Raw genomic sequence first — 72,089 nt, 5'->3', positions numbered from 1 at the left:
GCTGGAGGGAGACCTCAGAACCACCATTCTTTGGGGATTACTGTGCTTGGGACCAAAGGCTGAGGACGCCTGGCTTCATCCTCATTCATTGGGCAATGCCACAGGGAACATTTAACAACATTCCCGTGATGCTTCTGCTCTCTCTTTGTTGCATTGGAGGCAGCTTGGAACAGAAAGATGATGCGCTCTGGGGCCAGATGATTCACCTACCTGTGTAGGTGAATTTGTTCGGCAAATTGTTTAACATTTCTGAGCCTCATTCTCCTCATCTTTTAAAAAATGAGAAAAATGGCCAGGTGCGGTGGCTCACGCCTGTAATCTCAGCACTTTGGGAGGCAGAGGCAGTTGAATCATCTGAGGTCAGGAGTTCAACACCAGCCTGGCCAACATGGTGAAACCCCTTCTCTACTAAAAATACAAAAATTAGCTGGGACATTCCCACACTTGTAGTCCCAGCTACTCAGGAGGCTGCAGCAGGAGAATCGCTTGTACCCGGTGGGTACAGGCTTCAGTGAGCCAAGATCGCACCATTGTACTCCAGCCTGGGCAGCAGAGCAAAACTCAAAAGGGAAAAATAACAAAAGTTCTTTCTCTCACACTTGCTTTGAAACTGAAATAAGGTCACATGTATAAAAGATCTAACAGATGCGGGGCCCATAGTGAATACTTGCCCAGTATTAGCTGAATTTTATTCATGGAGGACAAAGCACTTTCGTTTGTTTGTTTGTCTTTTTGAGACAGAGTCTCACTTTGTCATCCATGCTGGAGTGCAATGGTGCGATCTCAGTTGGTTCAAGTGATTCTTGTGGTTCAGCCTCCCAAGTAGCTGGGATTACAGGCGCCCACGACCACACCCGGCTACCTTTTTGTATTTTTAGTAGAGATGGGGTTTCGCCATGTTGGCCAGGCTGGTCTTGAACGCCTGGCCTCAAGTGATCCGCCCGCCTCAGCCTCCCAAAGTGTTAGGATTACGGGCGTAAGCCACTACATAGCCAGGACAAAGCACACTTTAAACATATTTCTCCACCGTGTGGTATGTATCTGGCTTGCCTTTTCACTATCAGAGGCTCTGGTGCAAAGAGCCGTGAACTCATGTATTAAATTCTTCTAGTATTCTTAATAGGGGTATTATTTTTGCCTAGTAATAATGATTGTATTCATAACAATAGCAACCACAGTGAACATATACTAAACATTAGTGTGCTTGCATTTTTCTACATGCTTCGTATATACTAACTCAACAACACTGTGAAAAAAGGTCTAATATTAACCCCCCTTAACAGGTTAACTGAGGTGCAAACAGATTAAGTAATTGTTCAGTAACTGTTCAACTCACACAGTTGGAAACTGGGGAACCAGAATTTTAAAACAGATGTTTGCCACCAGAGCACATCTTTTTAACCAATAGGCCTCACTGTCTGATGGCTGCGTATTGGTTTGTTCACTCATCCAGTAAATGCATATTGAGCAGTTATTTATACCAATCATCGAAGCTCAGTGGATGAATAAGACACACTTTCAATTCTCAAAGAGTTCACAACTTAGTAGTCAAGACAGATAGGCAAATAAATGGCTTCCATGTAATGTGGTTAGAACAACAGCAGAGGTCAGTATTAGGTACAGTGGAAGCACTAATGTGGCAGGACTTGATTCTATGGCTAATTTCCTCCTGACAGATAAAGGGGCCCCTTGAATGAACTAAACAGTGAACAGGTGAATGGCCCTGCTACAGAAATGAGTACCCAGCAGCTGCTGTGGCTGGTCAGATGCAGGTAACTGCTGATCAGTCTAGTGTGAAACCTACTTAGAGATCATTTAGGTAGTCATTCAGCCCAATATTTTACTACTTGAGTTATCTTCTTTGTCTGAGAAAAGAAATATAATAAAATACTATGTGACTTAGAAGCCAGGCAGTTGCTATATGTGTTCTCATGATCAATAAAACTGATAAACTACAAAACAGATACTCAACTTGTCCTATAAAAACAAAAAAGTGCTGTGGTTCTGACGTTCATGTTCTATAAAACTGTGTTTTCATCAGTGTTAGACTTCAAGATGGTGATCTCAAACTTTGTTCTGAGCAGGGGGAAGTAAGAAAAAAAAGTTTTAGATATGTCCTTCCTTCTTGAAGCCACTTTCTATGTTGACTGCTTTTTTTTTTTTCTTTTCTTTTTTTTTTTTTTTTGAGATGGAGTCTCATTCTGTTGCCCAGGCCGGAGTGCAGTGGCGTGATTTCGGCTCATTGCAACCTCTACCTCCTGGGTTCAAGCGATTCTCCTGCCTTGGCCTCCTGAGTAGCTGGGATTACAGGTGCCACCACAATGCTCAGCTAATTTTTCTGTATTTATTAGTAGAGATGGGGTTTCACCATGTTGGCCAGGCTGGTCACAAACTCTGGACTTCAAGTGATCCTCCCACCTCGGCTTCCCAAAGTGCTAAGACTACAGGCCTGAGCCACTGGGCCTGGCTAACTGCTTATTTTCTGAGTTATTAGGAAAAATGGGAAATGGCAGGGCTTCTCAGGCAGCCTGCTCACAGGCATGTGTCTGTGCTCTTTTCATTTCCTCTGATGGTCTGGAAGAGAACTATGGTCTCAGAGAAAAAGCCATTGTTCCAGGAACGTCCGTCAGTAATGCATTGTGGCTTTCAATGAAGACATTACTTAAGGGACGGAACATTGGTGTATCTACTTAGTGCCTGTGGCTTTCCCACTGAGGGAAGAAATGAGCTCCTCTAGATTCCAATATTGCACTGTGGCAAAGCATGCCTTCCCCCGCCGAAAAATGTTGTAGATTTAAGGGAGACTTCTTACCTAGATCTCCTATGTACCTGGGTTAAAATGTGTAGGAAGAGTCTTAAGCATTTAAAAGAGTTGTCCCAGAAATCAGGAAGGGCTTATTCCAAGTCTGGTGAAACTACCTTTGTTATGAAGCAATGTTTTGTTTGGTTTTTGCTGTTGCTGTTGTTGTTGTTTTTGAGATGTGGTCTTGCTATGTTGCCCAGACCCATCTCAAACTCCTGGGCCCAAGCAATCCTCCTGCATAAGCTTCTTGAGTAGCTGGGATTACAGGCATGATCCACCACACCCAGCTCCATAGCTTGTGCTCTGAAAGGAGATATTACACAGGGATATGAAGACGAGACCGCAAAGAGAGGGGCTGTCAGGGGACATGAGGACTGTGAAGGATGGGGTTACACAGAGCTGATGCTTTCTGTTGTACTCACTCTTAGCATTGCACAGGGCTTTTAAGTGAACTAGATCAGTGCTTCTTATCTTTTTTTCCTCTGCCCCAAACACCTGAGAGACAAAATATTTGTACTAAAAACACCTGCAGGGCTGGGTATCAGAAACTCGGAGTGAATGGGGGTTACTGGAAGAAGGGAAGAGCTGAAGGAAAGAGAAGGAAGAACTTATGCATTTTAAAAACAGAAAAAACAGGTGAGTGGGAATCTGCTTGCCCTGCGATGAAAAGTCACCACAATCCAGTGAACCACTCTCCTGTAGGGTGTCTTTGGCTGAGGCCTCTCCATCCCTGAAAGATTAGTTATGCTGGTTCGTACGTGGGTCATTCCTACCTATGGGTTGGCCCTAAGCTTGTTCTCTGGAATGTCCCAGAACATGTCTGTTAACTCTTCCCATGTGACCATCCTCCAAACACTTGGAGTCAGGCCTCTTCTAAGACTTCTCTTTCCTTGATTAAACTTCAGCCTTTCTCTTCCTACCCATCCTACACCCTCTCACCTCAGGACTCCACTCTGTGCCAGGCGAGACCAGCTAATCTGAAAAACAAATTCATATTATATCAGCCAGTGGTAATATTACCCTCATGTCTGCAATCACAAAACAGGAAGAAGCCTTAGGAGTCAGCTCAATCCAATTCCATATTTGTTCACAAAAATAGTGGAGACTCACTGTTACATATTTTTTGATATTTGTTGGTGGGTCAATTAGGACCAGAATGCAAGTTTCTGAACACCACATGTAGCAGAATATGTACCAGGTCACATTCCCGGAGAGAATTTCAATAGGCAGTAAGTTCAAGTGTAACCTAGCAGAAACGAACAGTTCCATAAAGGGTCCAGCCTGCTAGGGCCTTTTGTCTATTTCAATACACTCTGTATAATTTAATTTTATAGAGTAAGATAATCTCCAAACCAGGGAGGCTTCTAAGTATGTCTGTTTCTTATTATTAAGGTGGTGGTTTGTTGGTTTTGTTTTTGTTTTTGTTTGTTTGTTTGTTTTTGTTTTTTGAGATGGAGTCTCACTCTGTCACCCAGACTGGAATGCAGTGGCACAATCTCAGTTCACTGCAACCTCTACCTCCCGGGTTCAAGCTATTCTCCTGCCTCAGCCTCCCCAGTAGCTGGGATTACAGGTGTCTGCCACTACACCTGGCTAATTTTTTTGTATTTTCAGTAGAGACAGGGTTTCACCATGTTGGCCAGGCTGGTCTCAAACTCCTGACCTCAAGTGATCTGCCCGCCTCGGCCTCCCAGAGTGTTGAGATTATAGGTGTGAGCCACTGCGCATGGCCTCTTACTGTTTTTTTGATGAAATGCTTGCACACAAAAAGTGAGCTGCTTTATTCCTTAATGTTGGTTGGTGGTATTTTACCTTTAAATATGTAATTTTATGGAGTCGACTTATTTCCAAAATCAAAGGATCCTTGGAGAACCAAATAAAGGGTGGGATTATATCATATAGCAGCAGCTATATCATTAACTATAAAAAAGGAAAGAAAAAAATTCAAAACAAAGGTGTTGGTGTGAACGTTTTACCTGGAAATACATAAAAATTCTGATATTTAAAAAATAAACTTTAATTTTTAGAAGAATTTTAGCTTTACAGAAACATTGCAGTGATAGTACAGAGAGTTCTGTGTACCTCACACCCAGTTCCCCCATCCTTAACATTTTACATTATTATGGTATATATGACACAATTAGTGAACTAATATTGACACACTATTAACCAAAGTCCTTTTTTGTTCACATTTCCTTAGTTTTTATCAAATGTCCTTTTTCTTTCCAGGACTTTATTCAGGATATAATATTTTATGTCGTCATCGTGTTTCCTTAGGTTCCTTTTGGCTACGACAGTTTCTTAGACTTCCTTTGTTTTTGATAACCTTGAAAATTTTGAGAAATATTGGTCAGGTATTTTGTAGAATGTGTCTCAGTTGGGACTGGTTTGATTTTTTTCTCCTGATTAGACTGGATTTTGGGGTTCTATAGAGGAAGACCACAGAGGTAAAGCACAATCCGCATTAAATCATATCAGGTGTATATCATATCAACACGACATCACTGTTGGTGATGATCTTGATTACCTGGCTGAGGTAGTATTTGTCAGGTTTTTCTACCATAAGGTGATGCATTTTTCCTGCCTTTCCATACTGTACTATTTGGAGAGAAGTCACTATGTGTAGCCCACACTTAAGGAGTGGGAAATTCTGTTTCACTTCCTGTGATCAATTTTCAATTAATTTTTGTGAAATGAATACAGTTTAGGTCTAGTTTCATTTCTTTCTGCACATTACAATTATTGTAGCACTATTTGTTGAAAAGAATATCCTTTCTCCATTGAATTGCTCTTGTACTTTTGCTTTTGTCAAAAATCAGTTGGCTATATTTATTTGTAGGGTCATTTCATTTCACTTCTTTTTGTTTTGTTTTGTTTTGTTTTTTTGAGACAGAGTCTCGCTCTGTACCCAGGCTGGAGTGCAATGGCGTGATATTGGCTGACTGCTGGGTTCAAGCGATTCTCCTGCCTCAGCCTCTCAAGTAGCTGAGATTACAGGTGTGCGCCACCACACCCGGCTAATTTTTGTATTTTTAGTAGAGACAGGGTTTCACCATGTTGGCCAGGCTGGTCTTGAACTCCTGACCTCAAGTAATCCACCCACCTCAGCCTCCCAAAGTGCTGTGATTACAGGCGTGAGGCACCATGCCCGGCCTGTTCATTTCAGCTTAAAGGTACACTTCAGTGTGACTCTTGAGAAATTAGTTGATTTTAATTTTGTTTCCACTAGTCTGTGTAATCTAAATTTATTAAAATTTTTTCCTCTAAATATGTAGTTATCATCTTAGCCTTTGAAAATGGTGCCTCTTAATAACAAACAAAAGATCTTCAAATTCATTTTCATCTTTCAGAGGTAAGAGTAAAACAATATTAGGGTGAGAAGGGGAATTTAGAGACCCCTCACTTTAACAATATTGTTTATCCTGTGAGAAAAGCTGAGATGCTAGTGAATGACTTGCTCAAGGTCACACAGCTGGTAAGTGACAGGGCCACTAACCAGCAATCAGTAGCTCATGGAGGACTCCAGCCAGTCCTCCAACCCACCTGGCATCCTGGTTCAAATAGGCTTCTGCCTTTTCAGCTCTCTCTCCAAGCACACTAATCCATAGATAACATGCTTCTCAGGTAACAGTAAAAGATGATATCATACACAAGGCTAACCAGAAAACTAGCCCAGGGGAATCATTTTGAGAAGCTAGGTTGGCTGAAACACAGTGCTAATGAGGCAAACTCCCAAGTTCTTGCATCCCACGAGACAATTAGCTTATTTTTTATTGGTAGCCAAACTGCAGCTGTAAAACTTTTTAACAAGCTGGCAAAGGTTTACTTCTGGTCACAAAGGGAACTCAGTGAGAAAATGCTAGTTATATGTACACTCCACGTTGTTATTGGGAAAATAGCTCAATGGACATATCCTGCTGATACTGAGTCAACAAGATAATTTTCGTATCAGAAAAGCAATAGTGTACCTAACCCTGTGTGAGTGGGCATTATGTTAGGTGATAATTTCTGCTGCTCTAACAAAATACCTTAGACTGGATAATTTATAGACAACAGACATTTATTTCTCATAGTTCTGGAGGCTGGAAAGACCAAGATCAGGGTGCTGGCAGGTTCAGTGTCTAGTAGAGGCCTTCTCTCTGCTTCCAAGATGGGGCCTCATTGCTCTGTCTTCCAGAGGGGACAAATGCCGTGTCCTCGCATGGCAGAAGAGCAAAAAAGCCCTTGCTATCTCCCTACAGACCTTTTATAAGGTTGCTAATCCCATTTGTGAGGCTCTGCCCTCATGATTTAATCACTTCCTACAGGCCCCACCTCTTCATACTGTTGCATTGAGGATTAAATTTCAACATGAATTCTGGAGTGAACACAAACATTCAAACCATAGCAATAAGATTATTTAATAAACAGAGATATGAAGAGATTACAAATCATTTAATAAATGGAGAGAGAGACAATCTTAACTATAAACTTGATATTCTGATTCCACAAGATATGTATGCTAAACAATTTGATCACAAGATGTTTCTAAGTCTTTTGCACATCATTCAAAGCAGCAAAAAGTGATGTTCGAAAACAAAAACTAACTCTGTGAGTTGGATTAACTTTTTCTTTCATTACATTTTATTCAGAACTACTACCACAATCACCGTGCCAGTTCTTTTAAAGTATATTTGGTTCCTTAAAATTTTTTAAATCATTTTCAAAGTCATTATAATTAATTATGAAAGTTATCATTGGCCAGGTGAGGTGGCTCACCCCCATAATCCCAGCACTTTGGGAGGACAAGGCGGGTGGATTACTTGCAGCCAGGAGTTTGAGACCAGCCTGAAAAATGTGGCAAAACCCTGTCTCTACTAAAACATACAAAAACTAGCTGGTTGTGGTGGAGTGCACCTGCAGTCCCAGCTACTTGGGAGGTTGAGATGGGAGGATTGCTTGAGCCCAGGAGGTCGAGGCTGCAGTGAGTCATGATTGCGCCACTGTACTCCAGTCTGGATGACAGAGACAAACCCTATCTCAAAAAAAAGTTATACTTTATTGAGCACCTACTGGGTGCCTAAAACTATCTTAAGCATTTTTATGCTCATTATTCTCATGCAATCCTCACAACAATCCTAAGAAGGAGGTTACATTTTTATCTTCATAACATCACAACTAAGTAGTTTATGTTAAAAAATTCATGGCTGTGCTTACTGCATCCCAAACTCAAACTTCATCATGTCTCTGACCACAGCTAGTTGCCTATGAGATTGAGTCAATTCATTAATTCGTACTAAGGTAAGTATGATGACAAATGTTTGATTTATCTGTATAGAAGAGACTTGGGGAAATCAAATCTAATGGTAGATTTTTCTGGCAGCAAAAAGATGTTGGGGAAGGGAGTTGGGGCAGGAAGGCGATTCCTGCCTTTGAGTCCACTGTCATTTCAAATACATTCCTTAAATGTTTATCTGGTAAAATGGTGAACCAGGTATGTGTGTCTGTCAAAAAGAACCATGTGTGTCAGAGGAGGAAGACTTTCTTTATTCAGGGAGTCCTGCTGAGAAGAGTAAAGATCTACAGTGGGGTGGAATTCTCTGTCAAAGTTCCCTACCCACAGGTTAGATAAATGAATTAACTGTGTAGTTCTGCAGCTAAAAATCCACAGGTGGCAATTATAATAATTAGAGAGTGTCCAGGCAGAAGTTTATAAAAGTAACTTAGGTGGTGGTTAATATTGAACACTGTTTTTGGTCAAATTTTACATGTATGTTTCTATTTTCTATTTTTAGTCTACTTAAAATTAGATACCTTTCTTCTCAATCTTTCATACACACAAGCAAACATTATTGGGCAATTAATAGCCTAAATTGCATAAACATATATTTCTACACAATTTAGGCTAAATTGGAACTATTTCACATTCACATAGTTTGGGGCCATGAGAAAAACAGAAAAAAATTTAGTGACCAAAATAATTTTAAGGCTGGGCACAGTTCATGCATATAATCCCTCATTTTGGAGGCCAAGGTGGGAGGATTGCTTGAGCCCAGGAGTTCTACTAGCCGAGGCAATATAGTGAGACCCTGTCTCTACAAAAAAATAGAAAAATGAGCCAGGCATGGTGGTGTGTACCTCTATTCCCAGCTACTTGGGAGGTCTCAGGGGGGAGGGTTGCTTGAGCCGGGGAGGTTGAGGCTGCTGTGCACCGTGATCATGCCATTGCACTCCAGCCTGGGTGACAGAGTGAAACTCTGTCTCAAAAATAATAATAATAATTTTAATTGTCAAACTTTTTACATCTCTTTAATCAAAACATTATCGATCTATGGCTCTTGTAGTTGTATAAGATACATGCACTATACAGTATCATGATTAAAAGAGAACTCTGGGATTAGACTGTCCGAGTTCAAATTCTAGCTCTGCCACATCTATTAGTCATTTAACTGTAAGCATTTATTTAACCATCTTGTATCTCAGTTTCCTCATTTGTAGAGTGGGCACCCCAATAGTGTTTATTTTACAGGACTGTTGTGGGAAATCAGAGTCACTTAGAGCAATGTCTGGCACAACATGAGCCTTCAATAAGTGTGAAATATTGTTATTATTACCTTTTTGATATATATTATGCACCACAATTCATGCCTATATTTAGTTTTAAGTAATGATAAACACTCATTTTATCTATTTTTTTCTGAATATATTAATCATACTTATTTAAGTTTTCTTGATAACTGAAATATCTGAATCAGGTCATCCCCTTGGTATTTATTTATTTATTTATTTATTTATTTTTGAGATGGAGTCTTGCTCTGTAGCCCAGGCTGGAGTACAGTGGCACAATCTCAGCTCACTGCAAGCTCTGCCTCCCGGGTTCAGGCCATTCTCCTGCCTCAGCCTCCTGAGTAGCTGGGACTACAGGCGCCCGCCACCACGCCCGGCTCATTTTTTGTACTTTTAGTAGAAACGGGGTTTCACCGTGTTAGCCAGGATGGTCTTGATCTCCTGACCTCATGATCTGCCCGCCTCAGCCTCCCAAAGTACTAGGATTACAGGCGTGAGCCACTGCGCCCGGCCTCCCCTTGGTTTTTAGATATTTCCTCTTGGTTTTTAGAAATTGTTTCTAACTCCTGGAATGCCTGCTAAATTTTGATCCAATGCCAGACATTGTATTATTTAAATTATAAAAGCTTTGGAGTAATAGATTCCTCCAGAGATGTCCTACCCATCCTCTGCTAGGGAGCTGATCACCTGAACCCAATGAGAGACAGAACCAATTCCAGACTGCATTACAGATTTTTTAAAACTAGACTTTTCTTTTTAGAGCAGTTTTAGGTTCCCAGCAAAATTGGGTAGAACTTATAGAGTTCCCATATATTCCCTGTCAACCCCCCACAACCTCCCTTACTATCAATATCCCACCCCAGAGAAGTGTATTTTTTACAATTGATCAATCTACATCAACACACCATTATCATCCAAAGTTCATAGTTTACAGTAGGGTTCACTCTTGGTACTGTACATTTTATGGGTTTTGACAAATGAAAAGAGATGTGTGTCCACCATCACAGTATCATAAAGAGTATTTTCGCTGCCCTAAAAATTTTCTGTGCTCCACCTACTCATCCCTCCCTACCCCAAGCCCCTGGCAACTACTGATCTTTGTACTGTCTCCATAGTTTTGCCTTTTCCAGAATGTCATATTGTACATTACTGTTTTTGTGAGTCTCTTTTCCATCTCAGATTCATCTCTGTTCCTAGAGAGTAGCTCTTGTAGAGTTCCCCCTGAGAACCTGGGGTGTTCACTGAGGCCCTTTCCTCCTGGTGAGACTTTCAAGACTGCAAAACCTTTACTGTATTTAGACACTTTTTGCTTAGTTGCTTAATATCCTGCTCCATGCAGCCTCAGAATTTGGCAAATGTTTTGATAGGAAAACAGGTCAAGTGTCAGACTCAGTTTTCCATTAACCTTTCTCATTGGGTTTCCAGCCTCACGAGATTTGGATTTTTCCAGTCTCCAAAACTGGAACCAAAAATTCTGCTGTCTTTACTGCCTCTTAGAGGCCTTCTGCCCAAGTCTGTTGCCTGGATTCTTTCCCTCTTGCCAAGTACTCTGAACTAGCAAATGCCCCAAAGGAAAAATCAGTTGTAAAATGTCAACATTCCTCTCTAAGTTTTCTCATTCTCCAGAAATTGTTGCCCAAGTCTGAGTTTCCTCATCGCTTCAATGCCTTCAAACAGATGCTATTTTGTATATATTATCCAGCTTTTCTAGTTGTCTCAGTGAGAGCAATGGCCTTCATCTCAGCTGAAAGGGGAGGTCCCAACATACATTCCTGACAGATGTTTCTGTATTTCCTTATTATTTTGTTAAGATTACAAATATTATTTTAAAAATCCCCCAAATCTACTTGTTCTACTAACCATGTCTTTGGTGTTTTTTGGTATGTCATTCACAAGTATAAATCTCTACTTTAATATGGCATGTTCCTATGTAAAAAATATTTGGTCATTTGTTGTGTAAATACTTGTTTTATAAGTTTTTTTAAATGAATTTTAAAGTAAGTCTCTGGGAGTCAGAATTACCATATTGTATAGTGTATACAAATTTCAACTTACCCATAGAAATGTTGGTGAAATATAATTTTATATTAGTATTTTAATAAATTTAATTTCAATATTGAGCTTTCATTTTACTTGGGTGACAGAAACTTAATCTCAGTCAATTTTGGGATTCCCAGGGATTTCATTTAAGAACCAAGGGGCTTACATAGTGCCAAGGCATCAGGCTGGGGAAGGATCTAATGTTCAGTGTCACCTGTCATGTTTGCTATAATTTGAATGTGTCCCCCAAAGTTTATATGCTGGAAATGTAATCCCCAATGCAACAGTAATGAGAGGTGGAACCATTAAAAAGTGATTAGGTCATGAGGGCTCTGCCCTCATGTGTAGATTAGTGTCATTATTGCAGTAGTGGGTTAGTTGTAAAAGTGAGCTTGGCCTTCTCTTGATCTCTCTCTCACCACCATGGTGCCTTCTGCAGCAAGAAGGCTCTCACCAGATATGACTCCTTAATCTTGGACTTCCCAGCCTTCAGAATTATGAGCCAATAAATAAGTTTCTGTTCATGAATTACCCAGTTTCAGGTATCCTGTTGAAGTAGCACTAAATGGACTAGGACAGTGTTGTGTCCATTGACATGGGCAATGCAATGTTTCCTCATTGAGCAGTCCATTCGGGCATTTCTTGACATTAATTCCTATCTAGGAGGCTCTTTAGATCCTCTAGAATTCTCTGTTTACCTTGTTTTTATTCTTAAATTTGAAGGAAACTTTCTGCTGCACCTGTGCCATTCTAGACGGAGAAACTGGTCTCAATTGCCTAGGCACACTAACCATTTTTTCAGCAGGACTTTGCTGCTCCCCTGGAGCTAAGCTCTGATTCTATTTCAGGTCAATCTCCTAGTTCTAGGGGCATAGTACAGGTATGCTTCACAATGTTATCATAATGCTTTGCTTCAGTATTTCCTCTATGCCATGAGTCCTTTCAATTTTCCTAAAGACTTAAGCTTTTGAAACGCAGGATGGAAGAATAATTTGCTTTTTATTGTTCTATGTGTTCTCTGAAACAACGATAATAGATTAGCTGAAAAAGGGAAAATAAAATACTGGAGAGAAAAACAAAGCTGGACACTGGTTAACATTTAAAAAATATCATTGTGCTATATGTGTATTCATTCAATAAAACCTTACTTATTGAGGTCCTAACATATGCCAGGCATTATGCTAGATGTTAGACTGTAATAATGACCCAGTTATGGTCTTCACCTCACCTCAGTTAGCTTCAAATCTAACAAGAAATACATACCGACAAAAAAAGAGGCGATTTCACGACTTCTGGCTAAACATGGCTGAATGAACATATGTCCACTGACCCTCCCTCCCAGAATTACAGAAAAGGGACAATGAAGTACACAAAGCTATAAAGACAAAACTGAAATACTTACATGAAATACCTCTATGTAGACAAGATAGAAGCAGTGGAATTTTGGAAACTAGAAAGCAGGTGGAGTAGTGATAAAACTGACTTAACACACCAGAGAAAGCTGAGGTGAGGGATGCTTTGAACTATAGAATCTCAGAACTACTTAGAAATATTAACATAGGAGGTACAGGTAGTCCTCAAAATCGGAAGATTAGTTGCAAGTCAGTAAAAGAAATGAATTGGCAGCCAAACTTACTTCTCAGGTGGGAGTCGTGGTTGAGTTCTCTGTGGGAAGCTAGCTGAAAACAAAAACTAAAACAAATAAACAAACAACAAACAATAAAACAACCTTGCCAGATCACCTTACAAGGATAAGTGTCAGTCTGTTCCTGTCACTTTTTTATTGCCTTGTTTTAAATATAAGCAGATAGCCAAGGATCACCAGACACTTAAGGAAGGCCTATGTCATAACAGAACTGAATCTTCAAGAAAATAGCAGCTATGTATGGACCAGAAGAAAACATAAAAACAAACAAATGAATGAATGAGCCAAAATTTCAGAATAAAGTCTGGGAGGGAAGTTGGGAAAATCCAGAAAGTCAATCAAAAATAAAGAAATGAAAAACAGAAGAGAAAAGGAAAATAGTAGAGTTCAAGAAGCTCAACTCCCAAATAAGCAGGAGTTCCAGAAAGACAGATTATAAAAAGATAGGGTAGGATATTTTCACAGAAATAGGCAAAAACATCTTTCCTGAACAGAAGTCATGAGTTTATAGATGGAGAGAGCTCACTTTGTGCCCTGCATAATGCATAAAAAACAAAAACACACAAAGGTATGCCATGAGAAATTTCAGAACCTTGGAGATAAAGAAAAGAGCCTACAAGTACCCAGATATTCAAAAGACCCAGAAGTGGAAAGATACTAGACTTCTCACCTGCCACATGGGAAAGCTAGAAGCCAGTGCTGCCAAATCTTTCAAATTCAGATGGAAAATGACTTCAAGTCTTGATTCCTATTCCTTGCCAAATTTTCTAACACATATGAAGACATATTAAAAATATTTCTGACACGCATGTTTTTTAAAAAAATTATGTCCTTTTTATTATTTTTCAGGAAAATATTAGAGCATGGATTCCACAAACTGAGGAAATAAACCAGGAAGAATACAACATAGGATCTAGGAAACAGGGAACTGTCCAGGTACGTTGACCGATTGTTCCAGTTTGCCTTAGCCTTAGGGATTGCCAGATGTAGGTCATGAAATTGGGACAGTTCCTGGCCAATGGGAATAGCTTTTTCATCCTATGTCCACAATAACAATGATGGGAAGTCCCAACTGGAGAGCTGGTGGCCAATAATAGAACAATTCAACCAGATAGGTTAAGAGAGTGCTTTTTTTTAAATTTATTTTTTATTTTTTTATTTTTTTTTAGATAGGGTCTTGTTTTGTTGCCCAGGCAGAAGTGCCATGATCACAGCTCACTGAAACTTCAACCTGCCAGGCTCAAGTGATCTTCCCACATCAGCCTCTTGAGTAGCTGGGACTATCAGTGCATGCCACCACACCCAGCTCATTTTTAAATTTTTTTTGTAGAGACAGGGTCTTGCTATGTTGCCAAGGCTGGTCTTGAACTCCTGGGCTCAAGCAATTCTCCCCTCTCTGCTTCCCAAAGTGCTGGGATAACAGGTGTAAGACACTGCACCAGGTCAGAAAGTGCTTTAGAAGGGATGTCTCTAGGGGAAAATGCATACACATACCTATGTGTGTGCACACATATGTGTGTGTATTGCCTGTTGAATTTGAATGCATTAAAGAAATTCTTCTTTTAAGGTTGTGTTTAGAGGCAAATAAGTTGTAGGCATCCAGGACATGAAACCAATGAGAGTAGTGGAAATAATAAGGAAAAAAGTCATAGATGAAAGAGACTGAAATCAGAGGGCATTATATAATTCTATGAATTATATTTATGTAATCATGGTAATGTAAGCACTGAATATTGCTCCGACCAGAAACTGTAACTATTGAAATGATGGAGGGACAGAAAGAGACAGACAGAGGAAAGCTAAATCATTATCTTTAATGGTATGGAGTCGATAGATACTATTTTAAAAAAGTCAACATAATCATGTTATTTAAAAACATAGAGGTCAAGTCCAGAAAAAATGGTTAAAACAATTAAAAAATTTTTGCTTCTGGAGAATGGAAGTTAGTGGGAGTAAGACAAGAGACTTTTTGTTTTATTGCTAACATGGTAAAAAAATTTTTGACTTTTAAAATTATGAAATGAATATCTTTAATAGAGTAATACATTTTAAAAAGAAGTAATTACATTCTGCAACTCTTAACTTCATTTATGTAACATATTGATGTTCAGAGTTTTACATTTTAGTGTAGTCAAATTTATTAGTTTTTCTTTTACAATTTGTTCTTGTGGTCTAAATTTCTTCATCAATATGTCAAAACACAATGTAGAGTGAAAAAAATAGCTAAAGAGCATGTATAGTGCATACCATGTCTAATTGTATTAAATTTAAAATAAATCAAGCAATACTATATTTGTATATGATTAGATATGTAAGTAATAAATATATGTACAGGAGTAACTGTTAACATTCTCTGTCTTTAATATTTTATTCCTCTATTTTTAAAATTGGTTTCATTAACAAGGTATTTAATTGTAACAAGGTTTAAATGGTAGCAAAATACCTTTACATTTCTATAGTTTTAAATATTTCATAGTTAAAAAATTAATAGGCAACCATAATACCCAATGGCAAAGCTAGAGGAAGGTACCATAGAAGAAGGTACTTGGTGCTGCTAGATAATTCATAGAAAAGTACCTAATCCAAATTAGAGGGGCTGGTAAGGAAAGGCTTCGGAACAAGCCAATGACCTGTAAGCTACAACCTGAGAGAAACATACTGGGACTAGGGGTGGGCCAGGATGTGGTGGAGATATAATTCTCTAAGAAGGTAAGGGGAGTTGATGTGTTGAGAAGGGAAGGTTCTCAGGCACATATGCCTACGATAAGAATGATTACAAAGAGTTTCTGAAGAGGGTCTTATGCACGTTTCCCTATAACAAGAACTTTTGCCAAGGACTTTTTTTAAACTTTTTTTTTTTTAAGTTCAGGAGTGCATGTGAAGGTTTGTTATATAGGTAAACTCATTCAGGGGGGTTTGTTATACAGATTATCTCGTCACCCAGGTAGTAAGCCTAGTACCCAATAGTTATTTTTTCTGATCCTCTTCCTCCTCCTGCCCTTTATCCTCAAGTAGGCTCCAGTGTCTTTTCCCTTCTTTGTGTCTGAATTCTCATCATTTAGCTCCCAAACTTATAAGTGAGAACATGCAATATTTGGTTTTCTGTTCCTGCATTAGTTTGCTACGGATAATGGCTTCCAGTTCTATCCGTGTTCCTGAAAAGGACATGATCTCATTCTTTTTTACTTGCCAAGGACTTCTCAAACTAGCTAGCCAGATGCACAAGAACACTTGCCGGACACTATCTTCACTAATGAACTGGCTTCAACTCCTGCCACAAGCCCCTGTAAGCAGTGTTCTCTTTGCCTCAAAACAAATTACGTCTACTTTTCTCTTTTGGTTTTATAAGCTTTCCCTCAATCTCTTTGGATATACTTATGGGGCCCCACAGCTCGCATATCCCAGATTTGCAAATCCCCTGCGCATTTCCAAACAAACTCAGTATCTCTGAAGGGACTCTCTCCGTGATGTAGGCGAAATGATAAAGGATCCATAAACCATGATCACGATGATGAACTTCATCCTGAGAAGAAGGTGAGTCATAAGGGATGTTGAGCTGCAGGGCAAGAGCGATCCTAGAGACCAGGTGAGGAATCTGGTGCCTGTATTTCATTGGTAGATGCCCAAATTCTTTATAAAATGATATCCTACCCACATGATGCCTTCTGCCTCAGTGGCCCCACCGTTTTCACTTTTTCTGTTCTCCCCGCATCGGGCCAGATCGCGATTCCTTCGTTCCCAGTTGCTGTCCCGTATTGTCGTGCAGAGGCCCCTGGCCTTCCCCAGTCTTGGCTAAGGCTGCCAATCTCTCCCCTTCTGTCCCAGCAGCAGCTTACATCTGTCCCTCCGGCAGCTGTGAGGCCTTGTCAATGTGGTTTTTTTTTTTCCCTCTGGCCTCCTTTCTTTGCCAAAATCTTCTTTCTGGCCCCCTGGGATTCCTGGACGCTGAGTCACCCGCGGACCGCTGTGACTCCCGCCCACTGCCGCTTACTCATCTCCTGGGCTCTGCCTTGCCTGCCGCCCCGCAGCAGGGAGGCCCAGCCCCCGCCCTGTGAGTGCGCTCGGTTCAGAGCAAAGGCTCAGGAGTGAGGCAAGCTGGTTGGTGATTTTCCTACCAAGTCCAGCTGGAGAGAGGACAGGGCTTGTGCTCAGAATCAATGGGTATTTATCGTGGCTCCAACAGCTGAGGTTTACTCTTCCCAAAGGTAGTTTCTGAAAAATATTTGGAAATACTGATTTTGTTTCACTTGTGTGATGGTGGAAGCTCTATTTGATGTTCTGAATGCCCTGTTTATGTCTTCTCAAAGAGTGATTGCCTTTCAATAGGGAAACATGATTTGATTTTAGTATTACATACTATTTTTTCATGTTGTCTTTTTTAGATTAAGGCAAAATTTCCATGAGGCAAAATAAACATAAGTATTTATATATTTATAATAAATATTTATTGAAATAATATATTTTATTTATATTATACATACATAAATTTATTTATATTATACATACATAAATTTATTGTTTATAAACAATAAATAATAAACATAATTTAGTCAATAAGTTTAATTTAATTAATAAGCATAAATTAATATGTTTAATTTAATTAATAGATATAAATTATAACAAACTATAATTGATGAAATTTGACAAATACATACACTCATGTAACCATCATCCATATCAAGATATAGAACCTTTCCATTATCTCAGGAAGTTTTGTTGCTCCCCCTTTTAGTCAACCTCACCCTCAAAACTCCCCAAAGCCTTCCATTCCCCCAAAACAGCTAACTCTGATTTCTATTATCATAGCTTAGTTTTCCTGTTCCTGAACTCCATGTAGATGGAATCAGATAGAATGGTTTTCTTCTGTCCTGCTTCTTTTGCTGAACACGTTTTTGAGATTATTCCATGCAGTTGTGTTCTTTTTTGTTGTTGGACATCATTCCATTATATAAATAAACCACAATGTATTTATTCTTCTTCGATGGACATTTCAGTTGTTTCTACAAAAAAATTTTTAAAATGAGTAAACTGTATAGAAAGGTTTAGAAGTTTTCTATACAGCGGAGAGTTTTCTTCCTGAAATCAAAATTACATTCCTAGCAGATTATCTAAAAAATTGGAGTTAGATTCTCTGTTTATATCCTATAGACTCAAGATAAAAATCTGAAGGTCAAAGGAGACTATGTTTTAATGCTCTTTCAATCCCTATCCTGAGTCGTTAAATAATAAGTAAAAATATTTTCTTCAGAACTCTTCCTTTGCATAATACTTTGTGAATATTAATTAGATAATCCACTCAAAACATTCCTTACTGTAATTATTTTTACTGTGTTTCAAAATGAAACAGAAATAAAAATAGTTCATGGGTTTTATTCAAAACCCAGGTGAAGCTTGAGTTAGGAACAGAGCACCCTAAACTTGAAACTTGGGTATAGAATATCAGTCATGTTGACCTCTGTAAGCAAACTTTGGATTAGTCATCTATTGTTCTGTAGCAAATCATCTCAGATTTGGTGGCTTAAAACAGTAAACTTCTTTTTTTTTTTTTTTAATCTCACAATTTCTGTGGGACAGGAATTCAAGAGCAAACTAGCAGGTGGCCATGGTCCTGGGTTTTCAGCTTGCAGTTAAGATATTGGGACACTTGGTCAAAGAGGAGCCTTATGAGAAAGAAAAAAATCAAGAGAAGATGGTTGCAGTGGGTTTTGAAGCAGGAGTAGGAGTTCACCAGGTGAACTAAGAGAATGTAGGAGGTGGGGAGAGGGTGTTGGAGCAGACAGGGGAGATAGCAAATGCAAAACCAGGAATTTTTTTTTTTTTTTTTAGTCAGAGTCTCGCCTTGTCGCCCAGGCTGGAGTGTAATGGAGTGATCTCGGCTCGCTGCAACCTCTGCCTCCCGGGTTCAAGAGATTCTCCTGACCCAGCCTCCCAAGTAGGTGGGATTATAGGCACGTGCCACCACGGCCAGCTAATTTTTTGTATCTTTAATAGAGACGGGGTTTCACCATGTTGGCCAGGCTGGTCTCGAACTCCTGACCTCGTAATCCACTCACCTCAGCCTCCCAAAGTGCTGGGATTACAGGCTTGAGCCACTGTGCCCAGCCAAAACCAGGGATTTTTATGTAGTTTCTCAGCAAGAAAGCAGAGGTGAAGTAAGGTTGGAGAGAGGGACATGGAAAAGTTCAGGAAGGTCATTGTACACCTTGCTAAAGAGTCTCGACTACTTTTCACAAGCAATCTGGATCTGCTAAAAATCTGTTAATTTGAAGTATGGAACGACGTGGTAATATTTGCATTTAGAAAAAAGTAAATCTTAAAGCAATTTGGAAAGTAAATTAGAGAGAGAGGAGAAATTAAGAGCCCAGCAGAAAACTTGCAGGAAATTTACAATTGGGTAGGAGGAGGCTAATACAAGCTAAGAAAGGTGTTGTTAGAATCTACTTCTTTTTTTTTTTTTTTTTGAGACAGAGTCTGGCTCTGTCGCCCAGGTTGGAGTGCAGTGGCGCGATCTCGGCTCACTGCAAGCTCCGCCTGCCATTCTCCTGCCTCAGCCTCCGGAGTAGCTGGGACTACAGGCGCCCGCTACTGGCCCGGCTGATTTTTTGTATTTTTAGTAGAGACGGGGTTTCACTGTGTTAGCCAGGATGGTTTCGATCTCCTGACCTCGTGATCCGCGCGCCTCGGCCTCCCAAAGTGCTGGATTACAGGCGTAAGCCACCACGCCCGGCCAGAATCTACTTCTTTAGATGTGCTGATGGGAGAGGGAGAGGTGAAGAAGGATGAAGGATCCAGAATACTGCCAAGATTCTGGTATGGATGACTGATCAACAGTGATATCTTCAACCAGGACAGGAACTGTGGGGAAAAAGCTAGTCTTGGAGGAAAAATGATGAGTTAGGTTTGGGCATGTTTGAGTTAGCTATGGGATATCTTGGTTGAGACATGAGTAGCAAGCAGGTAGATATATCAGCCTAGAGCTCAGGAGAGAGGACTGAGCTGGAGATGGGGGTTTAGAAGTGTGGTTTGCTATGGTCAGGCCACTGCAGGCTGGGTGACATGGTTCTCAGATGCAGGTGATTTTGCTTAGCAGAGTACATTGGGCAATGTTGGAAGACACTTTAGTTTGTCACAACTGGAGAGGGAGGGTACTAGTGGTGAATAGTGAGTAGAGGCTGAAGATGCTGTTAAACATCCTGCAATGGACAGGAAAGCTACCCTTACCCTACCCCCTATTCCCCAACAAATAATTATCCAGGTCAATATGTCAATAGTGCCATGGTTGAGAAACCCTGATTTACAGAGGCAGGAAATGCTTCATTTTACTTCATATTTCAAATTAATAGATTTTTAGCAGATCCAGACTACTTATGAAAAATTATTCCAGGAGATGTTCCACTAGATCATGTGGGTGGGTGCTGCCACTGGGGTCTGTGACCTTGCTACTTCAATCTGATTTTTTGAAGTTGAGCTTTGGAAAGACGGCTTTTGTGGAGCTAGTGGAATGAAAGACTGAGCTAACTATGGCTGTATTCTTGCCACAAGCAGAAAGCTGGTCACTGGCCTATGAGAAAGGAACATGAGACAGAGAGCTCTGAGTAGGTCATCACAATTCCCTTCACAACTTTTCTTTATTTCTGTTGTTGGTTTTTAAAATTTCTGTGAACTTAATGTGGGGATGCCCCATCAGTGGTGCCAGTAGTGGTGGCCTCTTGACTGGAGAGGGTGGCAGTGTGATTTGGGCATTTTCCAGCCTACATGGCCACCAAGCCAGATTTTCTGATCCTTTCAGAAATTGTATGAGCTACCTATAGTCCTTTAATAATTTTTTTGCTGAAATAGAATGGGTTCTGCTGCTTATCTTTAAGGATCTTGCTTGACACACTTTATACCTAAGCTAGCTTGATTTGGATTTCTTTCACTTGTGGCTAAAAGGGTCCTGGCTTAAACAGGTTTGCTAATTTGGGCTGAAAGGAAGAAGCTAGTGGACAGAAAAGTTTTAAATACATGTGAGATCAAGATCAAAATCCTGGGCTAGGCATGGTGGCTCACACCTGTAATCTGAGCACTTTGGGAGGCCAAGGTGGGCGGATTGCTTGAGTTCAGGAGCTCAAGACCAGCCTGGGCAATGTGGCAAAACTCTGTTTCTACAAAAAAATACAAAAAAATCAGCCGGGTGTGGTGGTACACACTTGTAGTCTCAGCTACTTGGGAGGCTGAGAAGGGAGGCTCACTTGAACCTGGGAGGTAGAGGTTGCAGTGAGCTGAAATGGTGTCACTGCACTCCAGCCTGTCTCAAAAGAAAAACAAAAATCATAATCTTGGAGGATAAACATTAAACCTTAGGCAGGAAGAGGGGCCTCTCACCCTTTGAGCAAGAAAGAAGGAGGTAAGAATGAGTGTGGACAAAGATGAGTTTGTAGGTGTCAGATGAAAAACAGGGGCAAGTATGTTGAGTCAGAGTTAAGGCCACCTGCTGGGGGAAAAGGTGAGGGCTGGGATCCGAAGGATAACAACAGTGAAAGGTTAAAACTAACGTCATGAGGCATGGGGAAAGAGCTGAGCAGGAACATATTGAATAAAGACTGGATAAGAAATGCTGATGACTGACAAAGATTCTTTGCTTGGCCGAACTTTAGTTAGGCTTTCGAAAGTTCTCCTAGGCCCACGTGTGCACTTCTTTGTAAAGTCCAGTTTTCGTAAATAACACTGCCAAGGCAGTTTAGTAAGAATCCCCCACCCTCGATACTTAATCATCCTTGATATCTAATCAAAACTCTTCCCTCACCATTGTTGGTCTCTAATCACCTCGGCCTGCCTTCAGCAGGAATCCTGTTAGATTGGTTCAGCCAGAATTCCCCCAGCCTTGATGTATCCTCATAGCAATTTTCTATCCACCAATGCCCTACTCCCTGACTATACATCCGCACTTATCACTGATGCGTTCAGAATGGAGCCCAGTTCTACACCGAGGTCCCGCTTTCCCTATTGCAATAGTCTTGAATAAAATTTGTTTTCATCACTTTAACTTCTGCCTGGCTCTGGTTTTCTTGATCATGACCTCAAATCTGTCATAAGGCCAGTCTGTGGTATGATGTGGTTGCACTCAGTAGCCAGCACTCATGGGCGGGTGATGGTGGGGCATGAGTCAGCAGGGGTGTGACGAGAGCTGACTGGAGTGAGGAGGATGAGGACAATGACAACATGGTAAATTAAAGCATTCAGTGTTGAGGCCGTATGTTGGACAGAGAAGAAACTGAAAGCAGGAGAAAGAGTGGCAGGCTGGGTGGAAAAAGAGGGGCTGCTGGTTTGGATGATGTCAAGGAGTAATTATTGCTGATGTGGTTGGATAATGAGAAAACATGGAGGACAGGAGGAATCAAAGTGGGAATGGCAGTGTCCAGGGTGCGAGACAGTGACTGTTACCCAATTCCCTTCACCATCCTTTAGAAGGGGAGTCTTCATCTCCTTTCTCAGACAAGATGACTTCTCTCTGTTTCCCTCTTCCCTTAGCCCGCATTTCACCTCACTCAAATAAGTTTGCATGAAGGGGAAAACTTGCACTGTGGTTAATGCAGAGAAAATATATATGAATGGTGGCCGGGCGCGGTGGCTCACGCCTGCAATCCCAGCACTTTGGGAGGCCGAGGCGGGCAGATCATGAGGTCAGGAGATCAAGACCATCCTGGCTAACATGGTGAAACCCCGTCTCTACTAAAAATACAAAAAAATTAGCCAGGCGTGGTGGCGGGCGCCTGTAGTTCCAGCTACTCGGGAGGCTGAGGCACAAGAATGGCATGAACCCAGGAGGCAGAGGTTGCAGTGAGCTGAGATCATGCCACTGCACTCCAGCCTGGGCGACAGAGCAAGACTCTGTCTCAAAAAAAATATATATATATATATAAATCAAATATATATGCATATATTATATATAAATATTTATATATAATATATGCATATATTTTATATATATATATAAAATATATATATGAATGGTGATGCTAGGCTATCCCAGAATCTCTGACACTTTAGAATTGAAAAAATCTTGGGGTCATAGTTGAACCTCTTCAGTTACGAATATGAAAACAGGTCAGGAGAAGTTAGTGTGTTGTATCTAAGCTCACGGTGCAAATTCTTGGCAGTTCCGAGACTAGAATGCAGACTTCCTGACTCTCAAGGCTAGGTTCTTCCCATCACATGCATTGATGCCTGTGAGGCCGACTTCTAGGATGGACACTCACACAACGCCACACATATGTACCCATCTGTGCAGGCCTTTCTTGTATACTTGTGTTTGTGGCTTCTAACATCTACATCAGCATATTTGTGATATTGTGATAGAATAAAAAACGTATATTTGGATTTTGTTCCTGGTTCCTGGCACAGACCTCCTAAAACCTTTGGGATTTTCTGGGTGGTAGGTAGGGGTGAGAGGAGCATCTTTTGTTATTCATAAGCCCCTTCCAACCATACCTGAGTTTGTGCTAAGGAGGTAGCTCTTAGAGGATGGGGGATGGTTGCCATAGGAACCAACTATGTGATTAAAGGGTTGGAACTTTGAGCCCCACACCCCTCCTATGAGGAGAGAGAGGGGCTAGAGATTGAGTTCAATAACCAATTGCCCATGATTCAATCAATCATGCCTATATAATGAAGCCTCCGTAACAATCATAAACAACAGGCTGTGAAGAGCTCCTGGGTTGCTGAACAAATGGAGTTGCTGCAAGGGTGCCATGCCTGGAGAGGGCCTGGAAGCCCTGTGCCCCACCCCCATGCCTTGCCCTATGTACATTTTCATCTGCATCCTTGGCAACATCCTTTATAATAAACTAGTAAAAGTAAGTCAATGTTTTCCAGAGTCTTGTGAGCCATTATAGCGAATTACCAAACCCGAGGAGTAGCTTGCGGGAAGTCCCAATTTATACTACAGGTGACAACTTGGTACGTGTGACAGGCATCTGAAGGTGGGGCAGCAGTCTTGTGGGGTATGCATTAACTCCAGGTTGTTAGTGTCATAGTTTACTTGTAGGACATCCAGTTTGTGGCTGGAGAGTTGGAGAATTGCTAAATGTGAGGATAAACTCCACACATTTGGTGTCATAAGTGTTGCATGAGTAGAAAAAAGTTTTTTTTTTCTTTAGAATACTAAAGTTGGGGTTCTCCAGAATAACAGAAGCAATAGGATATGGAGATATATACATAATGAGGTATATTATAAGGAATTGCTCTCATGATTATAGAGACTAAGAATTCCCACTGTCTACCGTCTGTGAGCTGAAGACCCAGGGAGCTGACAGTAAAATTCTGAGGCCTGAGCCTGAGAGCCTGAGAGCTGATTATGTGTGGATTCCAGTTTAGGTTTGAAGGCCTGAGAAACAGGAGTGCTGAGGGTAGGCATGAGCCACTGCGCCCGGCCCATAATTTTTTTTTTTTTTTTTTTGAGGTGGGGTCTTGCTCTGTCACCTAGGCTGAACTGCAGTGGCAATCACAGCTCACTGCAGCCTTGAACTCTTGGGCTCAGGCGATCTTCCTGCCTCAGCCTCCCAGGTAGCTAGGGCTACAGGCATCTACCACCACGCCTGACTGATTTTTAAAATTTTTATTTTATTTTTCATGAACAGGGTCTCCCTATGTTGCCCAGGCTGGCCTCGACCTCTTGGGCTCAAGTGACCCTCCTAGCCTCAGCCTCCCGAGTTTCTGGGATTACAGGCACAAGCCACTGATCCTGACTAATTTTAGATTTTGAGTGGGATGGATGGGGACTGAATCATCAGCAAGGAAAATGAAGGTGGGATTTAGTGGTGAGAGCTTTTGGAAGAAAAAAAAGGGGTGAGAAATTTAAACTCATCTTCTTGTTATTTTTAGGCATTAAACAAGTCCGCACATTTAACCAACATTCCAAATAAAGAAAAATCAAATCATTGTCCAAGGTCATACACTAGTTAAAATCATAAAATAAAACTTAACCTAACCACGGATGAGTTCTTTTTGGAATTCAGAATGCTGTCTGAGAATACATTTATTCCCCTGGCAAAGTTCTCTCTTATAAAATTTCCTTTTAACTCGTTTTCATATCTCATTTCATAGCCTTCTTAATATAAGTAGTTTGCAGTTAATAGGAAACTTCGTTTAAAAAACCCAATAACCCTATACTATAATGCATTCAATGCATTCATACATACATTCACTCATCCATTCAAAACATTTCATGAGCAGTTACTTAGCGCTCATGAGTTTTTTTGTCTTGTTTTGTTTTGTTTTGTTTTTGAGATGGAGTCTTGCTCTATCTCCCAGGCTGGAGTGCAGTGGTGGCACAATCTCGGCTCACTACAACCTCCACTTCCTGGGTTCAAGTGGTTCTCCTGCCTCAGCCCCCAAGTAGCTGGGATTACAGGCGTGCACCACCACACCTGGCTAATTTTTGTATTTTTAGTAGAGACGGGGTTTTATCATGTTGGCCAGGCTGGTCTCGAACTCCTGACCTCAGATCATCTGCCTGCCTCAGCCTCCCAAAGTGCTGGGATTACAGGTGTGAGCCACCATGCCCGGCCTGGTGCTCATGAAATGTTTTGAATGGATGAGTTAATGTATTAATATGTGCACTGTGCTAGGTGTTGGGGATTCAGCAATAAATAAGAGATGCAGGATGCTTGTCCTTTTATAAGCATGCTTAATATTTTTATTGCTTCTTCTTCTTCTCTCTTTCTCTTTTATTTTTTTGAGACAGGATCTCTATCTCTCATGCTTGAATGCAGTGGCGTGAACTCAGCTCACTGTAGCCTTGACCTCCTGGGTTCAAGTGATCCTCCTACCTCAGCCCCCCAAGTAGCTAGCTGGGACTTCAGGTGTGTGCCACTACACCCCCCTAATTTTTGTATTTTTTGTAGGGATGGGGTTTTGCCATGTTGCCCAGGATGGTCTCGAACTGCTGAGCTCAAGTGATCCACTTGCCTCGGCCTCCTAAAGTGCTGGGATTACGGATGTGAGCCACCGTGCCCAGCCTTTACTGCTTCTTTTACTAATAGTGTTGAGAATCTTAATCACACCTAAAGATTCTGCATGAAAGATTCCTATGAGATATTCTAATTACCCAAGATCTACATTCCAGTGTCCTGCTAGGAAAGTTGATTTACATTTTACTGGATAAATACAAATGTTTTGAATAAAAACAATGGAGTGCTCGCTTCAGCAGAACATACACTAAAATTGGAACGATACAGAGAAGATTAGCATGGCCCGTGCAAAAAGATGACACGCAAATTCATGAAGCGTTTCATATTTTTTAATAATAATAGAATTAAAAAAAAATGGAAAGACATCTAAAACTGAAAATCTCCTGAGGAGTCTCCGCTTTTAATTTCTTGGTGAGCACATGGATCTCAATAAGGGGATAATTAGCACTGTTAGCTCAGGATGAGTTTCTGAAAGATACCTGGACCTGTTGCTATGTCTGAATGTGTCCCTCTCAAATGGATATGTTGAAATCCTCACCTCTAAGGTGATGGCATTAGGGGTAGGGCCTTTGGGAGATGATTAGGTCATGGGAACTCCACTTCATGATTAAGATTAGTGCCTGCTATGGTTTGAATGTGCCCTCCAAAGTCCATGTGTTAGAGACTTAATCCTCAATGCAACAGTGTTGAGAGGTGGGCCTTTAAGAGGTGAGTAGGTCATGAGGGTTCTGCCCTCTCGAACGGGAGTGGGTTAGTTATCTCGGGAGTCAGTTCCTGATAAAAAGGATGAATTTGGTCCCCTTTCTCTTGGTCTCAAGTGCTTGGTTTCCCTTCTACCTTCTGCCTTCCTCCACAAGATGATATAGCATGAAGGCCCTCACCAAATGCTGGTGCCATGCTCTTGGACTTCCCTGTCTCCAGAACTGTGAGCCAAATAAACTTCTGTTCTTTATAAATTACCCAATATGTGGTATTTTTATTGCAGCAGAAAAGGGACTAAGAGTGCCATTAAAAAAGAGACCCCAGAGAGCTAGCTAGTCTCTTCTGCCATGTGAGGTTACAGTAAAGATGGCTGTCTATGAGGAAGCAAGCCCTCACCTGACCCCAAATCTGTGGAAGCTTGATCTTGGACTTTCCAGGCTTCAGACTGTGATAAACACATTTCTGTTGTTTATAAGCTACTTACTTCATGCAATTTTGTTATGGCAGCCTGAACACACTAAGAGACCTATTTTCTCCAGGGACACTACAACCACTTTAAATCTAAAGAGCAAGAATGGGGAGCCACTAGAATAAAGCTACATTCCAGTATCACTGCTGGGATGTAGAGATGATGGTGGAAAAAGACTTGGCAGATCCCACCGAGGAAGGCAGCCCCACCTTTAATCTCACCCTGGGACTTTAAGACATGAATGAGTTGAGGCCAGATAGGTGACTTGAATTAAATTCCAGGTGATGGTTTTACAGTTGTTGGCACCAGCAGATAGGGATCAGAGGGCCTGCATGTGGAGAGAAGGGTAGAGGGTGGGGGTGTAGGCTAGTTGTTTGTTGACAGGGGCCATTGATGGTAGACTCCGGATGAGGAAGAATAGGTGGGAAGAAGGGGGAATGGCACCAGGAAGCATCAGGTTGGCCCCCAAGAGTTGGACCTGCCATCTCTGAGAGACTGGCTGGCAATAGGTCCTGCTGCAGTGCAGCAGTGGGTCCAGAGGAGGTTATTTTTGCTTTTAATATGAAGGTGGGCCCTTAATCATCAGAACAGGAGCTGAGAATGAAGGTGAGGGTTTCTGAAAGAAAAAAAAGCCATGGGGGAATGGAATCAACCCTTTTTCACAATTTGTTAGGCAGTTTCACAAATTAACTTATTTGAAACTAGCCTCCACTCTAGATAAGGAAGCCAAGGATCAGAGAAATCACATAATTTGTCCAAGTCACATCCCTGGTATGCAGGCAGAGTAGGGATTTGAACTCAACTGTCTCTGTCTTCAGAGAGTGTGCTTTTTCCAGATCTTGCCTGGAAGACATGATGTTCCTCCTTTCCCTTTGTATCTAGCCCCTACCTTACTCCTCAGCCACTCTCTCGTTTCTTCTGCTTCATGCAATTCATTCTCCTGCCATCTTTTCTTCTTCAACTTGCCATAATTTGCAAGATATATTTATTAAACAAAATCAATTTTTAAAGTAGACTGGTTGAAAATGTTATAATTTTCTAAAAAACAAGATTCCAATTCCTCTAAAATTAAAGAAGAGTTGTTTTGTACTTATTTATAAAAAGTCTGTAACTCATTTTCTTTTATGTGTCATTATAATCAAGGGAAACAGTAGCGCCATGAATATATGATCAAAATATTACGGTTGAGAGATGTAGAAATTAAAACACAAAGAAGCTCCGTGACTTATTTAGAATAAATTGGCTAGTTCCTGAATGATCCAAATAATTGAGAGAAATAGGGAAAATCCTGAGTTAACAAATAAATAGAGTTTCAAGAGTGTGTTTGTAAATTAGTTCTCTGGCATTTGTTATATTTCTCTAATAAAAAGAAAATTGATGTGACGAGTGTCTCATGGAAAACAGCTGAAACTCATTATTTATATCTAAGACTAGTATAAAAAACTCCCCAAAATTATTATGTAGTACTTATAATGAACACAACACAAAGACAATACACTGAGAAAAAAGGACTTTAATTTTTAAATGTATAAGAAGAGAAAGTTTAATTAGAAAGATGAAAGAGTTAACTGGTGAATCTGGCAGAGATTCTAAAGATGACATTTGGACACTGATAAAGGCCATTGGGGGATGAATGACGGACACTTGTTTTTAAGAGTGTGAAAGCTGTCCTTATCAAAATGGAGTCACTTGTGTTAAAAAACAAGACAAATCCCTGACAAATGGCTGGGGAAGGCCATGAAAGGAGGGTTCTAATACATAAATGCCTGATAACAAGAACTATTGAAAAATACTGCAAAAACCACAACTTTGGACAAAGGCCATTGCAACCACACACACACACACACACACACACACACACACACACACACACACACACACACAGAGAGAGAGAGAGAGAGAGAGAACTTCTGCGGAGACATCCGCCCAGCAACTGCCTGTACAACATTAGACTGGTGCCACTCTAGTTATTGATTACTGTAGCCAAGGATAATTATCTCAAAAACAGTGATTTAATCTTCCTTATTCCTTGAAAAACCTTTGCCTTCCTTTACCTCCCTGAATATGCAAAATAGTTTAATATGGCACACATATTCCCATTGTAATGCCCATTCCCAAATAAATATCATTTTCTTTTAGAAAGTCTCCCTCTCTGTTTGTTATTAGGCTGACAAGAGGTAGTGAAAGAGATTTCCTGAGTGCCTATCATTTATATCACATCACTCGGTAGTTAAGAACATCAGCTGTTCAAAATCCATCAATTAAATACACAATTCAACGCAGAATCTTTATGTGGCAATCTCTCTTCATTCTAAGTAAGTCGCTGAGCTTCTTTCTGTTTTAGTTTCTACATCTCTCAACTCTAATATTGTACCTTCCACTCTAGCCATTTTAGACAGTTCAAATCACACAGACACAAAGAGATACTTTCCTTCTTTTGGTTTTGCAGTTCACTTAACCAGACCACCCTTTATCCCCTTCATAGTTTGATAAAATATCCTCTCTCAAAAGCCTTATCCAAATGCTATGTCAACCATTTGGCAAAATATTAGCTCTTTCCTCTGAAACTAATTGCATTTTGATTGCATTCTATGCATTTCTTTCATGATTTATAGTCTCTCATTGTGGTGTTCGTATACATGCTTTATCTATAATATTAAGGTGCAAATTCTTAGGTATGGCCTTTGCACAGGTGCTCAGTGTACAGTTGTCAAATATAATTAAATTGTATCAATTTAGGTTTCTGTTCAAGGCTTCTCAGAAATGGCTTCATATCACCTCTGCAAAATAGTGTTCCCTTCATTTCCATTCCCTAGCCTTTATTTTCTTTATACCACACATCACACAGGACATATTAGATATTTGTTTATTGTTTGTTTCCTCCACCAGAATGTATGACCTATGAAGGTAGGGCCTTTGTTTCACTTACCGTGTTTACCCCAGCGCCTAGATCTGTGCCTGGACCAGAGTAGGAGTTGAATAAACTGATATTACTGGAAGTGAAAGAAATGCTGACTGGAGTACTTCAAGACTCTGAGTCCAATAACTCATCGATTTTGTCAGTGTTTAGCTGCAGGACATAAAGCAAGTCGCTAACCCATGATGAGTCTCATGTCCCTGTAAAATCAATGATTGTTAAATACAGGATCTCTGAGGTCCTGTTTAATTCCATTAATGTGAGAGTAGAAAGTGAGAGAAGCAAACTGAGTTCAAGTGGATGTGGGTGAGAAAAAAGAATGCTCTAGGCAAGATTAAGGGTCCTGCTTTTGGCGCAGGGCAGAGAGAAAGTAGAAAAGCTGGGGCAACGGAGACAGATGCTCAGAAAAGGGCTGCCTTCAGATATATTAATACCTGTAAAGAAAACCCGGGGGAGGTGCTGACTTGGGGAGAGCCTGAGGCTGAGTAGACAGCTGGGCTGGTGGAGAGGAAGCTCCCAGAGGAAAGGCAACCTGCCAGTGGGGTGGGGGTGATGGGGTGGCAAGCTCCACAAATTTTGCAATTTTGCCTCCTTTTCCAGAGAACAACCACTCTGTTGTGACTTTGTCAGGGCTGGAATAGGCATGTGGTTCATACGTGAAAGCGAATGAGAAGTTCTATACAAATAACCACATTTGCTGTCCATTTAATTTATTCTTCCTCATTCTCAAAGAAGACTGGATCCTCATCTCTTACCCTTAACCTCCACGTTGAGAAGCACTTTGCACTTCCCATTCTAGCATATGTCTAGAACACTGCATCTAGTGTCGCAAACTTGTCCTCTTGCCCCCTCTGCCCTGGCACCTTCCCTCCCCACACCAGTAAGTCTGAGAAGGTCACTGTGTCTTCTACTTTTCCTTTTCCAGCATATGGAGACAAAAGTGATTATATCCTAGATGCTAATCCGCCATGTTGACCTTTAATAACCCCAGTCCCATGAATACCTCCTGATTCCTAGGATTTTTTTTTTAACTGTCCTTAGCATAAGAACATGTCAACCTTGATGCTATTGCCCACATTGTAGGCTATGATACATACAGCATTCTCACATGTTCCGGAGGGCTGCCTTTAATTGTCTTGCACAGAACAGTTTACTCTTTCCTTACAGTATATGAGGCCAGGGTCTGGGGAGTAACAGTGCAGAAATTTATCTGCTTGCCGCCGCCCAAGGCCATGCTTCTGTCTACGATATCCTCCAGTAACACACCTATTACCTACAGACTGGATTTGTCCGTCTTGTTCTTTGGTTTCTTGGCTCCTTCGCGTTTGGGGGCTGCTTTGCATATAAAGCCCTTTCACAGAACACAGCACCATGCTAGTACAATACGCTGTAGATTCTCCCTCCCTCCCCCTCTCTCTCACATACTCATATATTTTATGTTGAACCAATATGAGGCATGGCTCAAATTTAAGTCATATTAAAGTTCTAGGCTAGTTTTGAAAACAGAAACTGATTGGAAGCAGAGGCTTTCAAATACCCCACATATGCTACTAGAAGGCTATACATTTAAGAGAGGCCATCTAGGAAGCAATAACAGGCATTAAAACAACAACAACAAAACAAAACAGAAACAAAAACAACTTGGGAAACGGCCCTCCCTTCACGTTTTTTCTATCCCATCGACAAAGGCGCGCTGTCCTTAGCTGCGATGATTTTGTCTCGCCTCCAAAAAGACACCCACGCACTGCTATGTTGAGCACCCGAGTGAGGCTACGGTTCCTGCGGTCACAGAGGGCAGGGAGGCTCAAGCACCTCCAAAACCCCGAGCCCTGGACAGCTCCCCACGCCCTACCCGCGGCGCGAGGACCAGAGGTCCCCGGGGCCCTCGGGGGAGCGGCGCCCCCTCCTGGTTCCAGCAGCGCTGCGGCCGCGCCCCACCCAGGCTCGGGAGACTAGCGGGACAGCCCTCGCCGCGGGAGACCGACTGGGAAAAGCCGCGACCCACGCAGGCGCGCTGAGGCCGGGGCAGGGGCGGGCCCGGCTGGCGCGGCCGGCCTGCGGTTGAGGCCCTGGCGGGGGTGGGCCGGGCCAAGCCGGGCAGGGCCGGGGCGGGGCCGCTGGCGTTTCCGTTGCTTGGATCAGTCTGGGCGCAGCTGCCGGATCCTTCAGCGTCCGCATCTCGGCGTCGCCCCGCGTACCGTCGCCCGGCTCTCCGCCGCTCTCCCGGGGGTTCGGGGCACTTGGGTCCCACAGTCTGGGTGAGTGGTCGCAGCCAGGGGAGGGGGCTCCTTCTGGAGAGGGGAGCGGGGTCGCCGGGCACTGGATTCGCGCGAACGCTTGGCCGAGAGCTGTCGAGGTAGCTGCGAGAGGGCGGGTCGGCCCAGTGGCGGGGCCCTCCGGGCTGTCTGAGCGCCGCCGGGTCCCCTCGGACCTGCGCTTGGGGAGGGCGCGAGTTGCGAGTGGCGCGCTAAACCCGAGGTTTCTTCTCTTTTGCAGTCCTACTTCATCTTCCCCTGACCTGACTCGTCGCCATGGCACAGGTAAGGCCGTGCGCCGCACACTGCGCTGGATTTACCCACAACTTTGTATGCTACGACGAGGGACTTTTTAGGATTTTTCTGAAAGCCAAAAAGTTTAGGAGGAAACGGAACTTGCTTTGGGGACATCGCTTCCACCTTTCTTGTACCCCCTTTGCTTCCCTGCCCCCATTCCTGTGTCCCGGTTCTTCCCGCTGAGCGCCCTCCGGAACCAGCACCGACGCCGCCAAGCTGCCTTCGCGCGCAGCAGCTGGTGACGTGGCCGGATTTGTGTGCGCTCCCTTTTCATGAGTGAATGTGTAAAAGTGGGCCTTCCCCAAAATCCAGAGAGTAGCTCAAATTAGAACCAGAGCAAGAACAGCTCATCGTGGTCATGTGAGGCGAACGCATTCCCCCCGCCCCGCCCCGCCCCCCTTTATTTTTTTTCCGCCAAGTTTTCTGTATTTTAATACTGTGATTGAGCATTGGCTTTTTGCAGTTGCTCAGCCCAGTTTTACTAAAACTGTAGGTTGTAGGCTCTGATTTTTTTTTTAAATCCAAAAGATTAAACACAAGCGCTGTTTTTCTTAAGCAATGAACTCGTGGAACACTACAACCTCTGCCTCCCGGGTTCAAGCAAGTCTCGTGTCTCAGCTTCCCAAGTAGCTGGGATTACAGGCGCCCCACCACGCCCAGCTAGTTTTGTATTTTTAGTAGAGACGGGGTTTCACCATGTTGGCCAGGCTGGTCTCAAACTCCTTGCCTCAAGTGATCCTCCCTCTTCGGCCTCAGGACTGTAATCCCACTGCGCCTGGCTTCTTTACTGTTATTAATGTTTATCAAAAATGTAGGAAAGAGAAGATAGTTTAACGTCTTTAAATATTGACCATGTTATACAGTCTTTTGTGAATGAGATATCAGGGCTTAAAAACTCCAAAACTGATTTCACAGATCTTGTCAATCTAACTGGCTTGTCAGAGTCCAGATAGTTTTTTTTAAACAAGTGTTTTAACTGCTAAAACAATGCTCTCTCTTATTTATAGTTCACTTTTTATCAGATTGACTTATCAAAATTGAAAAAGGTTTCTTGGTCCTTTCCAAGTGAAAATGGGAGGATTAAGATGAGTTGATTATTAAACTCATACAGTGATCCCATTCTTACCTCTTCTTTTGCACTTAAATGTTACAGTAAACCAATTCTCATATTACTTCAAGTGGAAAGTTTAAGTTCTTCTCCATAGAAAGGATACTTTTATGTGGAATTAACTTTCCTGAGTAATATTTTTCCTATCTTGATATGCTGGTGTGGTGATGTACATGAAGATTTAACAAGCATCAAATAATAATTCCCTCTTATCTTTGCTCATTTGGCAGTTTCTTGAATCTCTTGTAAGTTCCCCAGTGATGTCTGAGGGTTCATCAATTCCTTTTCATTATGTAGACTGTTTACCCAAATAGTATAAGTGAACACATTTTCCAGTTGTGGACATGAATTTTAATAATTTCAAAGAATGATTAGTATCATAAAGGCCATGTGTATACAAAACCTAGGAGAATGGTGGTTTGCATATAAAATTATGTACCTGAGCCCTATGACAATATAACACCAAGACTGTTTTCTATCAAAACTACAGTTTTTACTCATCATAAAAGTTACAAGTAATGTTTTAAAAAAGATACAGTGTTAAATTTTGCTCTAGTTTTGTTACTATTTTTGGAAATCATGAAAGTAAAACATTTTGTTAAAATATTTAGTATTGGCCGGGCATGGTGACTCATGCCTGTAATCCTAGCACTTTGGGAGGCCGAGACATGCGGATCACGAGGTCAGGAGTTCGAGACCAGCCTAACCAACATGGTGAAACCCTGTCTCTTCTAAAAACACAAAAATTAGTCGGGAGGCTGAGGCAGGAGAATCACCTGAACCTGGGAGGCGGAGGTTGCAGTGAGCTGAGATCGCGCCACTGTTGCACTCCAGCCTGGGCAACAGAGTGAGACTACGTCTTAAAAGAAAAAGTTTAGTATTAAAGTTGGGTGCGGCGTCTGAGCAGTAAGAATGTCATGAAGGCAAAACTAGGCTACGTAATTGTTCATTAGAAGCTTCATGAATATCAGAATTTTTTTTTGTTTATTTTTTATTATATATATATTTTTGTTATACTTTAAGTTCTAGGGTACGTGTGCACAACGTGCAGGTTTTTTACATATGTATACATGTGCCATGTTGGTGTGCTGCACCCATTAACTCGTCATTTACATTAGGTGTATCTCCTAATGCTATCCCTCCCCCCTCCCCCAACCTCACAACAGGTCCCGGTGTGGGTGTGTGATGTTCCCCTTCCTGTGTCCAAGTGTTCTCATGAACATCAGAATTATCTCTATGGTATATGTTTAAGTTACAAGGTTTGATCAGAAATATTTTCGGTTGGTTTAAAATTATTATAATAATTTTAAAAAGCCCTGTGCCGAGCAAGCAGGATAAATGTAAATAAATAAGATGAAGCTCCTTCCAGAGGAGCTGACTGGATATTGATTGCATCTTTTCATGCCATTCATTTTTTAAAGTCAAGTCTCTCTGGAGCTAATGTTCACTTTTGGGATCTTAGATCAGGGTTACCTGTTTACTCATGGCCTGTGCTACTCCTAGTGGTCTCTCTCAGTTCCTTATCTGTTTAACTCTTAAGTTCATTTTGGCTGCTGAGAAGGAACTAGATCCAAAACTACTTGGCTGCTTTGCAAGCCACTGAGCAATTGATTGGCATTCAGCAAACCCTGATTTCCTTATCTAATATCCAGTTCTCCTTGGAAGGCCTACATAGGTGATCAAGCTAGTTACAGGCAGTCCGGCTTTCTTCTTTTAATGACTTAGAAGGTCAAAATGGTAGAAATATAACAGTGCTTTTACAGCATAGATTCATTCCTGAAATACATTTTATTCATATAACCTTCATACTATTCTAAAATTTCACAAATGCATCTGTTTTTTAAAAATTGGGGCTCCTAAGACCTTTGCTTTAAGTACTTTTTAGACCCAGTCTTTCAGTTTAGTTAATTTACATAATATGTAAACATATCATCAATTGATTAATTGCAAGGAATTATACTCCTGGCTTCATTTCTTTGGACACTAGTTTTTTGTTTTTTTTTTTTTTCTCCCCCGAGATGGAGTCTTGCTTTGTTGTCCAGGCTGGAGTGCCGTGGCGCGATCTCAGCTCACTGCAACCTCTGCTTCCTGGGTTCAAGTGATTCTCCTGCCTCAGCCTCCCAAGTAGCTGGGATTACAGGCATGTGCCACCACGCCTGGCTAATTTTTGTATTTTTAGTAGAGACGGAGTTTCGCCATGTTGGCCAGGCTAGTCTCGAACTCTTAACCTCAAGTGATCCATGTGCCTCGGCCCCCCAAAGTGCTGGGATTACAGGCATGAGCCACTGCGCCTGGCCGGACACTAGTTCTTAACTGTTCTCTTTTTCATCGATGCATGCATTCATGAATGCATGAGGCTTTTGCATTTCCACTGTGTGCCAAGTATTGTTAAACATGAGCGCAATGGGAAATGAATCTAAGATTTATTGATATAATAGATGCATTGCCAAGTCTTTTGTGTGCGTTATTTAGTCCACATAGTTTAGGAAATAGGTATTACTATTTTTGTTTCACAGAAGAGGAAATTAAGGTTACTTAGTTGGCATTCTTTGTATGGGACAAAGGAGGGAAGCCATCATACAGAGAGGCAACAACAGCAAATAAATACTTAGAGGTGTAAAAGAGTTTGGCATGATGGAGTGAAACTGCAGTGAGGTGGGGAAATCAAGCCTTGTCTTGGAAGGGATAGAACTTTTCAAGTTTTATTCATGGAATGCCCAATGGAACAATTTGGTAAAAGAGCATACTCTCCTCTGACCTCCAGTGTGAACTCAGGGGAGGCCAATGCCACCTGCTCACTTTAACTCACTCAAGACATCACTGGAGTTATTCTTGGGCAACTTGTAGGAGCACACAATTTAACTTTCCATTTTATTGGTGTTTGTCAAGGGAAGTCATTCTTACACTGGTAAAGAGACAACAACATTAAACACAGAGCATTAAAGAAATACACAACAAAAACTTAAATCATTTTACAAATCTTTACTTTGTTATCAAAACCTTCTTTTCTACCACGATGCAAACAACTTAATCTCTTCTCCAGTGTTGTTTTTTTTCCCTTGCATTTGATTTTAAGAAACAGGTCAAAGGTGGTAGGATGGATAGACAAATGGAAAGAAGCAAAAACAAGTAAGATGGAGCCTGAAAAGGAAAGGAAATTACACAAAAGTAAGCAATAGGCCAGTTCGAGTTTAACGCTTTGAACTATATCATTCACTTTTTCTGAGTTGGGATTAGAGCAAGGGTTAGGATTGAGGGTTGAGAGCATGTCTCTGACCTCTGATGTGTTTGTACTCCTCAGTCTTCTTGGAGGTCCTAATTTTTTCCCTGATACTTATTTTGCTTTGCAGCTCAAAGCATAATCAGGTCACACTGACATTTCCCTCTTTTATGCCCTTCTTATTTTTTTCTTAGTACAGTGATAAAATAATTTATTTTCTCATTAGTGGGAACCATTATTGCAGGAAATATTAATGGGCCTCTAGTACATACATAAGATAGGGCCCTAGTGTATGTACATGGAGTGGGGAGGCCATTGTCTTCCCAGCTTACTGTTTTTTGGAGTGGCTTCAAGGTCTTTGGAAACCTGGGTCTCAGAAGAACCACCCTTAAAAATCACTGCATAGTGGCTTAGCAGGTGCTCAGCTTGTGGTTTGCTTCATGATTTCCAGCTCCTAGTTAATATTATGTGGAATGCTGGAGGTGGGGTGTGGGGGGCGGTATTTGAGTAAATATTGATTATATGGAACTGGAGAACAAAGAGAGTTTAGTCCTTTTCTGTGTCTTCAGGAAGGCTTTATTTAAAATGTTCCAGACAGGTGAATACTTTCTCATCTTTAAACTTGAAATTGTTATTTATGTCTAAGTTCTGTGTCTAGAAAAGCAACCCTTCCTTTGTTGTTTGGTTGGTTTTATTCATTTTATTTTGGCATACCTAGTCCTTGTGGGTAAAGAACTTTTTCATTTAGAGAAAAAAAAAAGCCAACAAAATTATAGACCTAAAGAATGGATATTTTTGAAGGTGAGAATTAAAAGAGTGAATTGTATATTTTGGCCAAGTATTATCTAAGAATATATTATAATTCTCTTCGTAAGGCATTGGTGGTAGCAGATAAAGGGAACTGAGGATGAACTGAGGATGGGTGAATGGGTGAGGGAACGGTACCTACTTAAGAGTTGGCATTAATCTGGGTAAAGTGTGGGGACTCCAGGAAACAGGGGAAGCCCTCTTGAATGAGTCATTTAAAGTCACATTTGCAGACAGTTTTGTGTGGGCAGTGATGGGGTTTGCGCAGGATGTCCAAACAAGGGTTCTGCCCTTCTGACTCATTTCTCTGATTCACATCTGGTCTCTTAATACCGCTACGTGGCTTTGCTATTCTTGGTGGGTGACTCTGATTGTATGGAATGTAGCAAAAGTGTTTCACAATTTCTAGAAAGCTCTCAAAAAGAGGACCAGCAGTTGTTTCTTCATACTTAGTAGGTGAGATTTTTAAGATGCTTTTCTTCCATTCACCTTTCACCTAATTTCCTTCAGTCTCTGGTGTCAGATATCTTTTTTCTTTAGGCAAATCCCTCATGTCTCTTCTGTTTCTAACCTCTCCCTGTTTTTAACCTCTGTCTCTCCAGAAGTTTCTTCATAGCCTACAAACCTTATCAAGCCTTTTTTTTTTTTTTTCTTAACTGTGTTTTTAAAAGCCTGGTTTGCAAACTATTGTTTCGTTGAGATGGTCTTTCCCTCAATTCATTCCTGAGTGTCCTACAGCCAGACTGTTAAACACCACCAAAGACCTCCTAGTTACCAAATCCAGTGGACCCTTTTACTCTTAGCTCTTCCTTGACTTGCTGTGGTATTGGACACTGCCTCCTCTTTCTTTCCTCTTGGAACATTTGTCTCCTTCAGCTTCCATGTCATCACCCTCCTTGGATTTTCTTCTTGCCTTTAGGAGTGCAGTGTAGCTTCATGGGTAAGAGCCCAGGAGCCAAGGTCCTGTGGCTTCAAGTCCCATCTCTGCAACTTGCTTGCTTGAAGGTCATTTGGTGACTCACTTGCTAGAACCTTTCTGAGCCAGTATGTTTCTTTGTCTGTAAGATGGGATTTCCCTGAGATGATCTGTGTGAAGCTCTGTGACAGTGCCTGGTGCATTGCTGCACTCAGCAGATACCAGCTGCCACTCTGATTGTAGGTCACCTTCCCTTTCCTTCTCCTCTGGCTCTTTCCACCCCATTAATATTGTCTTGCGTGGTGGCCTCCTCCAGCTACTACCGGCATGTGCTGACAACTCACAAGCCTACTATGCAGAAATGCAAAGCCAGCCATCCTCTTTCTCATCCAAAAAACAGAATCACCCTAAGTAGTTCCTGTCTACCTGGGGCCTGTTTCTGTCCCTGCCTTTGTTTAGGTCTTCCTTTCCTTCTTTGTGTTGTTAGTTTCTAAGCAGTCTTCTTGTCACTCTTGCACAGTCGGTTCCATCGTGTCCACTGATGCCAGAGGCATATTGCTGTGCAGAGTTGACATTGTTCTTCCCTGCCTGAGTGTCCTCCAGTGGCTTCCTGTTGCCTACAGGATGAGGTCTGCACATTTTAGCGTGGCTTTTATGCCCTTCCCCTCCCTTCACTGTGACCTTTCCCTTGTTTTTGTTTCAACCTTACTGCTTGTTCCAGTCTGTTGAAATACTTAACTCTTCAGCTAAAGCGCCAGATTGGCCTGGCAAATTCACAGGCAACTTTCAAGACTGTTTGGAATTTTTTCCGAATTTTTTCTCTTTTCACACTTCCCAATATAGTTCTCTCAAATGTGCTCACATTGCCCTAATCCAGCCTCTGTGTGTACATATTCTACTGCACTTGATTAGTTATATGCCTGTCATTTCGTACTTAACTTGAGGGATCCTGACTTTTTTTTTTTTTTTTTTTTTTTAATGTTTTTTTTTTTTTTTTTTCTTTTTTATTATACTTTAGGGTTTTAGGGTACATGTGCACAATGTGACAATGTGCAGGTTTGTTACATATGTATCCATGTGCCATGTTGATTTCCTGCACCCATTAACTCGTCCTTTAGCATTAGGTGTATCTCCTAATGCTGTCCCTCCCCCCTCCCCCCACCCCACAACAGTCCCCGGAGTGTGATGTTCCCCTTCCTGTGTCCATGAGTTCTCATTGTTCAATTCCCACCTATGAGTGAGAACATGCGGTGTTTGGTTTTTTGTCCTTGCGATAGTTTACTGAGAATGATGTTTTCCAGTTTCATCCATGTCCCTACAAAGGACACGAACTCATCCTTTTTTATGGCTGCATAGTATTCCATGGTGTATATGTGCCACATTTTCTTAATCCAGTCTATCGTTGTTGGACATTTGGGTTGGTTCCAACTCTTTGCTATTGTGAATAGTGCCGCAATAAACATACGTGTGCATGTGTCTTTATAGCAGCATGATTTATAGTCCTTTGGGTATATACCCAGTAATGGGATGGCTGGGTCAAATGGTATTTCTAGTTCTAGATCCCTGAGGAATCGCCACACTGACTTCCACAATGGTTGAACTAGTTTACAGTCCCACCAACAGTGTAAAAGTGTTCCTATTTCTCCACATCCTCTCCAGCACCTGTTGTTTCCTGATTTTTTAATGATGGCCATTCTAACTGGTGTAAGATGGTATCTCACTGTGGTTTTGATTTGCATTTCTCTGATGGCCAGTGATGATGAGCATTTCTTCATGTGTTTTTTGGCTGCATAAATGTCTTCTTTTGAGAAGTGTCTGTTCATGTCCTTTGCCCACTTTTTGATGGGGTTGTTTGTTTTTTTCTTGTAAATTTGTTTGAGTTCATTGTAGATTCTGGATATTAGCCCTTTGTCAGATGAGTAGGTTGCAAAAATTTTCTCCCATTCTGTAGGTTGCCTGTTCACTCTGATGATAGTTTCTTTTGCTGTGCAGAAGCTCTTTAGTTTAATGAGATCCCATTTGTCGATTTTTGCTTTTGTTGCCATTGCTTTTGGTGTTTTAGACATGAAGTCCTTGCCCACGCCTATGTCCTGAATGGTATTGCCTAGGTTTTCTTGTAGGATTTTAATGGTTTTAGGTCTAACATATAAGTCTTTAATCCATCTTGAATTAATTTTTGTATAAGGTGTAAGGAAGGGATCCGGTTTCAGCTTTCTACATATGGCTAGCCAGTTTTCCCAGCACCATTTATTAAATAGGGAATCCTTTCCCCATTTCTTGTTTTTGTCAGGTTTGTCAAAGATCAGATAGTTGTAGCTATGCGGCATCATTTCTGAGGGCTCTGTTCTGTTCCATTGATCTATGTCTCTGTTGTGGTACCAGTACCATGCTGTTTTGGTTACTGTAGCCTTGTAGTATAGTTTGAAGTCAGGTAGCGTGATGCCTCCAGCTTTGTTCTTTTGGCTTAGGATTGACTTGGCGATGCGGGCTCTTTTTTGGTTCCATATGAACTTTAAAGTAGTTTTTTCCAATTCTGTGAAGAAAGTCATTGGTAGCTTGATGGGGATGGCATTGAATCTATAAATTACCTTGGGCAGTATGGCCATTTTCACGATATTGATTCTTCCAACCCATGAGCATGGAATGTTCTTCCATTTGTTTGTATCCTCTTTGATTTCATTGAGCAGTGGTTTGTAGTTCTCCTTGAAGAGGTCCTTCACATCCCTTGTAAGTTGGATTCCTAGGTATTTTATTCTCTTTGAAGCAATTGTGAATGGGAGTTCGCTCATGATTTGGCTCTCTGTTTGTCTGTTATTGGTGTACAAGAATGCTTGTGATTTTTGTACATTAATTTTGTATCCTGAGACTTTGCTGAAGTTGCTAATCAGCTTAAGGAGATTTCGGGCTGAGACAATGGGGTTTTCTAGATATACAATCATGTCATCTGCAAACAGGGACAATTTGACTTCCTCTTTTCCTAATTGAATACCCTTTATTTCCTTCTCCTGCCTGATTGCTCTGGCCAGAACTTCCAGCACTATGTTGAAAAGGAGCGGTGAGAGAGGGCATCCCTGTCTTGTGCCAGTTTTCAGAGGGAATGCTTCCAGTTTTTGCCCATTCAGTATGATATTGGCTGTGGGTTTGTCGTAGATAGCTCTTATTATTTTGAGATACGTCCCATCAATACCTAATTTATTGAGAGTTTTTAGCATGAAGAGATGTTGAATTTTGTCAAAGGCCTTTTCTGCATCTATTGAGATAATCATGTGGTTTTTGTCTTTGGTTCTGTTTATATGCTGGATTACATTTATTGATTTGCGTATGTTGAACCAGCCTTGCATCCCAGGGATGAAGCCCACTTGATCATGGTGGATAAGCTTTTTGATGTGCTGCTGGATTCGGTTTGCCAGTATTTTATTGAGGATTTTTGCATCAATGTTCATCAAGGATATTGGTCTGAAATTCTCTTTTTTGGTTATGTCTCTGCCAGGTTTTGGTATCAGGATGATGCTGGCTTCATAAAATGTGTTAGGGAGGATTCCCTCTTTTTCTATTGATTGGAATACTTTCAGAAGGAATGGTACCAGTTCCTCCTTGTACCTCTGGTAGAATTCGGCTGTGAATCCATCAGGTCCTGGACTCTTTTTGGTTGGTAAGCTATTGATTATTGCCACAATTTCAGAGCCTGTTATTGGTCTATTCAGAGATTCAACTTCTTCCTGGTTTAGTCTTGGGAGGGTGTATTTGTCGAGGAATTTATCCATTTCTTCTAGATTTTCTAGTTTATTTGCATAGAGGTGTTTGTAGTATTCTCTGATGGTAGATTGTATTTCTGTGGGATCGGTGGTGATATCCCCTTTTTCGTTTTTTATTGCATCTATTTGATTCTTCTCTCTTTTCTTCTTTATTAGTCTTGCTAGCGGTCTATCAATTTTGTTGATCTTTTCAAAAAACCAGCTCCTGGATTCATTAATTTTTTGAAGGGTTTTTTGTGTCTGTATTTCCTTCAGTTCTGCTCTGATTTTAGTTATTTCTAGCCTTCTGCTAGCTTTTGAATGTGTTTGCTCTTGCTTTTCTAGTTCTTTTAATTGTGATGTTAGGGTGTCAATTTTGGATCTTTCCTGCTTTCTCTTGTGGGCATTTAGTGCTATAAATTTCCCTCTACACACTGCTTTGAATGTGTCCCAGAGATTCTGGTATGTTGTGTCTTTGTTCTCGTTGGTTTCAAAGAACATCTTTATTTCTGCCTTCATTTCATTATGTACCCAATAGTCATTCAGGAGCAGGTTGTTCAGTTTCCATGTAGTTGAGCGGTTTTGAGTGAGTTTCTTAATCCTGAGTTCTAGTTTGATTGCACTGTGGTCTGAGAGACAGTTTGTTATAATTTCTGTTGTTTTACATTTGCTGAGGAGAGCTTTACTTCCAACTATGTGGTCAATTTTGGAATAGGTGTGGTGTGGTGGTGAAAAAAATGTATATTCTGTTGACTTGGGGTGGAGAGTTCTGTAGATGTCTATTAGGTCTGCTTGGTGCAGAGCTGAGTTCAATTCCTGGATATCCTTGTTAACTTTCTGTCTCGTTGATCTGTCTAATGCTGACAGTGGGGTGTTAAAATCTCCCATTATTATTGTGTGGGAGTTTAAGTCCCTTTGTAGGTCACTGAGGACTTGCTTTATGAATCTGGGTGCTCCTGTGTTGGGTGCATATATATTTAGGATATTTAGCTGTTCTTGTTGAATTGATCCCTTTACCATTATGTAATGGCCTTCTTTGTCTCTTATGATCTTTGTTGGTTTAAAGTCTATTTTATCAGAGACTAGGATTGCAACCCCTGCCTTTTTTTGTTTTCCAGTTGCTTGATAGATCTTCCTCCATCCCTTTATTTTGAGTCTATGTGTGTCTCTGCACGTGAGATGGGTTTCCTGAATACAGCACACTGATGGGTCCTGACTCCTTATCCAGTTTGCCAGTCTGTGTCTTTTGATTGGAGCATTTAGCCCATTTACATTTAACGTTAATATTGTTATGTGTGAATCTGATCCTGTCATTATGATGTTAGTTGGTTATTTTGCTCGTTAGTTGCTATAGTTTCTTCCTAGCCTCGATGGTCTTTACAATTTGGCATGTTTTTGCAGTGGCTGGAACCGGTTGTTCCTTTCCATGTTTAGTGCTTCCTTCAGGAGCTCTTTTAGGGCAGGCCTGGTGGTGACAAAATCACTCAGCGTTTGCTTGTCTGTAAAGTATTTTATTTCTCCTTCACTTATGAAGCTTAGTTTGGCGGGATAGCAAATTCTGGGTTGAAAATTCTTTTCTTTAAGAATGTTGAATATCGGCCCCCACTCTCTTCTGGCTTGTAGAGTTTCTGCTGAGAGATCAGCTGTTAGTCTGATGGGCTTCCCTTTGTGGGTAACCCGACCTTTCTCTCTGGCTGCCCTTAACATTTTTTCCTTCATTTCAACTTTGGTGAATCTGACAATTATGTGTCTTGGAGTTGCCCTTCTCGAGGAGTATCTTTGTGGCGTTCTCTGTATTTCCTGAATCTGATTGCTGGCCTGCCTTGCTAGATTGGGGAAGTTCTCCTGGATAATATCTTGCAGAGTGTTTTCCAACTTGGTTCCATTCTCCCCATCATTTTCAGGTACACCAATCAGACGTAGGTTTGGTCTTTTCACATAGTCCCAAATTTCTTGGAGGCTTTGTTCATTTCTTTTTATTCTTTTTTCTCTAAACTTCCCTTCTCTCTTCATTTCATTCATTTCATCTTCCATCAGTGATACCCTTTCTTCCAGTTGATCGCATCTGCTACTGAGGCTTCTGCAATCTTCGCGTAGTTCTCGAAACTTGGCTTTCAGCTCCATCAGCTCCTTTAAGCCCTTCTCTCCATTGGTTATTCTAGTTATCCATCCTTCTAATTTTTTTTCAAAGTTTTTAACTTCTTTGCTATTGTTTTGAATTTCCTCTCGTAGCTCAGAGTAGTTTGATCGTCTGAAGCCTTCTTCTCTCAACTCATCAAAGTCATCGTCCATCCAGCTTTGTTCCGTTGCTGGTGAGGAACTGCGTTCCTTTGGAGGAGGAGAGGTGCTCTGTTGTTTAGAGTTTCCAGTTTTTCTGCTCTGTTTTTTCCCCATCTTTGTGGTTTTATCTACTTTTTGTCTTTGGTGATGGTGATGTACAGATGGGTTTTTGGTGTTGAAGTCCTTTCTGTTTGTTAGTTTTCCTTCTACCAGACAGGACCCTCAGCTGCAGGTCTGTTGGAGTTTACTAGAGGTCTACTCCAGAGCCTGTTTGGCTGGGTGTCAGCAGCGGTGGCTGCAGAACAGCGGATTTTCGTGAGACCACAAATTCAGCTGTCTGATAGTTCCTCTGAAAGTTTTGTCTCAGAGGAGTACCCGGTTGAATGAGGTGTCAGTCTGACCCTACTGGGGGGGTGCCTCCCAGTTAGGCTGCTCAGGGGTGAGGGACCCACTTTAGGAGGCAGTCTGTCTGTTCTCAGATCTCCAGCTGCGTGCTGGGAGAACCACTACTCTCTTCAAAGCTGTCAGTCAGACAGACAGGGGCATTTAAGTCTGTGGAGGTTCTTTGCTGAGTTTTTGTTTGTCTGTGCCCTGCCCCCAGAGGTGGAGCCTACAGAGGCAGGCAGGCCTCCTTGAGCTATGGTGGGCTCCACCCAGTTCGAGCTTCCTGGCTGCTTTGTTTACCTAAGCAAGCCTGGGCAATGGCGGGCGCCCCTCCCCCAGCCTCGCTGCCGCCTTGCAGCTTGATCTCAGACTGCTGTGCTAGCAATCAGCGAGACTCCGTGGGCATAGGACCCTCCGAGCCAGGTGCGGGACACAATCTCCTAGTGTGCCGTTTTCCAGGCCCGTTGGAGAAGCGCAGTATTAGGATGGGACTGACCCGATATTCCAGGTGCCGTCTGTTTCCCCTTTCTTTGACTAGGAAAGGGAACTCCCTGACCCCTTGCGCTTCCCGAGTGAGGTAATGCCTCGCCCTGCTTCGGCTCGCGCACAGTGCGCTTCACCGTCTGTCCTGCACCCACTGTTAGGCACTCCCTAGTGAGATGAAACCGGTACCTCAAGCAGAAATGCAGAAATCACCAGTCTTCTGTGTCGCTGGGGCTGGGAGCTGGAGACCGGAGCTGTTCCTATTCGGCCATCTTGGCTCCACGGGATCCTGACTTTTAACTAGTAGTTAGTATAATACTTTGGACGTGGGAGACATTCAAAAGATAGTGAGTCAATGAGTAAAAAGAAAGATGAACTACAAGGGGCATTCAGTCCTAAGTTCTCACATTAAGAAAACTTGTGGAGTTTATTCATTTTTACAATGATACTGATCAATTTGAGGTGGTCTCATTAAAGAGAAGCTGTAACTTGATCTGAGAGAAAGAACTTTCCTAACCCAGGCTAGTTTTGAGCATCATCTTCTCAAATCTTATCAATTTCTTTTCTAAACTGTAACTCCTTTTATGAAGTTGTCAGTATTCAACCATTCAGTTTCATATGGATTAAGGTATAGAATGAATGGCAGGGAATCTGTTGGTCTTTATGTGTCTGCGCTCCTTAGATGAGGTGGAAATGGAGAGTAGCCTGGCTGTGGGTGGATTTCCCTCTTGGTGGAATGAACAGCTCTGGCTTAGTTTCATAACCTCTCCACGAGACAAGTGGGAGAGAGGCTCCCCTTCCCCTTTTCCTAGTTGGCCACAGTCCCTTGTTTAGCTGAGGCACAGAGGGAGAGAAAGCTGTTACCAGTGGTGCTTTCAACAACCTGGGGCTGGGACATCAACCTGGAAACACCTCTTTTTCTCTTGAATTATATTCTTTTGACCTCATGATCATACCACTTGACTTAGAAGTTAAGGTCATGTGGGGCTTCATGAGGTCAGGTTTTCTGATAAGTTCTCTCATAGCTGACCCTGTTCAGAGGAAAGAAGTGTGTCTTCTCTTCTTGAACAAGGGTAAGGACTACTGTTGAAGAAAAAGTTATTCTGATGGTAAGGAAGACCTCAGTCAAGAATATTACAATGTAAGTCATGACTATTACCACAGGGGAGAGAGATTAGGTTCAACTCTGAATACAGTGAAGACGATTGGGGATTTATAGCTAACAAGCAGAGTGAGGTCAGTGCATGGAAAGTTACTAACAGGAAACATCAAGTTAGGGGGACTCGTGCTAAACTGATTTAATAGGATTCTTGCTGAAGGCAGGCCAGGATGATCAGATGTTGGGGGAGGGGATGAGGAAATTGATCAGATATAGAGGGTAGCTTAGTTCATTGGGCTGCCGTAACAGAATACTATAGACTGGGTGGCTTATAAAGAAAGAAATTCATTTCTCAAAGTTTTGGTGACTGGAAGTCTCAGGGTGCCAGCATGGTTGGGTGTGGTGAGGGCTTTCTTCTAGACATTATTGTAGCCTCACATGACAGAGCATAGAGAAGCAAGCTGATTCTTACAAGGATGCTGATCTCATTTTGGGGGCCCTGCTTTCATGACTTCATCTAATTCTAATTATCTCGCAAAGGCTCTACCTCCCATTTACCGTCATGTGGTGGGGTAGGGTTTCAACATACGAATTTTGAAGGGACATAGATATTCAGTTCATAACAGAGGGTGATCAGATACCAAAAGTAGGGGTATCCTCCTTAAACTGACTTAGCAAGCTTCTTGCTAGGCAGGCAAAGGAGGCCCAATGACAAGGACTAGTTGAGAAGAGGGCTCAGGGGAGCCTGTTCAAAGTGTGGACAAAGGGAGAGTCTTTGTCACTATCTCCTGGATCCATGAGTGCCACTTCTTCAGGAAGCCTAATTTAGTACCACTAAAGAGAGAAGGCCACTGAACTGACCTTTGACACTATGCCCTGGGGAAGTTCTTCACCATGGCTATCTCTCTCTGTTGTCATCTTTTAAAATTTGATTAGTATTATGTTATTGTTGGCATATGCAACAATTGGAGGCTAAGATGGAAAAGAAACTTTCCTCCTTTTTGTGACTGTGCTTTTGTGCATTTATGATAAGACATGTAAGATTGTAAACCAGGCTAGCTTTACAGTCCTTTTATCTGTTTGTTTCTCAGTTTAGATGGTACCTAAGCAGGAGTTTTGAGGGAATGCAAAAACATTTATTGGTAAAGTAAATTCTGGGAGCCTCCATTTAGCATAAGATAAACATTTATGGCTCAGTATTAATAAAGCCTTATGACTCTCAGGATCTAATGATATCACTAACTTTTTTTTTTTTTTTTTAAATGAGACAGTCTCACTGTGTCGCCCCCGGCTGGAGTGCAGTGGTGCGATCTCAGCTCACTGCAAGCTCCGCCTCCCAGGTTCACACTATTCTCCTGCCTCAGCCTCCCGAGCAGCTGGGACTACAGGCGCCCGCCACCACTCCCAGCTAATTTGTTTAGTGGAGACGGGGTTTCAACATGTTAGCCGGGATGGTCTCGATCTCCTGACCTTGTGATCCGCCGCCTCGGCCTCCCAAAGTGTTGGGATTACAGGCGTGAGCCACCGCACCTAGCCGATATCACTATCTTTTTTTGAAATATGAAGATATTTTGGTTATTAGGTTATTAAAAGCAGTGTATATATGTGATAAAGTAATGTGTAACAGGAAGCTTTATGAAGAATATCTTCCAATACACCTTTATAAAGTTCTAAATTCAAAAATTTGTATTCCTGTGGCACATGAGCAATCATTTCAGGCTTTGCTGGGTTATTGTAAAGTCCCTAAGTAAGTATACAGAAACAGGACTTAGATCAAAAGGCACGTAACAAGAGCACTGCTTAGAATTGAGTACTCAGGATAGGGTATTAAGATTTAATGCGGGCTCAGTATGCTTGTAGATCAAAATGGTATGAGACTTAATGGGAAGGGAACCTGCAAAGACGTGCCCTCTGCGAACCAGGAGGTGTTGGTGGGTTTCGTCACAGAGAAGAGGGAGCCAGCCTTCCCACTGATGGTATTACAGGTGATCAGGATAGCTTCCGTGCTGAATCGGTCCTGCCAATTCCCATTGTAAATGGTTCCCTTCCCAGTTCAAAAGGGGTCACAAATCTTATCAAATGGTAAATTTATTTAATGACTGAATATGATACATAGCAAGCGGCTTCCTGTTTGTGTTATTTACTTTGTCATATTAGTCATGATATGAATAATACCACTGTGTTTCCTGAATTAGGTTCTCAGAGGCACTGTGACTGACTTCCCTGGATTTGATGAGCGGGCTGATGCAGAAACTCTTCGGAAGGCCATGAAAGGCCTGGGTAAATTTAGCTTCCTCTTTCTAAAGCAAATGTGATATTTGTTTTTCCAAACAAGTCATTAATTACAGTAAGAATAATTTTAGAATATTTTGATCTAAATCTGTAGGAGAAGAGAGATGTTAAGATAACAAAATAATACTATAAACCAGAGTGTCCGGTCTTTTGGCTTCTCTGGGCCACATTAGAAGAATTGTCTTGGGCCACACATAAAATACACTAACAATAATGACAGCTGATGAGCTAAAAAAAAAAAAAAAGCAAAATAATTGCATAATATTTTAAGAAAGTTTATGAGTTTGTGTTAGGCTGCATTCAGAGCTGTCCTGGGCCACATGTGGCTTGCAGGCCATGGGTTGGACAAGCTTGCCATAAACCATCCCTAATATTCAGTCTCTAGAACTGAACAGGCAGTTAAATTCAGCCTCCGTGCTTTTGAGCTTGTCACCCTCACCTGTGTGGTAGAGGCCCGAGTCGATAAGGCAGCCATCCCTGCAGGTGAGCAGCTGTGCAGCTCTGTTCCCAATCAGATATCCCATTCTGATTCTGCTAGTCTCTTCTCTTTCCCCAGCCTCTTTTCTAGTCATTTAAAAACCTCTCATCTCAAGGATTTCCATGTGTCACTGATCTCCTGTGCCCAGGCTTCTTTTGTACTACTGTTCATGTGCTTTCTGGCCCTGCAAGTCCTTCCATTGTATCCAGCCCACCTTTCCAGACTCATCTCCCATTACTGTTTAATGTGTTCTCAGACCCAACCATGCTGGCTTATCTGCTGTTTATGAAAGCCCTGTATTTCTCCACTGCTGAGCTTTTCTCTCATGCTAAAGGCTGTCCTTCCTTTCGTCACTGCCTTTCACAATCCTTCCATCCTTCAAGACTTGTGGGTGTCACCTTCTCCATGAAGCATTCTCCAAGACTCCCTTCCACCTCCTATCAGCTAGGAGACCCTTCTTTGAGTCCCATTTAATACCTAGATCTCTCCTGAGTCACTTGTAACGTTTTGCCTTAGCTCATACTTATTTGTGTGTTTTTAAAAAACTAGGTGCACTAAGTTTTTTAAAAGGCAGGACTATTTTTCCATCTACTTCCCAATATGTTGGGAATAGGGGGGTAGAATATATTGAAAACGTGACATTTTATATATTGTAAATTTTTAATAAACTGTTTAATAAAACATTTATATATGTATGTGTGTGTACATGTATATATGTGTGTGTGTGTGTGTGTATATATATATATATATATATTTTTTTTTTTCTAAGAGATGGGGGTCTCACTATGTTGACCAGGCAGGTCTTGAACTCCTGGCCTCAAGCAATCGTCCCATCTTGGCCTCCCAAAGAGCTAGGATTACAAGTGTGAGCCACTGCGCCAGCCATAAAATATATTTTATATTCACATGGGAGAGGCAAGGAAATAAGGTGACTGGGAAGCAGGTTGCCAAGATCATTGGGAGAGTATGCATGTAGGCGCCAAAATGTAATTGTTAACCATAAATTGCAGGCACAGATGAGGAGAGCATCCTGACTCTGTTGACATCCCGAAGTAACGCTCAGCGCCAGGAAATCTCTGCAGCTTTTAAGACTCTGTTTGGCAGGGTAAGACCACATTTCATCCCAAGAGAGAATGGGAGAACAGCTATCAGTTATAAGACTAGTTTGGAATATACTGATATTCTTTTGTAAGCATCATTTATTTTGTGATTCCGACTTCCCTACTTCTGTTTCTTTTCCACTCTCCTCTAAATTATCAGCTCTTGGGATACAGTGCTCACCCAGCTTATCCTCACGTAATTGTTTTTCCTTGCCTAATGCTGTAGAGGTGCCAAAAGATCCTGTGGTGAGAACTGTCTCTCTTCTTTTCCTCTGTGTTTCCCACTCACGTTCACATGGGTGTCTTACTATCCGTTTTCTAGGTGTAAGCCTGTATTCAAATATGTTTTGTTTTAACACAGTCACAGTCTTGGTTCCTTTTGTCATGATTTTAACTAATGGATTTTTAATTAGTTGATTTAAATGCTTTTATTTGATTAATAATTCAAAAAATTTATTTGAATTATTTAAATGAATTATTTGAATTATTTAAATTTAAATGAATTAGTGCATGCATGGAAAAAAATGTAGTCTTATTCTGAAAACGTATGTCACTTAACTAAGAAAACAAATGCAAAGCAAAAAAGAAAGTATTCTAAACACCATTTTTAGTTGTGTGGTATGCTGAAACTTATAGGTAGGAAATACTGATTTTTTTTTCACAATCACATAATTTTTTCATAATTACATACACAATTTCCCCATAGGAACAGATATCTCCCAGTGGTCAGGAGTCATAACAGTGACTATAATCTATTATGTATTTGAATGTTATTACCTGTGGGGAGAGAAAAGAAAAAATTATTATGTGTGGATATGAGAGACTAAATGTCCTTTGTAAATTTCATTATATGATTATTTTTTGAAATTAAAAAGAAGATATGTTTCTCAGAATAGTATTTTTATGAAATATTTTTAGACTACTTTTAAAGGTATTCTTTTTTTCAAGTTAAGAAAAACATCTTTTAGAAACAAGTATCTTGACGTATAAGTGGGTTTGCTTTAGTTTAAGATTTTGGTCACAGTTTAAAAGTATGTTATTCAAGGTTATGGGGTTTCGTTTAGCTCATGGGCCTTCTACTTGGAGACAGCAACATAAAGAATTCATTAGAGCAAAGGACTGTCATTCATATTTAAGAAGAATCTTATTACAATTTCTGCTGGTTAACAAATTTGTATTTTCTGTGGGTTAGGATCTTCTAGATGACCTGAAATCAGAACTAACTGGAAAATTTGAAAAATTAATTGTGGCTCTGATGAAACCCTCTCGGCTTTATGATGCTTATGAACTGAAACATGCCTTGAAGGTAAAAAGGATGAGTGAAAAGAACATTCTTGTCATAAATAGTATTATTTTGTTTTGGTAATTACTTCCTCTTATTTGTTATATTTTAAAAATTTTATCTGATTATTTCAGTGAGAGTTGCTTGGAAGACAAAACTGGGAGGCAATAAGCAGTAAAGGAGGGAGGCAATAAGCAGTAAAGGAGGGAGAAAATTACAAGTGTGTCATTTCATCTTTTTGTAGATTTAAACTCAATAGTACTGGGCTATTTAAAATTTTAATATTTTTATAGCTTTTTGTATTTTATTTTCATGCCTGTCTTCTGATTTTGAGGATGTTTAAAAAATATTACAGATGAGCTATTTTATCTTTTTCAATAGAAAATTGCCTGATTAGGGAACCATAATATTGCTCATCATTTTAGGTTAAAAGTAAAGCTTCGGAGAGAATTTTCAACATAAATTTTTCTCATACTCTTTCCTTCTTTCCTGCCCCTCTAAACACTAAAATGAAGTAGGTGGTAAACTTGCTGTAATTTCAGTTGCAGCGAAAATTAAATGTGTATTCCCTTGACTGGTGTTTGGAATGTTGTATAAATATGACAGCATTGACACATTTGTTTAGGCTCATGGGACAGGAAGTAGTTCAGTAGTTAGCTGTTAGATTTTGAATGGGCACATTGAGATTTAACAAAGAAATAATGTTTCTCAGGGATTCTTACTGATGGAGTGGCGAGAGGAGAAGGGTCATCCTGATAGGAGCTGGTTTGTGCTCAGTCTCTTAATTTTCCTATGGTGATTCTTTTGGAATAAATAAAAATCTGAGGTTATTGAGAAAAGTACTTTTTTTGCTGAGTACTTCTGAAATGTCAGCAGTAGTTGAAATTCTGCCAGAGAATGAACTCTAGGTTTTTCAGTGCTTGATTTTTGGCAAAAAATAGAAATATAAAGAAAATAAGGCTTAAATATACTATCTTTTTTAAAAAAATAAGTTCAGCTATATTGTTGCATCTCTTAGTTTAAGATATAGATGTGATTTTTAAAAGCAGAAAAAGGAAAGCCAACTAAAATGATTTTTCAAAAATCCAGAAAGCAAGTCCCAATTCCTTTATACTGTTGTTCTAATTCCTAATAATTAAGCAATGCTATATTTATTGTTACCTTTGATGTAGAATTTTCCCGTGACTGCACAGCACTTAACTTGGGGGTCAGGGGTTTATCTTTTGAGGTGCTTATTAAGTATCAGTGCTCTTCCATGTACATTTATGTGAAGTTTTCATTTTTACTCTTTCAGTTTTTAAAAAATTACTTCATGTTTCATGAAAACGTTTTACTTTTAAGCTAGAATTAACTGACAAAATTAAAAGTTACAAATTTATGTAACTGGTTATGTATACGTGCGCATATATACACACATACACATGATAAACATTGTTTTCCATTAGACAAAAAGAATAAAATGGTCTTTGGAGAGAAAAATCATTTAAAACTTGTGATTTCTATAACTAATAGAACTCATATACAAATAAATCCATGTTATACTGGATAGTATATATATAACTATGCAATTTGGGTAACATCTATTCTGGGAAAATCAGTTTCTTTTTTTTTGAGACGGAGTCTTTCTCTGTTCCCCAGGCTGTTTCTTTTTAATCTTATTGACATGTTTTCTCTGTTAAAATCTCCAAACAGGGAGCTGGAACAAATGAAAAAGTACTGACAGAAATTATTGCTTCAAGGACACCTGAAGAACTAAGAGCCATCAAACAAGTTTATGAAGAAGGTAAATGTTTGTGAGTTATATTTTGACTTCACCTCCACTATCACTTCCTTCATTTCTCTGATTTGAATGCAGTCCTTTGTAGGTATGGGAGGCAGGCAGTAAATAATGAATGAATGAATGACCTGCAATTCAAGCTGTTTTTCTCCTTCAGTAAGGAAAAGACTGCCTTGTTATCCTCTACTATTTTAATATTTTATAAGAAGCCACTGCTGAAGATGGAGTTTACTTTTGCATAGGATTTGCAATTAGTGTAGAGATATACAGGTTGTCTTTATGTTAACATTAAGTTAAAAATGGTTTTTCCTCCTTTAAAAATATTTAGCTTTATGCTAGCAAAATTTAGGAGTTATATGAAAAGTACTTGCAACTTTGGAAGAGAAACCTAAACCCTTTCCCACATCAGAGTTGATAAAGTACATTTGAGTAAATGTATGTTGTCTTAGCTAATGGCAATGCTTGAATAAAATATTCTGCATTTTGATTTTTCTTTTTAGTGTGTCTTTTTCGTGAACAGAAATCTGCATTTCAGCCTAAAATATGTCCCATGAATAGAATCAAGAAAATGAAATAAAAAGTAGAGGTAGAGAGTCCTTTTCTTACCAGATTTCTTGTAGCCAACTCTTTCTCCTGCCTGACTGAGGAGGGTCAGACTATCCAGTTTCTCAGCCCAGTCAACAGACTGCAAGCCTAGTGTCTTTTGCTAGGGGCCATATCTTGCCATTAGTTTGTTAATCTTAGAAATGGCTTTGTTAACCCAGCAAGTCAAAACAGCAAGTCAAAACAGTAAAAAATTGTTTAGAGCAACTATATAATTACCTTTCTAAATGGCTGAATCTCTCTTTCCTGCTTCTCTTTTTAAAGGCAGTAAGTTCCCAACCGCTAAGGCAGAAGTGATACATGTATCTCAACTTTGAACTTTATTTGATGTACTATTCAAAGATCTCTTTCTGGGGATGTTGACGTTGATGAGAGCCTTTGTGCTACTGGATTACAAATGGTGTGCTCAAAGAGGGTAATAACTGTGTGGTCTGTCCTACTCAGCCGTGTAATTGAGCACTGGCTATGTGTCTGGCAGTGTGTTAACAGGCTGTCATGAGTGACAAAAGGTGTGCATAACACAGCTCCTGTCCTCAAGCAGTTTGCCTGTAGTCTCCTCAGGGGGTGACATGACAGAATGACTGCAATATTTAAAGGATAATAAAATTCAAACTAAAGTAAAATACCAATAATGTTAAATGCAATAATGCATTCAGAAGAGAGAGGTCATCATAGCTTTGGATGTTAGGGAGGCTTCATGGTGCAAATCAAACATGCAGCAGAGTTTCAAGACTAGGTAGGTTTACAAAGTGTCCATTGACAGATGAATAGATAAAGAATACACACACACACAGGAGTACTATTCAGTCTTAAAGAGGGGAAATCGTGTCATTTCAACATCATGGATAAACATGGAGGACATAATGCAAAGTGAAATAAGCTAGGCACAAGGCATAAGCTATGTGTGATCTCACTTCTTATGTTGAATCTAAAAAAATTGAACTCATAGAAACAGATAGTAAAACAGTGTTTGCTAGGGTGTAGGGGCGGGGTGAATGGGAGAAGGGACTGGTGAGATATTGGTCAAAGCATACACGATTTTAGTTAGGATGAATAAGTTCTGGGGATCTCATGTACAGCGTGGTGACTATAGTGAAAGTATAACTGTATTATATGCTTGGAATTTGTGAATAGAGTATATTTTAAATGTCCTCACCACACACAAAAATATAGACTATATGAAGTGATGGATATGCTGATTAGCTTGATTGTGGTAATCATTTCACAATGTACACATATATGAAAACATCACAGTATATACCTTAAATATATACAATTTTTATTTGTCCATCATAACTCAATAAAACTGGGAAAAAAAGACTAGGTGCATTTTGAGTAGGTAGAAAAGGTATTTTTGGGTGAGGTATTGCCTGTCTTTAATGGCATGGAGACTGGACTGTGGAGAGTATATTGAGGGACAGAGAGGGCTTGGCTGCCATGGAGGATGTGTGCATGTCCATTATGGGAGGTAAATGGAACAAGCGAGGTTAGGCTCAGATATAGATGGTTTTGCATGACTGGATTAGGAATTTGGACTTAATTCACAGGCACTGTAAATTCCTCAATGAGCAGTGGAGTGCTGAAGGAACAATTGAGGCAGGAAGGAGACTTGAATTGAGAGGCTAATTGGATAGTTATGTGTGTGGGAGGTAAGCTAGGTATTTAGGAATTGTGGCCCAACCTAGGTTAGTGAGAGGTGTGAGGAGGATAAATCAGGGACAGGAGAAACATGTGATAGGATTTAATGGTTAATATTTGTAGGTGTTGGTGTAGAAGAAAGAATTAAAGATTCCTACAAGGTTTTGTATTTGGGTAACTGGTTGAAATAAACACGTAACTCTTCTGGGCCCTTTAAAATAGAAGTTTCAGGCTTTTATTAAAGTTTGTTTGCTTTCGCATAATAATTAAATATTTAAATACCTTAGAGTAAGGCCTCCTTTCCTTTAATAGCAACTGTTTGAGAGTAGTGAGAAAGACTTGTAGACTCTTATAGATCCCAATTCTCCCCTTGTATATGGCCTTACATTGAGCAGCTGGAAATAGAGGTGGGAGGGGGGCATACTTTAAAATATCATTGCTGTCTCTCAGAGTTAACTTTATTTCTGCAGAGGAAAAATACCTTATTGGGGGAGTGATGGCCATGCCTAAAGAAATAAATCTCAGAATATTAGAGATAGAAGACATTTGGAAGCTAACCATATAAAAGGTTTGAAAGAAAGCAAAATAGAGTTTAAGCTTACGATTGATTGTGTTTTGGAGACTTTCCAATACCATCATGTATCTATAGATTAATGACTACATTGGTCGAGAGAATTTCTAAATGGCCGAGTCTTGATTTAAGTTTGAATTGAGTGCCTTTGGGAGACTTTAATTCATTTTTGTCCAACCACTCACTGAAAGCATTTGCTTAGAGCATTCAGAGATGGAATAGAGGGAATTTATGTTAACCAAATATAATTATTTCTTCTTTTACATCACTTTCATTTGATTAATGGGGCAAGATTATTTTTCTAGTTGAAAGAAGAAGTAAATAAGTATGAAATTATTTTGTTGCAGAATATGGCTCAAGCCTGGAAGATGACGTGGTGGGGGACACTTCAGGGTACTACCAGCGGATGTTGGTGGTTCTCCTTCAGGTATTGGGTGGAGATTAATTACAGTTTGATTAAAAAGCCTGAAGTTGGACTGGGCTAAATCTAGTTAAGTAAGGTCACTTAAAATTCTTTTAATAATCTGTGGTACTTGCTGATTCTTACTGCAGTGATTCTGGCTGTATGTTGCCTGTGCTTGTTTGTGTTTCAGAATATCCAGTCTAAATTCTTAACAGCTAACTCATACGTTTGTTTTAGATAGTAGTATCTTGTTCCTTTCATAGAATGATAGCAGTATCTTGTTCTTTCATAGAATTTAAAATCAGGAGGGTCATTATTGGTTTTGGACAGTGCTGTGTGATGATAATGTGAGATAGTGCAGGATTGATCGTAATAAAAGCATATTATTCCTAGAGAAAGAGTGTTATTGAATAACCATCAGATGGAACCATTTTTCCTTTTGAATGAGAATGCTCTATAGTTCAATAATGTGACATATGACCTCTCATAGGCTAACAGAGACCCTGATGCTGGAATTGATGAAGCTCAAGTTGAACAAGATGCTCAGGTGAGTGACACCAGGGTATGATGACTTTATTATGCTGTAGAAATGAAGAAATAATTCATGGTAATGAAAAATCACAATGTATGTTGTAATAGCTTCTAGTGATAATCTTGTTAATGGGTTCTTTACATAGCATAAGACCTACATAAGTAGCTTTTTCTTATTCTGACCTGGTCAGCAAAATATTTTACCTTAAAGCTGAAACGAAATAAAATAAATTATATAGTGAGTTCCAACTAGACATGTTTTTTTTTTTTTTGTGATTATTGAACATTCACAAAATAGAGAATTTTACCAAAAAACAGGTGTTATTACTTCCACTGCCAATTATTCAGTGGGTCTCTTAGCAGGAGAAGATAAAGAAGAAAGAATAAAGTATTTAACAGTAAGTGGTGTTTAATTACATAAGAGATGACAAGTTACTTTGGTATTAGGAAATTTCTCTGCATTTCCTTTGACAGAATTTTAAGTAGGATTGGTCTTCTGTCAGCTGCTTTTTAGTGATTCCAAATGAAAATTTCCTCTTAAGTGACTTTTAAACCCCTATAAAGTCTCAGTCTGGTTAATAAAACAGTTATTAAAATATAGGAAAAGAAATTTGAAACATGAGAGCTGAAAACTGGAAATTGGTAATAAGGGAATTACTTGGGTTCCTAGAACCACCAATCATCTTTCTGGTCATATGTTTCAATTACAAGAATATACAATTCTTGGTTGTTTGTCATGTATCATTGAAAAAGGAAGAGCCATATTCATTCCTCCAGTGGAACAACCCATGGATGAGTGATCTCACTTTGCTAACAAGAAAGAGGAGAGTGGTTGTTCTTTTGGGTAGGTTGATTTTATAATGGTTTCAGAATGCTGTCATCTGTCTAGCTGGAGAGAAAAAAAGAACTGAATGTTTACCGAGGGCTCTCTGTGCAGTATTTGACTCTTGCTTCACTCTGTCTTAGAAAATGCAAGCCAGTTGTGTCCAGCCCCTTCAGACTCTGGTGGTTCCATTGTCCTCAGGATAAAGTCCAGGTTCCTAAATGGGTTACAAGCCCCTTTGTTATCTGTGTCTTGTTTACTTATACCTCCAGTCTCTCTCACATGCTCTCTCCACCCTCTTGCCCCTGCCACCCCGCTTCACCTGAGTCCTCTTCAAGAGTCAGTCTTCCATGAACAGACACTTCTCAAAAGAAGACATTTATGCAGCCAAAAAACACATGAAGAAATGCTCATCATCACTGGCCATCAGAGAAATGCAAATCAAAACCACAGTGAGATACCATCTCACACCAGTTAGAATGGCCATCATTAAAAAATCAAGAAACAACAGGTGCTGGAGAGGATGTGGAGAAATAGGAACACTTTTACACTGTTGGTGGGACTGTAAACTAGTTCAACCATTGTGGAAGTCAGTGTGGCGATTCCTCAGGGATCTAGAACTAGAAATACCATTTGACCCAGCCATCCCGTTACTGGGTATATACCCAAAGGACTATAAATCATGCTGCTATAAAGACACATGCACACGTATGTTTATTGCGGCACTATTCACAATAGCAAAGAGTTGGAACCAACCCAAATGTCCAACAACGATAGACTGGATTAAGAAAATGTGGCACATATACACCATGGAATACTATGCAGCCATAAAAAATGATGAGTTCATATCCTTTGTAGGCACATGGATGAAACTGGAAAACATCATTCTCAGTAAACTATCGCAAGGACAAAAAACCAAACACCGCATGTTCTCACTCATAGGTGGGAATTGAACAATGAGAACTCATGGACACAGGAAGGGGAACATCACACTCCGGGGACTGTTGTGGGGTTGGGGGAGGGGGGAGGGACAGCATTAGGAGATATACCTAATGCTAAATGACGAGTTAATGGGTGCAGGAAATCAGCGTGGCACATGGATACATATGTAACAAACCTGCACATTGTGCACATGTACCCTAAAACCTAAAGTATAATTAAAAAAAAAAAAAAAAAAAAGTATAATTAAAAAAAAAAAAAAAAGAGTCAGTCTTCAGCTTAGATACTTTAGAGTTAGATGCCCCTCACAGGGAAAACCATAGCCACCCCCCCAGGCTTCCTGTCACAGTTCTTGTCACCTTCTCTGGAAGCCGCCTATTTACTTGACTGCCTTCCTGGGCCCCCTGAGCTGTCAGTTCAATTGTATCCTCAGCTTCTGGCATAGAGTAGGTGCTCAGTAAATAACTGATGAATGAATGAGCACATAACTCTACCAGAGAGGGGCAATTTCCCTTTTATGGATAAAGAAACAAACCCATGGCTTCCACTGAATAGCAGTGGAGTTGGAATTCCTAACGAGGCCTGTCTGACTCCAAAGCTCTTTCTCTTTCACTAGAAGATAGTCAGTGTTCTTGAATATTAATATTTCACTATAAGAATATTTCACTATAAGATATTCAGTGTTCTTGAGTATTAGTGCCTTCTCTGATTTTCTCTATCATTAAAGGGCTTATTAAATATCAACTCAAGCATAGATCTAGCTTAATTCCACCTTCTTTCGGGGAGAGTGCTAGAGCAACCCTACAGAGTTGTACTCTTGTTAGGGGCTTTTTTCAGTACTGAGGTGGTCTTACGGCTTTCCAAGCATTGTTTGTGGCTTTGCTAGGAAGATAGTGCTGATTCTCTCATTCCTACTGTCAAGAGTAGGATAGGAATTCTGGGAGCTTTTCAGGGTCACAGTGTAAGAAACCAACTCCAGTCTTCTCAGATGTCTGCAGTGAGGCCTGCATTCGCGAGCAGAGGGCAGATTTCCCAGCATAGTCAGTGATGTAATGAGAGCATTGCTGCAGCGTGAGGCTCCTGAGGGGAAAACAGTACATTTTAACCTTGTTTTCATTGATTTCTCTCCTGGGAGCACTTACTGGCTAGCACTGCTGCTCAAACTTTCATGGGCATGCGGAGCACCTGGGGACCTTTAATTGCAGATTCTGATTCTGTGGGTCTGGGCAGGGTCTGGGAGTTTGGATTTTGAACATGCTCTCAGGTAATGCCTGCATCCTTGGTCCTTTGATTACTGAGGCTGTATAGGTGACACTTAACATGTCATGCAGTGGATATAACCATTCAGAACCCTGGGAGTACATGTGAGACTGTACATGTGAAAACTGCTTTATGGAGTTACTTTAAAATATCCCTTGAATGGAATCCAAGCTTTTCTTAGCCTTCCAGTGACTAGGAGCAACACAGAACATGTTACACTGGCTATTATTTTTGATTCTTTCAAATGTATTATTATTAATCAATAAACCTGTTGAAAACAAATAATCTTTCAGCATTGTAAAAAGGAACACACCAACTTGTACCTCGTAGCAAGGGCAGCTGGACTGTTACCACTAGTGAGAATTTGAGACTTCTTAGTTGAGAGTAAGCCGAGACAGCTAAAGGGCCCTTTTATAAGCTTTTGCATTTTTGTCTCTACTGATACCTGGCACTAAGAGGATTTCTATTATTTGAGAGGTTTGATAAGCCATAGTGAGTCATTTACTTGGGAACCGAACATTTTGTAGATAATCCACTTTTTAACATTTTTAATGTGTTAAATTGATTTAATATTTTTAATGCATTAAAACAGATTTACCTTCTTCCCCAGTAAATCCTTGTTTTATTCTTTCTCCGGAGGGAGAGTTGAACTCTTAGAGGAAAGAGGGAGAAGGAGAAGTAATCAGTTTACTGGGTGCTTGCTACTGATTACCTGACACTGTTCAATGCATTATGTAAGTTATATAATCTCCGTTAATGATTATATACACTGAGGCTGAAGAGGAGATTAAGTAGTTCATCTGAGATCTTGCAGATAGATCACATTTGTTTTGACTCCAAAGACTCATCCTTTGCACTGAACCAGGGCTTATCAAACTGTACTCAGGCTGAACCATAAAGCTTAGGGAAGGGGTATAAGGGTCCCTCATCCAGATGGATCAATGAATATTGGGCATCCTCATTTAGAAGAAAGGATACTTAGATTAAAACAAAACTGTTAAATATCATTGTTTTGTATGAAGAAGCCATCATTATTATTGCATATGATTACTTAATAATAGTTTTACAATAGGTATTGATCCCAAACATAATTCTCCTAAGAAAATTAAAACATTGTGGTAAAAATAACTGACATCTCACCAATTATTCCCATATAACAGGCTTAACTCCTGTACCTACTAGAGAACATTTCTAGACATTTAAAACAGTTGATAAGAAATGTGTGCATCAATGTCTGTGATATTGTACGAGTCCCTCACCCATTTAGGTGTTAATATATTTGTATATTTTATTTACATGTAGAAACATACTGGAAGTAGTAACTAGCACCCTCAGGGTATTGATATTAATAGCAACTTTTCTTTTCTTTCCTCTTTCCCGTTTTTCCTTTTCTTTCCTTTATCTTTCCCCTTTCCCGTTTTTCCTTTTCTTTCCTTCCCCTTCCTTCTCCTTCCTGTCCCCTCTCCCTCCCCTCCCTTCCCCTCCCTCTTCCCCTTTCCTTTCCTTCTTGCTCTTGTCGCCCAGGCTGGAGTGCAGTGCCATGATCTAGGCTCACTGCAACCTCTGCCTCCTGGGTTCAAACAATTCTCTTGCCTCAGCCTCCCGGGTAGCTGGGATTACAGGCATCTGCCACCGTGCCCGGATAAGTTTTGTATTTTTAGTAGAGACAGGTTTTGACGTGTTGCCCAGGCTGGTCTTGAACTCCTAGGCTCAAGCAATCCACCTGCCTCAGCGTCCCAAAATGGTGGGATTACAGGCATGAGCCACCATGCCTAGCCTGCAACTTCTATTTTCTTATTTTTGTTCTTTCTTAGTTTTATAAAATATCTCAATGAACCTGTGTTGTTTTTGAAATAGATTTTAAAAGTTAAGAAAGGTCTATGTCATCATGATATAGTTCTAAAATTTAGATACATGCATGACTTTCAGAGTTACTGTCTTTTTAGGTTTTAAAAGTGTGTTCACGTGGCCAGAATTGATATTACTCATCTTTATCATTAAAATAATTAATTTTAAAATTGAGCGTAAAGATACATGAGTCTCATTTTTCTCTTATTCTCCAGAAATATAATAAGAAGTAGATCTTTACCACCATAATCTACATGTTCAAACATACTGTGATCAAAACTTCTGTATTCAAGCCCGTTATTATCACTTCCTATCTTTATTTGGATTGCTGCTTATGGGCATAAGGCCAACTGCAAGTAGCAGCCTCAGCAAATTACATTCATCTTGCTTTGTAGACTTAGTTTGAAATGAATAAAAGGATAGTACAGTCATTGTAAAGGTTGATTCTTTGGGTTTTAATAAATTATTCTCATGTCAATAAGTGGATTCAGAGTCAATGTTGATGTTTGTATGTAAGCTTATTTTTTTAGGCAGTTATATGAGCACAAGAAAGCATATTTTTTTTCCCATGTCAGAAAGGAAGTATGGGCACTCAGACTATTCAACCACTATTTATTGAGTGCTTCTGTATGCCAGGCACTGTGCTATACCCACAACCTTTTAAAAATGTATTGTGATCTTTGGAAATACGAAAACATTTTATAGCTAGCCTTGGTTAAATCTCAGTTGTAAAGAGAAAATATGAAGTGTACTCTTAATCATGTGCTATTGAACAGCTATAGAACAAGCAAAACAGAAAAGGCAGACAACTTAGCTTCCAGTTAAATCCTTTCCAAGTCTATAAATGGATGTATCAACAGTGAGGTAGTCATAACTTTCTCCTGACCCATACTGTTGCTTCTGAAAGATTGGAGGTTATGGCAGACAGTTTGGGAACATGTAACCTTGCACCATTGCTGTGCTTTGTTGTTTGGACCCATGAAACTTCTGTGGCACAGTTCAGTGGCAAGCTCCAAAGTTGCTCCAAACTCAGTAAGCTGAGTTTCAGAGTAGGAAGCATTAGAAATGAAAACTCTTAATATAAGATGATGAATCAAGTGAGTTAAAATTCAGGGAGTAAAAAACAAGTGTGATTAAGAACCTGGAAATGAGATGGAGGAACAATTTATTAATTGAGTTTGAAATTTTTGCAGGCTTTATTTCAGGCTGGAGAACTTAAATGGGGGACAGATGAAGAAAAGTTTATCACCATCTTTGGAACACGAAGTGTGTCTCATTTGAGAAAGGGTGAGCGAAAAAAAGTCTGTATGGGGCAGATACATTGGTAAATTTGGAAAGTGCATGATGAGCCAGTGTGACAGAATATCTGCTACATAGCAGGGCCTTAGCGAATGAATCAGTTTTTATATTTCTTCCTTTTGGTGACCTGGAGAAATCTCACATTGTTTTTGCTGCTGTTGTAGCTTTTACAAACTAGAGATCCTGAGTCCACCCTTCACTATTGGAGGATGGCAAGGGTGGTCAGATCTCAGATTGTTCCTCTCATAGTCACACATCATTGAGTAGTGGCTCACTACACGTATTTCCTCCTAGAGGTTGGTACCCACAGCCTCATCTCTGGATTCATCAGCACTTGTGGTATCAGTTGGGAATGAATTTAGTGCAAGTGACAGAGAACCCTAATAGTGGCTTTAAAAATTGGGCTTTTTTTCCAGAGGTGGGATTCCATGGTTTATTTGGCAGGTCCTGAGATCTTTCTGGTTTTTTTTTTTTGCTCCATTGTCCCTAGTGTTTTGGTTTTCTTTCTCGTATTCATTTCTTTATTATCACAAGATGTCTGCTCTAGCTCCAAACTTAACCATTTCACAGCAGGAAGGAAAGGAAAGGGTAAACTAGTCGTATCTGTGTATCACTTTTTCTAAGTGAGGAGATCTCTCAGCATCCCTCCAGTAGATTTACCTTTAGGTCTCATTGGCTATAACTAGTAAGGGGGCTGGGCAATCAGTGAACAAAGTATATTTACAATCCATTGCTTAGGGCTTGGCACATTGAGGCTTTGAGCACAAGGTTCTGTCAGCAAGGAAGAAGGGGAGATTTGTGTTCAGTGAGACATTACCTAATCAGAGTAAATACCATCTTTCTAGAAAGATTATATGATTAGGGAATCATTTTTATCTTTTCTAGTGCTTGACAAGTACATGACTATATCAGGATTTCAAATTGAGGAAACCATTGACCGGGAGACTTCTGGCAATTTAGAGCAACTACTCCTTGCTGTCGGTAGGTGATTTACAATGTATTGATATTTTTGGTGATAAGAGCTAAGGAATTTTATTCGATTGAGGCTGCATCTGAAAATAACCACCTAGGTATGAAAGGAAGAGCTTGATATGATATTTAGGGGAAGCAAACTCCCAAATTTCCAATTCAGAAATTTATTTTGATGTTTGAAATACAGGATTGTCTGGTTAGTTCATCTAAATCCTATGGTAATACTAAGATAATTGTTTAAAAATCATTTTGAAGATGCATTAAGAATATTATTTCTTGATAAACCTGAAATGTCGTGGACATTATCTCAGAGGCTTGTAAACATTATTTCTGATACCTGTGGAATTTTAGAATTTTTTTGAATACTGTCCTCTCAGCTTTGAGGCAGACTAAGAAATTGTCATCCGGTTTAGAAAAGAAGAATATCTTTGATGTAATAGAAGATGTGATGATGGTTGTTTTCAAATTAAGTAATTTAGTTTTATTTTAATTAAATATTCAGAATAATCTGGAAAAACTGGAGAACTGAATCTGTGCAGTTGATTGCAGTATTATGTATTCTCCAAAGCTAGGGAGAATCTAGTTTGTGAGTCTCTTGTGGTCCTTTTGTTCATGTGGGTCTGCAGTGAGCCTCTGTCTGCTGTTTGTTCCAAGTATTTGGCCTTGAGCTCACACTTTTGTGCTGTCTGTCTTCAGGAGAGTAAGCTAAAGATGTGCATGAACCAACTCTAAAAGTAGCCTTTCACTTGAGTACACAGTTAATGTACTTTTACCAGAAAACTTTTAGACAGGTCCTTTATAATTAGAATACACATACAAATTAAGACATTTTCAGTTACTGGTGGCTGTTTTTCTTAAGACTTAGAAAAGGGAGAATTAAGAAATCTCCACATGCAAGGATTATTTTTGTATATTAAGGAATTTTCATGATAGGTTTTCTGAAGCTAAGCAGACCGAGGTCTGAGCAGCCCAAACCTACATTCAACACGTGCATGTTCAGAGAAGAGATCCTTTCTGATATTGATTTATCTGTTTTTATACTGAAATGGATAAATCTCATGCTGCTCTGTGTGAATCACTGATATTAAAGAATATGTAGAGAGTATAGGAAGATCGCCCAAGAGTTTAAAAAAATTAGATAGTATAGTAATCTTGTATTATTTGCTTGAATGTCTTGGAATGAAAACTTCCAAGGGATTTGTATAATTTATTGGTGATGAAGAACATTGTGGTATTATGATAACAATCCAGGCTGCCCAAACTGCAGCATCCAAAAAGTCCTCACAGAACCAAGGGGCATAGAAAAAACCTGTGCCCGTATTCTCCATGCCTTTCTATGCAGACCTCAGAACTCCAAGGAAAACCCAAGCCAGTGTCTAAGAAAATACTTGGTGAGTGAGGAAATCAGATAAGCTTACAGCTCTTTAGCCTCTGGTACTTTTGTGTTTTTATAGAAGTAGAGCTATAAGCAGGGAGCAGCACTTGATTTTTAATTACTTAATCCTTTACATATCAGAATAGCATTTGACCATTGTATTGTTTATTTTCTTAGTGAAGTCTATTCGAAGTATACCTGCCTACCTTGCAGAGACCCTCTATTATGCTATGAAGGTAAGTGGAGACCATGAACCTTCTATCTAATACATTTCTCTTACTAATTATTATTATTCATTTTTGCTTATGTTTTAGATGATAGACCTTGGGAATTTTTCCCTTATAACATTCAACCCAGTTCTACTAAATGGTTATACCTTATTGATTCACCTGCACCCCGGGAGCATTTGATCCTATGTTTGAAGTTTTTAAGCATTGTGCCTCTCTCTTCTTATTTTTTAAAAGGGAGCTGGGACAGATGATCATACCCTCATCAGAGTCATGGTTTCCAGGAGTGAGATTGATCTGTTTAACATCAGGAAGGAGTTTAGGAAGAATTTTGCCACCTCTCTTTATTCCATGATTAAGGTAGTAGAACTTTTCTTTAAATTATGTTTGGGAATCCAAAGCAGAGCGGTATGTTGCACGAAAGACAAGGATAGGAGAACCTGATTCTTGTGTTAAGTTTAAAATTTTAGTGACACGATTAGAGCAATGAGTTAAAAAGCTTAGCATAATGTTTCCTGAAGTAGAGATGATGGCTCCCAAGTGAAAGCATGGGTATTGATGTGGCCGAGGCTCTTGGTGAACTCAGAAGCGTTATTTAGTAGTGGCGACAGATGACTCAACAAACCAAACCCCTTGCCTCTGATAATAATGTGTTCTTTCTGTCTTTTATCAGTTCCAGCTGTCTTTATTAGTCCTTCTTTTATTTCATATCAGCTTTTCCTTTCTTTATCGTCTGTTATCACCTTATCTCTGATGCTGGTTTCTAATTCAGGAGAGAGCGAACCAGGTCATATTGGGAGTAAGCAGCCCCTAGGTATTAGTATCATTTTTGTTCTTTTTAAAACAAGGTGCTCTGTGGCCTGTAATTACATTTAGCTTAAGTCTTTTGACTTTTTTTTTTTTTCCGATAAAGGTTAATGTGGACCATGTGCAAAGCAAGATTTCAATTGAGCAGAAGCTTTTAGTTTAGCATGTGTGTGGTTTGGCTGGCCCAAAGGACACTAGAGAGTTTACCCATGCACTTTTAGCTTGAAACATTAATTTATCATGCATGTCTGCATGTGAGACAAGCAGATGCAAAGCATGTCCTGCCCTTCTGTCTCGGAGGGAGAGCCATGACAGCCCTGCAGCCCCAGCACTGCCTGTGTTAGCTGATATATACCAAGTGATAGAAACTATTCTGTTTAGAAGGCTTGATTTGACTATAGTTGTTAAAGTTTCCCGGTTCTTTGTGTTACCACAGGGAATACTGAGTGTCTGAGGTTACGTTGGTAGGAAACTCCCTGCATAACATTCCTGATGTGAAAGTCACAGAGATTACCCACTTGGGAGAAGAGTCTTATGAATAAAATTGTTGCCAGTTATTTGTTAGTTTTAAAATTTTCTATGGCTTCTGTGAGTCATGGAGGTTAATGGAATACATTTGATTTCAGGGAGATACATCTGGGGACTATAAGAAAGCTCTTCTGCTGCTCTGTGGAGGAGAAGATTAGTAACATGTCACGGGGAAGAGCTCCCTGCTGTGTGCCTGCACCTCCCCACTGCCTTCCTTCAGCACCTTTAGCTGCATTTGTATGCCAGTGCTTGACACATTGCCTTATTCATACTAGCATGCTCACGACCAACACATACACGTCATAGAAGAAAATAGTGGTGCTTCCTTCTGATCTCTAGTGGAGATTTCTTTGACTGCTGTAGTACTAAAGTGTACTCATGTTACTAAGTTTAATGCCTGGCCATTTTCCATTTATATATATTTTTTAAGAGGCCAGATTGCTTTTAGCCTTTTTTAAAAACTTCATTTATATTACATTTGTAACCGTGATACCTTAATCAGAACCTTAGCCTTGAAGTTGTGAACTCTTGGAAATGTTATTAGTCAAGTTCGCAACTAAACTAAACCTGTAAAATTATGGTGATTGTGTTCAAAAGATTAATGAAAAATAAACATTTCTGTCCCCCTGAATTATGTGTACATGTGTGTTTAAATTTATTATTAAATTTATTTAACAGTGATATCTCTTTTTAAGCTAATAATTGACAGTGGTGTTAGTTGAGAACTGAATTTACAGTTGGTGTTTGGGCAATAAGAAATGCAACACCATAGACTAAATTTCCTTCATAGTATATGATTTTTCCTAAATATAGGAAAGATCAAAGAAGTCTCTCGTTTATTTGCACCATGTTTATTTAGGCATCTATTAAAGCAATGCTTGTGGTGCTACTTGCTTAGTAGAAAAGCTAATTATAAAACTTAATGCAAAAATTCAGAGTACTACCTTTCTCTTTCCTCTTTCCTATTGTGAACTTCCCTCCCATTTACCATCTGTCACTTTCTTTGAGCTAAATAAAAAAGACAATAATTTTTTCTAGAAAGAAGCAGTTTATCAATCTCTTCTAATATTTGCCTTTCAGTTTTCTGTTTTCAAACTGCCATTTCAGTTGGTGTCATTTTTCTTTTTGTACTTATGCCCTTCTGGTTGCATTTTTTTTTTAAAGCCAAGTAATTGCCATTAATAAGATTTTTTAAATTAAATGAACTAATCTTCCTTTGAAAACTTTAAAATAGCGATAATAATCTTTTCACCACCGTTCATGCTCATCAGAATAACCAGGGGAATCTTAAAAACTGTATGTGTACACGTGATATTGGATTTTTTTTTTTGAGAGGGCTCATAGGCAATTTTAATGCAGAGGCAAGTTGAGAATCAGTTGGTTATACTTTTCATATAGAAGATGATATGTTTCAAAGAGTTCTGTTATTGAAAATAGGCCACTGGCTTTAAATATAAGCCCTGGATTATTTATTAGTCACACTTCAAGAGAAATCCACCAGTGAGCTTTAACATTTGCTATATTTTCTGTAGGTCTGGATCTGAAAATTTATTAATAAAAGAATTAAAAAAATAAAAATCCACAAAAAACATTTGCTATATTTATCTACTTAGTGACCTTCTTCCCAGCTCTCTGTGAGTTTATTGGGAGGCAAATTTTTGTGGAACTAGATAAGCTGATTCTAAACATCATGCAAAAAAGGAAGGATTGTTAGCAAAACTTAAGAGTTGGGAGGGAGCACTTAAGTGAGGGAGCACTCTTGTTCACACAGATTAGACTATATATCCTGAATAGCTGAAACAGTGTAATGCTGTAGCATGAATAGACAGACAAAACAGCAAGTTCAGATATGGAAACAAATCATTTGGAAATTTAGTATATGTTAAAGGTAGGTCTTAATTTGCTGGGTAAAGATAGCATTTTTTTCTAACAAATGGTGTGAAGACAGTTGGGGAGCCATCTAGGAAAATACAAGGCTGATTCTGTACCTCATATATCAGGTAACTCTCAAAATGAAACAGATTTAAAAATAAAATCATAAACATACGAGAAAGAAGCATGGAGGGATTTCATCAGACCTGTACCTTTTAGATTCTCTGGGAAGCAGATGCTGAGATGGAGTTAGGGATGCAACAGGTTTATTGAATGGAACAGGCAGAAGGCAGGATTGGGCAAGGGGCGTCATCAGATTGCACTGCAGACCTGACCAAATCTCTGCCAGTATCATGTGGAACTCTGAGGCAAAGATTTCCTGCAAAGAGCCCTTTGTGAGACAGAAGTGCCTGGGCCCTGTGCCACCACCTTCCTTACTCAATTATTGGCTAAATGTCTTCTGGAGAAGAGCTTGGCTTGGCTGGAAAGCTGAGGCAAAACCTGAAGGAGATTAAGAGTTGGAGGCTGTCAGCAACCCACATTTTTCACAGCTTGGTACTGAGTCTTTTCTTGAAAGGGGATCTAAGTGGTGCAGTTCCATGTCTGCCATAATGATCTTGAAGTGGGAGGCCTTTCTATCACCCAAAATCCAGAAGCCATAAGAAAAAAGATAATTATTTTGGATTTCCTAAAAATCAAAAACTACGTGAAGAAGGAAGGAGGGCCAGGCATAGTGACTCATGCCTGTAATTCCAGCATTTTGGGAGGCCAAGGTGGGTGGATTGCTTGAGGACAGGAGTTTGAGACCAGCATGGACAACATGGCAAAACTCCATTTTTATTTTTTAAAAAACCAAACAAAAAATTAGCTGGATGTGGTGGCACACGTCTCTGGTCTCAGCTACTTGGGAGGCTGAGGTGAGAGAATTGTTTGAGCACAGGAGCACAAGGCTGCAGTCAGCCTGGAAGGAGGGAAGGGGGAAAGGAAGGAAGGGAGGAAGGGAGGGAAGGAGGGAGGGAGGGAGGGAGGGAGGGAAAATCGCCACCAAGAAAATTTAAAGGACAAATGAAAAACGGGAAAACATTTACAGTTCATACAACAAAGATCTAATCTCCTTTGTACCTGCTGACACACCTTGATTTATTGCACTTTGCAAATAAAAAAAAATTTTTTTAAACAAATTGTAAGTTTGTGGCAACCCTGCATTGAGTCAGTGTATCAGCACCATTTTTCCAATAGCATGTGCTCACTCTTTATCTGTTTGTCACATTTTGGTAATCCTTGCAATATTTTAAATTTTCATTATTATGTATCTTATGGTGATCTGTGATCAGTGATCTTCAATGTTAGTCATAATTAAGGTGCTATGAACCATGCCCATTTAAGGCAGTGGGCTTAATTGATAAATATGTGAGTTCTGACTGCTCCACCGACTGGCTGTTCCCCCATTTCTCTCTCTCTCTCTTTGATCCTTTCTATTCCCTGAGACAAAACAATATTGAAATTAGGCCAATTAATAACCCTGCAATGGCCTCGGAGTGTTCAAATGAAAGGAAGAGACTCACACATCTCTTACTTTAAATCAAAAGTTTGAAATGATTCAGCTTAGTGAGGAAGGCATGTCAAAAGCCAAGGCAGGCTGAAAGGCTACTGGTGCCAAACAGCCAAATTGTGAATAAATATAAATTTTAATTTTCTTTCTTGAATACAATTAAAAGTGCTACTCCATTGAACACATGAATGATTAAGACAGTGAAATAGCTGTATTGCTGATATAGAGAAAGTTTGAGTGGTCTGGTTAGATCAAACCAGCCACAACATTCCCTTAAGTCAAAGCCTAATCCAGAGCAAGATCCTAATTTTCAATTCCATGAAGGCTGAGAGGTGAGGAAGCTGCAGAAGAAAAGTAAGTGAGCAGTTTTGGTTCATGAGGTTTAAGAAAAGAAGCCGTCTCTATAATAGAAAAGTGCAAATTGAAACAGCAAGTGCTGATGTAGAAGCTGCCGCTAGTTCTCCAGATGACCTAGCTAAGATAATTGATAAAGGAGGCTACACTAAACCACAGATTTTTAGTGTAAACAAACAGCCTTCTATTAGAAGGTGCAATTTATAGCTAGAGAGGATACATCAATACCTGGCTTCAGCTTCAAAGAACAGGCTGACTCTTTAGGGGCCAATGCAGCTGGTGATGTTAAGCTGAAGCCAATGCTCATTTACCATTCCCTGGATCCTAGGGCCCTTAAAAATCATGCCAAATCTACTCTGCCTGCATTCTATAAATGGTACAACAATGGATGATAGCACATCTGTTTATAGCATGGTTTGCTGATATTTTAAGCCTACTTTTGAGACCTGCTCAGAAAAAAAAATCCTTTTCAAAATATTACTGTACATTGACAATACACCTTGTCACTTAAGAGCTCTGATGGAGATTTAGGAGGAGCTGTTGTTTTCATGCCTGCTAACACAACATATATTCTGTACTCCATAGATCAAGGAGTAATTTCAACCTTTAAGTCTTATTGAAAAATGTACTTTATAAGGGCATAGCTGCCATAGATAGTGATTCTTTTGATGGATCTGGGCAAAGTAAATAGAAAACATTCTGGAGAAGATTCACCATTTTAGATGCTGTTGATATGGTTTGGCTTTGTGTTCCCACCCAAATCTCATGTTGAATTATGATTCTGAGTGTTGAGTGGTGTAAAGTAACTGGATCACCGGGGTGGTTTCTAATGGTTTAGTATCATCCCCTAGTGTTGTCTCATAATAGAGTTCTCACAAGATCTGGTTGTTTGCAAGTGTGTAG

The 72,089-nt window shown here is 40.2% G+C and overlaps 1 protein-coding gene and 1 non-coding gene across 2 annotated transcripts; both read left to right on the top strand.

The window, feature by feature from the left end:
- Window positions 1-26,207: 26,207 nt before the first annotated feature.
- Window positions 26,208-26,314, top strand: LOC116466102 (U6 spliceosomal RNA). Its single transcript, XR_004247359.1, has one exon. It is a non-coding gene; the product is annotated as a U6 spliceosomal RNA (small nuclear RNA).
- A 5,854-nt stretch (window positions 26,315-32,168) lies between these two features.
- On the top strand, window positions 32,169-68,039 carry ANXA5 (annexin A5). Its single transcript, XM_032146605.2, has 13 exons — window positions 32,169-32,330; window positions 32,569-32,612; window positions 48,851-48,935; window positions 50,436-50,530; window positions 51,718-51,831; window positions 53,500-53,590; window positions 56,744-56,823; window positions 57,290-57,346; window positions 63,394-63,487; window positions 64,385-64,480; window positions 66,024-66,082; window positions 66,311-66,433; window positions 67,507-68,039. The coding sequence occupies exons 2-13, from the start codon at window positions 32,604-32,606 to the stop codon at window positions 67,564-67,566; spliced, it is 963 nt and encodes a 320-aa protein (XP_032002496.1). The 5' UTR covers window positions 32,169-32,330; window positions 32,569-32,603; the 3' UTR covers window positions 67,567-68,039.
- The last annotated feature ends 4,050 nt before the right edge of the window (window positions 68,040-72,089 follow it).

The sequence above is a fragment of the Hylobates moloch genome, unplaced genomic scaffold, assembly GCF_009828535.3.
Source record: "Hylobates moloch isolate HMO894 unplaced genomic scaffold, HMol_V3 SCAFFOLD_3, whole genome shotgun sequence".
Classification (NCBI taxonomy): domain Eukaryota; kingdom Metazoa; phylum Chordata; class Mammalia; order Primates; family Hylobatidae; genus Hylobates; species Hylobates moloch.
This window is presented reverse-complemented; position numbering and strand designations above follow the sequence as displayed.

Coding starts and splice junctions, on each gene's coding strand:
- ANXA5 (XM_032146605.2), top strand. Junction 51,832..53,499: donor AACTGAAACATGCCTTGAAG/GTAAAAAGGATG, acceptor ATCTCCAAACAG/GGAGCTGGAACAAATGAAAA. Junction 66,083..66,310: donor CCCTCTATTATGCTATGAAG/GTAAGTGGAGAC, acceptor ATTTTTTAAAAG/GGAGCTGGGACAGATGATCA.